The sequence below is a fragment of the Schistocerca nitens genome, chromosome 10 (genome assembly GCF_023898315.1).
Source record: "Schistocerca nitens isolate TAMUIC-IGC-003100 chromosome 10, iqSchNite1.1, whole genome shotgun sequence".
Classification (NCBI taxonomy): domain Eukaryota; kingdom Metazoa; phylum Arthropoda; class Insecta; order Orthoptera; family Acrididae; genus Schistocerca; species Schistocerca nitens.
In genome coordinates this window covers 20,339,432-20,411,520 of record NC_064623.1, presented here as the reverse complement: position 1 = coordinate 20,411,520, position 72,089 = coordinate 20,339,432, and positions in this window count along the sequence as shown.

Below are 72,089 nucleotides of genomic sequence, written 5' to 3'. Positions count from 1 at the left end.
ACATGTGTTTCAGGATGGATATCTCAACTTATCACCAATACCGTGGACTTACAGATCTGTGTCATGTGTGCGCCCTATTTGCCTACACAATTAGCGCCAGTTTTGTGTAGTGCCACGTTGTGTGGCTCCACATTCTGCAATTACCCTTAATTTATGAGCGTAGGTCAAATATGGAAAGAGACCTAAGACAGGAAATATTTCGACATATTAAATTAGGCTGGCAAAGTTATGGAAGGTACTCTTCAGTTTTGAAGCTCAAAATGTCGGCTAAGCTGAAGGAAACAGTTTTTGACTAATGTATTATGCCAACAACAGTGTAAGAAACAGTTTATGAACTAAGAAGAGAGTAAGAAATTTAAAAAAATGTGTTAATATCGAATTGGATATGAAAAAAGCCAGGAAGAAATTGCATGACAACATAAAATGAATGGAACCGACCAGTTTAACCAGCTAACATGCGAAATTCTATGAAATTCACATTGAAGTTACGAGTGGACATCTGACTATTTCATTAAAATAATTCAGCATCTAGCAGAACTGGTGGTGGTTGAGCATACGTAAACTTAACTAACAGATAAATTTGACAAACACCTGTAAATATGCTTTTTTATTCCAGTCTCTCATCACAAATGAATTCTTTAAACGATGACCAGTTTCAGTCTGTAATGACCATCCTCAGATCTTTTTTACACCTTGTCCTAAAGTGATACGGCCATAAAGGCATCGTCAAAACATATAAATATAATCAGCAGAGCATAGTCAGATAGATTGCTGATTATATTTATATGTTTTGACGATGCCATTGTGGCCGTATCACTTTAGGACATGGTGTAAAAAAGATCTGGAGATGGTCATTACAGACTGAAACCGGTCATCGTCTAAAGAATTCTTTTGTTATCAGAGACTGGAATAAAAAAGCATTTTACAGTATTGGATCACTGTTTGTACACGCGATTATGTCAATTATGTCGCAGTTGGTGAAACCTGTAAATATGATGTAATGCAGGGGCCAGCAGAGAGAGAGAGAGAGAGAGAGAGAGAGAGAGAGGGAGAGAGAAAGGTAGATGATGAGAGGGGCAATGTGAAGTAAGACGAGCACTCCAGCTGGGACTCGATGTCATCGCTTGTTGACAGAAGAGCGGTCGAATGGGGCAAGTGCGACGACGGCGGTCCAGTCGAATGGGGCAGGCGCGGCAGGCGGACGATCGAATGGGGCAGTCAAACGCGGCAGTCAAATGCGGCAGACCTTTCGCGGCGGCTGTGGGTTCAGCACGTGGTTCGGGTAGGAGGGAGTGAGCCGGTCGGCACAGGAGTGGAGACGAGAGGAGAGGAGAGGAGAGGAGAGGAGAGAGAGGGTCAGGGAGAGGCAGGCCGACAGCAGCTGGCCGGAGGCCAAGTTCAATAAAGCAGGCAGGCGCCTGGAATGGTGGACACGGCGCGGCTCCAGTAGCGGCGGCCTGGAGCGAGCGAGCGACCACTGCGCGCGGCCCGCGCTGCCGACATACCGCCAGATTATTCCCCACCGTGTGTGTGTGTGTGTGTGTGTGTGTGTGTGTGTGTGTGTGAGGCGACCCGCGTAACGACCGCGACTAGCGGCGTTTCTCCTCCCCTGTTCCCCTCCTCCCCCCCTCTCACCCACCCACTCTCTCTCTCTCTCTCTCTCTCTCTCTCTCTCTCTCTTTCTCTCTCACTCACTCTCCGCTTCCTGCGACGTCCTAGCTGGCATGGCACGCTGCTAAACACTGTGTGCCATGCCTGTGTGTAGTACGGCCGGTGGCGGTGTAACAGCATATTGTGGCGGTGGTTTCAAGCACTGAGCGCTAATGGAGTGCCTGTGTGTATGCGTGCACGCTCGCAGCTTGTACAAGAGGCGCCTGGTAAATCTGTTACTTTGACACCACGTCTTGTTTTGTATGCAGCTTGTAACAATTTCTCTGTGCGTTTATGGGCAGCAGTAAAGGATACCAAAGAGGCAAATACGAGGAAGGAAATAAAGTTCAGGGAGCAGGAATAAATACTTGAAGGTTTACTGATGGCGATGTAACTCTGTCAGAGATGGAAAAATAACTGGTAGGTCAACTCAACGGAATGCATAATTATAAATGAGAAGGATAATATTGTGTATTTTCTAGTAGAATTAGCTTATTTTCTCGACTGTGTTTCGCCTGTCAAGGACGTCGTCAGAATTCAACTCATATCGTTTTGGAAGAAGCTAAAATATTCATGAACAACTTAGGAAAAGATCTGTCTCACAAAGAGTGTGTCATGAACACAAAAGGCACATCATCTCTGACAGTACTTTCTTGATGCAATTAAAAAATTAGAAGTTAGACACTAAATAGATGTGAAGGACGCAAACTCGAAGTACATTAACACTAAACTAGAAAAAGAGTGCCCATATAACGGTTTATATTAAATTAACGACTAATAAATGGCTCTGAGCACTATGGGACTTAACATCTGTGGTCATCAGTCCCCTAGAACTTAGAACTACTTAAACATAACTAACCAAGGACATCACACACATCCATGCCCGAGGCAGGATTCGAAACTCCGACCGTAGCGGTCACGCGGTTCCAAACTGAAGCGCCTAGAACTGCAAGGCCACACTGGCCGGCTAACGACTAATAAAATTAGTACTTGACAAGAGTACTAAAGAATAGCGTGAAAAGGCGTTACTGCGAACAGGAAAAAATAGTTTTATTTTATGGCCAAATTCGTTATTACTTTTCGCCGAATTCTATTTTATGTTTTGCCAAAAAAGGCGTTTATTATTTCCCAGATTCGTTGCTACTTTTGCAAATCAGTCAATACTTTTGCCCTAATTCGTTAGTGTTTTTTGTCATATTCGTTGTATTTTTTTTTGCCAAATTCGGTATCATTTTCCACTAAAGTAGGTGTTGTTTTTTTCCGAATACAGACAAATTTTTTTTCGCTTAATTGAGTGAGTCATTTTGTCATTCTTTTCAAATATTCGCAGAGTTTTTGCCTAGTTTCGTGTTACAGTTTTGCCATATTCGGTGTTATTTACTGGTACTCGGTGTCACTATTCTTTTCTTTTCTTTTTTTTTTTTTTTTTTTGCAAAATTCGATATTTATTTTCCCAAATTTGGTGTAATCATATTCAGTTTTTTTTACCAAATTCCGCCTTATTTTTGTAATTTCGTTGATATTTCGTGCTGTATCTGACTGCCAGGAAAAATTAGTTTGATCTGGTTTAAATGACTATTAATTTTATCGTCTTTCTGAACATTGATCGAATGGACCTTTGTTATACATCAAATGATTCGTAAATCTGCGTGTAATTTGAATCTACCGTCCGGTAGGCTACAGAAAAGACCCTGGTCTCCATTGTTATCATCAGCCTTCGCTTCGACTGGAATTACTGCATTCTTCTTGAACTAACAGGGCATATCGCTAGTCTCCATCACCCAGATAACAGGTAGAATGGTACGCCATGCATGAGCCCTACACTTGTCAAACTTCGTTGAGATGTTCATCATGTGACTGGTATTAAATGAAAGGACTTGCGTCCGATTCGATCATCATTAGTATGAAACGTTACCCTCAAGGACACGAAAAGATTCAGGTATTCGTTGGGTCATGGAATCAAACGGAATGCCTTCTTCATGGCTGTATTGCTATCCCTGAAACAGACGCTTCTTCAGTTCATGAAGACTGATGCCTGGAGACCTGGCATGAAGATATCCATCTTCCCGTGGCATGCTAGATATGTGACGAATGAGGGAATCGCTCAAGCAAGTTAAGCGTTGGTACATTCCCTTCGGAATCTGTGGTACGAGGTCCAGTGTTATCGTGCTGGAATGTACCATTTGTTACACTGGCCCTAAAAGAGTATAATAGCAGGGTTAACCATTCTTACCACGTACTGGCGAGTATTGCCTCTCTCGAACAATTACGAAATGAGCTCTCTTGTCACTTGCAGTAGCTCCCCGATCCCCTGACTCCCAGTGTTGCTAAGTTGTTGGTCTCAAGAACAGCTGCTTCTAATGACCAGTCACCAGATCGTCTATGGGTTCATTGGCGTTTATCTCACTGCGGAGCCTCCATTATAAATAGTAAGACGTGCACTGGTTTCTCCAGTAGTGATTCTCCAGCAGCAGGTGGTCCTTATTGGTAATTCATCATTTTATGGCTTTATAACTTATGTATTTTCTTTAATGTATGTAGCCCTCTAATTAAAGCTTTGTATACGACTTGTAGGTCTGAAGATGACCACAGTAGTGGTCGGAACTGGTCACCGTAATAAATAAATTGTGATCAAGACTGTTTTTGACAGTAAATATTCAGGCAATGTGTTTACGATTAAATGACATTTAGGGAAGGAGTTCACTAACAAGGGAACCTCCCCATCGCACCCCCCTCAGATTAAGTTATAATTTGGCACAGTGGATAGGCCTTGAAAAACTGAACACAGATCAATCGAGAAAACAGGAAGAAGTTGTGGGGAACTATGAAAAAATAAGCAAAGTATACTAACTGAGTAGTCCATGGGTAATATATGCAACATCAAGGGTGATATGACCACAGGCGCGCCGTGGTCCCGTGGTTAGCGTGAACGGCTGCGAAACGAGAGGTCCTTGGTTCAAGTCTTCCCTCGACTGAAAATTTTACTTTCTTTACTTTCGCAAAGTTATGATCTGTCCGTTCGTTCATTGACGTCTCTGTTCACTGTAATAAGTTTAGTGTCTGTGTTTTGCGACCGCACCGCATAACCGTGCGATTAGCAGACGAAAGGACGTGCATCTCCAATGGGAACCGAAAACATTTGATCGCAAGGTCATATGTCAACCGATTCCTCCACAGGAAAACGTGTCTGATATATTCTACACGACACTGGTGACGGCATGTGCGTCACATGACAGGAATATGTTGTCGACACACCTAACTTCCACACTTGGCGAATGGGTAAAAAGATTCTTCTACCTTGCCCGATTTAGGTTTTCTTGTGGATGTGATAATCACTTCCAAAAAATTGATGAAAACATAAGAATGTGTCACATAAACTTCAACAAATGAATGCAACAGTTTCACAGTCGCACAGTTTTCTCTGTGCTCTGTCAAAACATATGTTTTTAAGGTTTTCAAATTTTTCCGTGTGTAGACCGTCAAATCCTGCATATGTCCAAGCAAATCTGAACATGTCCTGGAATTTTGCACAGCGAAGTTGATTATGTGTGAGTGCCTGAACTCTGATAATTGTCTGAAAATAAAAAATTTTCACCCGAGGGAAGACTTGAACCGAGGACCTCTCGTTCCGCAGATGCTGACGCTAACCACGGGACCACGGCGCTCTTGTGCTCACATCGTCCTTGATGTTACCTATGTTTCCTATGGACTGCTTAGTTTGTATATTTTGCTTATTTTTTCATAGTTCCACACAATTTCTTCCTGTTTTCTCGATTGATCTGTGTTCAGATTTTCGAGGCCTATCGACTGTGCCAACTTATAACTAAATCTGAGGGGGGTGCGATGGGGAGGTTCCCTTGTAAGTAACACTCTGGTAGCATTCAGGCAAGACGTTCATGGTGTAACGTTTTGGTAGCGTTCAGGCAAATTGTTCGCGATGTAGTGTTTTGGCAAGGTGTTCGTGGTGTAGCACTTTGGTACCGTCGGGCGAGGCATACACGGTGTAATTCTCTGGTAGCGTCCGGGCAAAGTGTTGGTAGAGTGCCGCCTTCACTTCCGAGCTCTCTGGACCACAACAGACCAGCTGGCAGCAGGAGCAGGTAGCAGAGTGCAGGCGGCCCCTGAGCCAGCAGGTCTGCGAAAGCTGGCGGTCGCCCGCGTGCCTGCGGTCACGTACCGCTTTAGTCGCGAGCGGCGACTCCGTGCGATGGGCAAAAACCCTCATTACTCGGACCGGCGCACTTTCTCCGCTCTTAGCCAACAAACACGGCCGGCAAAAGCTGCTGCCGAAGTCTCGTGCAGCCAAAGGGAACAGGCGAGCTGAGCCTCAGGTGCTAACGCCGCAGAGCGACGCAGTGGTTAACTCGAACTGTACCCAGGATGGGGAAGTTTTGTCAAGCTGCAGCTACCGCGAAGCTATAGCGAAAATGCGACGAACTTTAAGACCCAAGCAAGTAGTTTTTAACGTTTCTACTTGGCAAATTAACACATGGACATCTGAAACTTTCTGACAGATTAAAACTGTGTGCCGGACCGAGACTCGAATTCGAGACCTTTGCAAAGGTTCCGAGTTCGAGTCTCGGTCCGGCACACAGTTTTAATCTGCCAGGAAGTTTCATATCAGCGCACACTCCGGTGCAGAGTGAAAATCTCATTCTGGAAACATCCCCCAGGCTGTGGCTAAGCCGTGTCTCCGCAATATTCTTTCTTTCAAGAGTGCTAGTTCTGAAAGGTTTGCAGGAGAGCTTCTGTAAAGTTTGGAAGGTAGGAGAGCAGATACTGGCAGATGTAAATATGTGAGGACGGGGTGTGAGTCGTGCTTGGGTACCTCAGTTCGTAGAGCACTTGCCCGCGAAAGGCAAAGGTCCCGAATTCGAGTCTCGGTCCGGCACACAGTTTTAATCTGCCAGGAAGTTTCATTTCAGCGCACACACTGGTGCAGAGTGAAAATCTCATTCTGGAAACATGGAGAGCTTATTCCACCCATGAGCCGCAGACCTCGTCGAGGTGCAATAGCTTGCGTGTCTCAGTGATACAGATAGCCGTACCGTAGGTGCTTCCACAGCGGAGGATTATCTGTGGACCAGCCTCACAAACATACGTACGGGGCGACAATTATTGAACTATATGAAATGAAATCGTCACAACTTCTGAACGGTTTGCATTAGAACGTTCAAACTGCATGGTTGTCCGCGGGGCATGATGCGAATTGGTATGCGCTTGCATGGTTTGGTTTAGCGACGAAGCCCACTTTCATTTGGACGGGTTCGTCAACAAGCAAAATGGGTGCATTTGGGGGACTGAATCCTCATTTCGCGATCGTGAAGTCACTTCAACCTCAACGGGTGACTGTGTGGTGTGCAATGTCCAGTTAGGGAATAATCGGTGCCATATTCCTGGATGGCACGATGAGTAACGAATGGTACGTGTAGGTTCCGGAAGATGATGTCGTCCCCGTGATCCAAAGTGACGCTGATTTCGACACGTTGCGGTTCACGCAAGTCGGAGCTCGACCCCATCGAAGCAGGAGAGTGTTTGATGTCTTGGAGGAGCATTTTGGGGACCACATTCTGGCTCTGGGGTACCCAGAGACCACTGGCATGGTCCCCGATAGGTCGCCATATTCTCCGGATCTAAACACATGTGACTCCTTTTTGTGGGGCTATATTCAAGACAAGGTGTACAGCAATAACTCCAAAGCCATTGCTGAGCTGAAAACAGTCATTCAGGAGGTCATCGACTGCATCGACGTTCCCACACTTCAGCGGGTCATGCAGAATTTCGACATTTGAGTGCTCCGCACGATCGCCAGTGATGCGGGCTTATCGAACATGTCATAACCTAAATCCGAATAACTGCAGTGACGTTTACATGTTGAATAAAGTGCGTGCAAGGCGCAGTTTGTAACTAGTTTATGCTTTTCACGTATAGTTTAGTAGCCGTCACCCTGCAGCCTTTTCAGTAGTTGCAAGAGCAACAGTCTGGATAACTGAGTGACCTGACAGGAAATCCTAAATATCTGAGAAGGGGGTCTCCTGTTCCAGCATTCTTCTAACAACGAACAGAAACCTCTCGAACACCTCGGTCTGAATTGGGGGATGGGAACTATTTCAAAGAGATTTGAGGGGCAGTGTTGTTAAAGCTGTGTGTGTGTGTGTGTGTGTGTGTGTGTGTGTGTGTGTGTGTGTGTAGTTTTTTTCCGGTTTCATACTTAGAGAGGAATGTCATTTATCGTTATGAATTGGGATTTCTGTGTATTACATGATCTGTCAGTGATTGGTTAATTATTTTTATTTTATTTTCACTTGGTCACTTAGCAATACTTTCTTTTCTGCCTTTGCTTTATATGTTTCATAATTTTCTTGGGAAGTTAGAACGTGTCTTCCATTATTTATTCTAATCATTTTCGTTTCGTCTCTCTTGTAGAAGGCTTGTGAATCATTTCTGCAAAAATTGAGTAACTTGACTAGTATTTCCATGCTCTGATATGTTCTCTGTATTGGATGTCGGGTGTTCTGCTGATTTGCCCTACATACCTTCCATAACATGTGTTCGTATGTTTCTGCTCTCTGCCGTGTGGGGTAGCCGCGCGGTCTGAGGCACCTTGTCACAGTTCGCGGGGCTCCCTCACGTCGGAGGTTGGAGTCCTCCATCGGGCATGGGCGTGTGTGCTGTCCTTAGCTTAAGTTCGTTTAAGTTAGATTAAGTAGTGTGTAAGCCTAGGGACTGATGACCTCAGCAGTTTGGTCACACAGGGACCTACCATCACCTGCTTTCTGCTAGCTGTCTGTATCTTTGGTTATTTTTAGACTGTACTTTTAAATCGAACTGTTAGTTTTCAACGCTGTGTTTATGCGTTGTCTTTTAAAATTGTTTGTTGCTTTTACGTCTGAGTCTGTGTTTGTGTGTCATTGGTGTTATATTGCTTCTTTATTGTTTACGTGTTTTCTTTGTGTCATTGCTGTTCTGTGATTGTGTGCTTGTTTGTGTGGGTTTTTATTGTGTTGTTACTGTCTGTGGCTGTGTGTGTACTGTGTTTATTGGCTGTACTTGCTGCTTAATTTTTGTGTTCATTTTTGTGACTAGATTACTACGGTACCCATTGTTTGTTGCTATTCGTGTGACGATATCTAGTTCTTTGTCGTAGTTTTCTGTGCTGAGTGGTTCTGTGTTAATTCTTTATAACTGTGCATATCAATGTCGGTATTGTCAATTGGAAGATATTTGAGCTATGTACAACTGTATATCAAGTAAGATATACTTTAGAAGGGCAGATTATGCATCACAAAGTAACTTACATAATAACAAAAATATAGGTTTTAAGGTAATAGGGCATAGTAACACGGTTTATGATATTAGAACAGAACACGCATCAGGGAAGAGAGGAAAGGATTTAAACGCTAAAACTGAAACTTCTCAATGTGAGCCGTTCCGTGTGCTCTGTTGAGTTGCCTTCGGCATTTATATACCTCGCAACACCTCTCTCTGTCGGTGCACCTGTCCTTTTGATCTGGGGGAGAAAAATAAACAGTACAGTTAAGTGCATCCATTCTTGCTTTGCTAAATGTTAGGGCAACAGCCGAAGAGGGTTCTCAACTGTAAGATCATCTCGAATTTATTTTGTAGGCCACCGGTTCCGCCGATATATTATAATACGCCATCATCAAGCCATGAACAACAAAATTACCAGCAATGTTATCAACAAGAATTGCATAAAATAAAGTTCAAACTATACACACATGAGGGTATACTTGTCATCAGATAACAGTATCTGAGTAAGCCTGAAAAAGAAGCCGCCACGTACACATATTTCACAAGCTATGTTTCTTATGTAATATGATAGATAACAATATGAAAAGTTAAAACGAGCAGTCACCGACCGTGGATAAGCCGATAACGAAGTAATTGTTTCTAATGCACAATACGAATATTAAAAGTCAGTGAACATATAAATTAACAGATATAATAGGAGGTTAGGCCTGCTACTAACGAACCTACCCTTAAAAATTACGTGTAAATACCAAAACAAAATAAAAGTCATCTGTCTACAAGACAAGTAAGCAATCTGAGCTGTTTACTTGTAACTTAAAATAAAACAGAGGCAACGCCAAAAGCTAAATGAAGTGAAATGAAAATAGACTGCAAAAGCAATATCACATAGTAGGTACAGGGTAAACTGGAAACAGAAATCAATATAATACAGCGTTATTAAATACAATACAGTGATCTACATTAATACCATCCCTAAATACGCTGTATTTACACAACTCAGCTATATATCTTTGATAGGTGACATAAAAGAGAATGCACTATCCAACCACAGCAATTAGCATAGTCTACTGTACGCCGTGTTGCGGAGAGAAAGAACACAGAAATACCCGTATTGCCAGCCATTCTACAGCAGAAGAAAATTTTAACACATAGGAATTGTGTGATAGAAGAAACCGTTTGGCTAATACGTATAGCGTAACAGTATAACAAGCCAGCTCACTAAGAGAATAAAGTCTATAACGGATGCAAAAATGGTTCAGTCAAAGCACACTACACTATGCAACCCACCCTCTTAGCTGGATTAAGCAACAGACTTAATCGATACGAATAATCTTACACAACATTATCGTGGTACATGTGAGGTTTATTAGCAATAAGAGACACTTTTAAATACGTGCCTGAACCAAATGCGCAAGCTACCAAATACGCAATCGAGAGTAAGTGCCTTGTGTATTTCCTATAATAAACTACGATGAGAAATACAAGTCAGTGAAACAGCGTTACAATGGTCCATATGTAAGTTACCTAGGAACAATGTGCACGGCGTACAGAACACCAGTCAAATCACATATTACGAACATCGTAGAAGGCAAAGTATGCTCCCCTAGTTGCTCTGACCTAAAATAACGAAATTGACCCCTGGTCAGGGACGAAGCCAAAGCACAGCATTGGGAAAACAATTCTATAACGTAAAAGAGTTAATAGTAACACGGACTACAGAGAAGGATTGGTTGAAATGGTTCAGATGGCTCTGAGCAGTATGGGACTTAACTTCTGAGGTCATCAGTCCCCTAGAACTTAGAACTACTTAAACCTAACTAACCTAAGGACATCACACACATCCATGCCCGAGGCAGGATTCGAACCTGCGACCGTAGTGGTCGCGCGAATCCAGACTGTAACGCCTAGAACCGCTCGGCCACTCCGGGTGGCTACAGAGAAAGAGAAGGAATGACCTGCTAGACAGTATCATATATGTCCAAGTTGATAGTTATGGAACTATATGAAGAAAAACGTAAAGCAGTCACAAAGTACGGCGTGCACACACTTTATTCAACGTGTAAAAGTCACAACAGATGTTCGGATGTAGGTTATGGCATGTCTGATATGCCTCCCATCATTGGTGATGATGTGGCGCAGACGAATAGCGAAATGCTGCGTGACCCGCTGAAATACTGGAACATCGATGCTGTCGATGACCTCTTGAATATCTATTTTCAGCTCAGCAATGGTTTTGGGGTTATTGTTGTACACCTTGTCTTTAATGTAGTCCCACAAAAAGGAGTCGCATGTGTCCAGATCCGGAGAATATGGCAGCCAATCGAGGCCCCTGCCAGTGACCTCTGGGTACCCCAGAGCCAGAATGCGGTCCCCAAAGCAATGCTCCAGGACATCAAACACTCTCCTGCTTCGATGGGGTAGAGCTACGTCTTGCATGAACCACATCCTGTCGAAATCAGGGTCACTTTGGATAATGGGGATGAAATCGCCTTCCAAAACCTTCACGTACCATTTGGTAGTCATCGTTCCATCAAGGAATACGGCACCGATTATTCCGTGACTGGAGGCTGCACACCATACAATCACCCTTTGAGCGTGAAGAGGCTTCTCGATCGCGAAATGCGGATTCTCAGTCCCCCAAATGCACCAGTTTTGCTTATTGATACGTCCTTAACAGGTGCAAATGGCCGGCAACAACAAGGTGCGTGCGCATGCGCGTACTAATTCCCATCATGCCCCGCGGCCAACCGTGCAATTTGATTGTCCTAACGCAAACCATTCAGACGTTACGTCCTTTTATTTCATATAGTTCAATGATTGTCACCCTGTACATGCTCCCAGTGACGGTCACATATTGACGTATTGATATTCCATACTCTGAAACGGGTCTTGCCAACACCAGCACAGCATCTGGTTCAGCCGAGCAGATCATCGTTCCACTGAGCAGGAGGACGCCTTTGGGAGTGCAGGTCGACCGTTATTTAGTGGACAGGTAGTTTCCACTTTCCAGGAATGCTGGGCGCGATTTTCACCGATTTTCGTACGAGTGTAAATTTCGATGGGTGGTTTTCATAATACATCGTGAGTGGGTGAGCCCCACGTCCTAGCGCGATATCCGACCAGGTCGGCACAGACCTCCCTCGTGACAATATATGTTTTGCGCCTTTCCTGATAACGCAGATCGGATACGAGGGAGAAGGGAGGGGCAAAGTGAAAGAGGGAGAGAGAGAGAGAGAGAGAGAGAGAGAGAGAGGTGGGGAGGCAGACAGGGAGGTAGAGATAGAGAGCTAGCTGTCAACCATGAAACAGGTCCCCACGCTCAGCTGCTGGCCAGTCACTATCGCGGCCGGTGGAAACTTTTCGGGCGCCTGATGACGCCCGCTCGTTCCCCGGCGGAAACCACTGACAGCCGAGGGGTGCGCTGCAGCGAACAGGGTGCCGGTCACCGCTCGCCTCTCAGGAAGCCTTTAATTCCAGCCGCTGCCGTCCTAGCAAGGGAATAAAACTGTCTCACGCCTCATTAAGTAGGCTGTTCAGCTGTGGAAGCAAACTGTGCCATACAGCAGGTTCCCTCTCTGGTCCGCAAGACAGATCAAACAGGCAACATACGGAGAATAAGAACGTGGGCTTCCGCGGCCGGTGTCATAGTGATTAAAATTCTTCTGGGTATTATGCCGCGTCATTGCTAAAAACTAACAACAATAATAAACTCGTGCCCTGAGAAAGGCCGTTGCAATTCGGCCGAAACGTCTGTTTTAGTTGATTAATATTAGTTTTTAGCAATGACACGGCATAATACCCAGTAGAATTCCAACATATGGAGTGTTTCAGTAACAGCATGCAAAAATGTAACAGGGCATAGAGAATGCTCCACTGAACAATTTGAGGTACGCAACCTGGGGTCGGAGAAGCCAGCTTAAGGAGGTGTGGAAGTAAAGTTCCGTACCGCTTTGTCTGGCATTACTGTTTTCCATCATTTTTACAACTAAGACGCATACACGTTTACTCGCACTGTACTGCTTATTTACATGTACATTCTTTATTTCCTGATAGTAAACAAGGATGACGATCCATATACTCTACCTGTTGAAGTTCGTGCATACAATTCTTCCTGAGCTTTTCCTACATTTACATCTACATCGATACTCTACAAATAACATTTAAGTGCCTGGCAGAGGTTTCATGGAACCACCTACACAATTCTCTATTATTCCAATCACGTATAGCGCGCGGCAAGAATGAACACTTATATCTTTCCGTACGAGCTCTGGTTTCCCTTATTTTATCGTGGCTATCGTTTCCTCCTATGTAGGTCGGTGTCAAAAAAAACTTTCGCATTCGGAGGAGAAAGTTGGTGATTGGAATTTCGTGAGAAGATTCCGTTGCAACGAAAAACGCCTTTCTTTTAATGATGTCGAGCCCAAATCCTGTATCAGTTCTGTGACACTCTCTCACATATTTCACGATAATACAAAACGAGCTGCCCTTCTTTGAACTTTTTCGATGTACTCCGTCAATCCTACCTGGTAAGGATCCCACACCGCGCAGCAGTATTCTAAAAGAGACGGACAAGCGTAGTGTAGGCAGTCTCTGTTACATTTTCTAAGTGTCCTGCCAATAAAACGCAGTCTTTGTTACCCTTCCCCACAACATATTCTACGTGTTCCTTCCAATTTAAGTTGTTCGTAATTGTAATACCTAGGTATTTAGTTGAATTTACGGCTTTTAGATTAGACTGATTTATCGTGTAACCGAAGTTTAACGAGTTTCTTTTAGCAGTCATGTGGATGACCTCACACTTTTCGTTATTTAGGGTCAACTGCCACTTTTCCCACCATTCAGATATCTTTTCTAAATCATTTTGGAGTTTCTTTTGATCTTCTAATGACTTTATTAGTCGATAAACGACAGCGTCATCTGCAAACATCCTAAGACGGCTGCTCAGATTGATAAGGAACAGCAAAAGGCCTGTAACACTACCTTGAGGAACGCCAGAAATCACTTCTGTTTTACTCGATGACTTTCCGTCAATTAGTACGAACTGTGACGTATCTGACAGGAAATTACAGATCCAGTCAGATAACTGAGACGATATTCCATAAGCACGGAATTTCACTACGAGCGGCTTGTGTGGTACAGAGTCAAAAGCCTTCCGGAAATCCAGAATTAGGGAATCGATCTGAAATCCGTTGTCAATATCACTCAACACTTCATGTGAATAAAGAACTAGTTGTGTTTTACAAGAACGATGTTTTCTAAACCCGTGCTGACTGTGTGTCAAATAGACAGTTTTCTTCGAGGTAATTCATAATGTTCGAACACAATATATTTTCTAAAATCCTGCTACACATCGACGTTAACGATATGGGCCTGCAATTTAGTGGATTACTCCTACTACCTTTCTTGAATATTGGTGTGACCTATGCAGCTTTCCAATTTTTGGGTACGGATCTTTCGTCGAGCGAACGGTTGTATATGATTCTTAAGTATGGAGCTAATGTATGAGCTTACTCCGAAAGGAAACTAACTGGTATACAGTCTGGAGCAGAAGAATTGCTTTTATTAAGTGATTTAAGTTGCTTCACTACTCCGAGGATATTTACTTGTACGTTAGACATGTTGGCAGCTGTTCTCGATTCGAGTTCTGGAATATTTACTTCGTCTTCTTTGTTGAAGGCATTTCGGAAGACTGTGTTTGGTAACTCTGCTTTGGCAGCACTGTCTTCGATAGTATCTCCATTGCTATCGCGCAGAGAAGGCACTGATTGTTTCTTGCCGCTAACATACTTCACATATGACCAGAATATCTTTGGATTTTCTGTCAGGTTTCGAGACAAAGTTTCGTTGTGGAAACTGTTGCATTGAAGTCCGCGCTAAATTTCGACCTTCTGTAAAAGACCTCCAATCTTGGGGATTTTGCGTTTGTTTAAATTTGGCATGTTTGTTCTGTTGTTTCCGCAACAGTGTTCTAACCCGTTTTGTGCACCAAGGAGGATCAGCTCCGTCGTTTGTTAATTTATTTGGTAATATTTGGTATAATTTTGGAGGACGCAGCCTTGGCTGTTCGTGAGAGGACGTGGATACAACAGAGCACCGCCTCACTTCAAAGTGGATACACGCAACCATCTCAGTGCTGTGTTTCCTGGTCGCTGGATAGGAGGGGGAGGGCCTACTCCACGGCCTGCGAGGTGATCTGACCTGTATCTCCTACTTATTTCTGATGGGGATGTCTAAAGACACTTGTGTAAGAGACCCCAAAGACACTTGTGTAAGAGACCCCAGTGGACACGGAGATGGAATTAGTTGGTAGAATTGCAGCTGCCTGTGATGTGATTCGAAACACACCAGGGATATTCGTCAGGGTGCGACATAATCTTGTTAGCCGCTGTCATGCTTGCATTGAGGTCGATGGCCGTCAGTTTCAGCACATTTTGTAAGATAAGGTACAGTGTGGGTGATGGTATTTGCAGTTAACTGTAACTAATGTAAATAAAGAAGTACACGAAGAACAAAAAAATTATAAGGCATGTGGAGAAGATCAGGTTTTTGTTGAAATGTGGAAATATGCAAGTGACACAGTCAAGACCTCCTTACACATGGCTCTAACAAAAATTTGGGTAACAGAACAATTTCCCGAACATTGGACCACAGCTATCATCCACCCACTACACAAAAAGGGAGATAAGAGCAACCCAGACAACTACAGAGGAATCTCTCTCCTAGATTGCACATATAAAATTCTATCCAAGATCCTATATGAAAGAATCAAGGAGCAATTAGAACAGGAGTTATGGGAATATCAGGGAGGTTTCAGACCATGGAGAACCTGTGCAGAGCAGATAATTAGTTTAAAATTGATTATGGCATACTACAAGAAACGGAACAAACCTCTGGCAATAACATTTGTAGATTTTAAGAAGGCATATGACTGTCTCCACAGACCTTCAATATTAAAAATTTTAAGAAATCTAGGACTCCATCCAAAACTAATTAAAATAATACAACTCACTCTAACCAACACCAATTCAAAAGTGTAGAGGAGAAATTTCGGAACAATTCCTCATAAAAACAGGCTTAAGACAAGGTGACTGCCTATCACCATTACTTTTCAACTGTGCACTGGAATACATAATGAGAGAATGGTACAAGGACAATCCAAAGAGGGTAAGAATTGGAAGTGCAAAAGATGATATTAGCTTAAACTGCTTGGGATTCGCCGATGATCTTGCTCTCCTAGCCAACACCGTTCAAGAAGCCAGGTAACAAGTGAAATCACTAGAAGAAATAGCAGAGAAAGTAGGCCTTAGAATATCATTTGAGAAAACGGAGATTATGCTAACTGATCCACCACTTGCAAACAAAATTACAATAGGAGAACAGGAAATCAAAATTGTTGATAAATTTGAATATTTAGGCGAAATAATAACATACAATCTAAATGAGAAGCCATCATGGCAAAATAGAATAAAAAAAATGAACTATGCAAATTGCATTACCAAAACTACATACAACAAAAAAAGCCTATGTATAGATGCAAAATTAAAACACTATAAAACAGTTACACAACCAGAAATAACGTATGCAGCTGAAACTATCTTCAAAACAACTAATACAGCAGAAATTGACAGAATACTAAAAATAGAAAGAAGAATAATTAGGACATGTATAAATAAACAGTATAAAATAAATGGACATTGGAGAATAGCATCAAATGAAACAGTATATAAGAAAATAGAACCAGTCACGAGCACAATCAGGAAGAAACGCATCTCATTCTTTGGACATCTGATGAGAACTCCAGAAAACAGAATTAGTAAAAAAATAATTCAAAAATTGTGGAGAGCAAGAGCGACATTAAATGGATCACAGAAATTAAGGAAGATATAAAAGAACTTCAAATTACAGTAGATGACCTAAAAAACAAGACAGAGAAAACCAGAATACTGCAAGACCCGCAAACCAGACTACAAATGAAAATCAATAAAAGGAGTACAGGAAGAGTTGTCTCAGATGAAGAAAGAAAGAAAATATCTGAAAGAATGAAGAAATATTGGGCAGACAGAAGAGAAAATCACCTTTCATATAGCCTCTACCTAAACATCATATTAAGTTATTGTCGAACCAAATTGTATCCATGTGTAACAACTTGTTTAGAACTTTGTATTTTTGACTACAGTGGTCCAATGAAGGCCATAAAATAAATAATAATAATTATAATAATAAATACACGGTAATGCGATTTTCTTCCTATTATGTGCTTAAGCTGGCTCCTCCGAACCCAGGTTCCCGACCTCAAATTGTTTACAGCAGCATCCTCTATGCCCTGTTAGATTTTCGCGCGCCCTTACGGAAATACCCTGCATGCTCGGTGTCCGTAACTGAAGTTCCAGTTTCGAAGCGCTGTAGAAACAGAGCCACTGCTCAGAATGACGCCATCTTTGAAGAGCCTATTATTGACGCAAGGGAAAAGACGTGGAAAAAAATTTACGAAAATTTGACCAATAGATGGCTTTGCAAGCGGCAGAATACGCACACCAACAGTTTCGGTCCGAGACGCCCAGCATGCCGAACCCCACGAAGGATCACGTGCTGCTATTAAAGATCTTTTACAAGAACAGTGACTGTGCAGCAATAGCCCTGTTGAACTTCCGGACACTCAGAGGCACGAAAAAAATGCGCTGCTCCGATGTCTGCTAAGGGTCAGAAGAAAATGATTACGGAATTCGAGAAGAGAGGTTCTTTAGAAGTGCAGCGTGGGAGGAAAGCAGTGAGTTCGACGTCTGTCCGAGTTATGGCCACAGCACTGTAGAGGCCGTGCAGCGGTGGTGTGCAGACATACAGCGCATGGGGAACTGCCCGAACGTTGGACGTGCCTGCCAGCCCAGTTGTAGGTAGGCTGTTTAGGTTTTTATGTTGGTAACGCCACGTAGCGCTCTGCACGAAAATCACTGACTGTGCTGTGTGCAGTCTGTGGCTGGTTTGCATTGTTGAAATTTTTGCTATTGTAGTGTTGGGCAGTTGGATGTGAACAGCGCGTAGCGTTGCGCAGTTGGAGGTGAGCCGCCAGCAGTGGTGGATGTGGGGAGAGAGATGGCGGAGTTTTGAGAGCGGATGATCTGGACGTGTGTCCATCAAGTTAATTTGTAAGATTGGATGTCATGACCTGATATATATATTATGACTTTTGAACACTATTAAGGTAAATACATTGTTTGTTCTTTACCAAAATCTTTCATTTGCTAACTATGCCTATCAGTAGTTAGTGCCTTCAGTAGTTTGAATCTTTTATTTAGCTGGCAGTAGTGGCGCTCGCTGTATTGCAGTAGTTGGAGTAACGAAGATTTTTGTGAGGTAAGTGATTCATGAAAGGTATAGGTTATTGTTAGTCAGGCCATTCTTTTGCAGGGATTATTGAAAGTCAGATTGCGTTGCGCTAAAAATATTGTGTGTCAGTTTAGTGATGATCAGAATAAATAAAGAGAGAAATGTCTGAGCACGTTCAGGTTTGCACAGCTGTTTGAAAATCAAATGACGTAAGAGCTTTATCAGCACTGCAACTCATAAATTTTTCCAAGGGGACGTTTCACAGTGCATAAAATCCTACGAAACAAAATCCTACAAAACATCCTGCATCGCTATCCGTAGAGTATCACCCGTGTTCAGAAGTTGCTTCCTGCCATCAGGATAAACGTTCACTCTGGGATTTATTGCTCGCATGGAAGTGGGCAATGGATCGCCATGAAACATTTTGTGGGCAGACGGAGCACATTTACATTTCCAAAGACACATCATTACGCAGAATTGCCGAATAATGGCAAACGGCCAATAGAGGGAGCTGCAAATCAAAATTATGAATATTTAGAAGACTGTAGAAACCAGTTATTTACATAAAATTTTGTAAACCGCGTTGAATTACAAAACTATGGACTGGAATGTCGTTCCAATTGACACACACTGACACACACAGCAGCATTGAACAAGTAAATAACCAGAGATATGTCCAGTACATTACTGTTACTTTTGATTACTATACATGATGGCAGACTCATACCTACAGCACAAGAGATTATGACTCATGCAACTGACAGCCAGTAAGTGAAGTGGACGTACAGGGCACATCCTTAAGTATAACATAGGCACATAACGTAGTACTGCAGTTATAAAGTACGAACTAACAAAAAAACTGGACTAAAGACCAACAATCCACGCGAGGGCGGGGGACGGGGTGGAAGGCGATGGAAGGGGGGAAGCGGAAGGTAAAAAACAATTTTAAAAGAACAGGTGTCGTAATAAAACTAGAGACAGGAACAAAGTTCCAGCTCAGAATGTAAGTTGTCCATAAGCAGACATAGGGTCATATACACTACTGGCCATTAAAATTGCTACACCAAGAAGAAATGCAAATGATAAACAGGTATTCATTGGAAAAATATGTTATACTAGAACTGACATGTGGTTACATTTTCACGCAATTTGGGTGCATAGATCCTGAGAAATCAGTACCCAGAACAATCACCTCTGGCCGTAATAACGGCCTTGATACACCTCGGCATTCAGTCAAACAGAGCTTGGATGTCGTGTACAGGTACAGCTGCCCATGCAGCTTCAACATGATACCACAGTTCATCAAGAGTAGTGACTGGCGTATTGTGACGAGCCAGTTGCTCGGCCGCCATTGACCAGACGTTTTCAATTGGTGACAGATCTGGCCAGGGCAGCAGTCGAACATTTTCTGTATCCAGAAAGGCCCGTACAGAACCTGCAACATGCGGTCGTGCATTATCCTGCTGAAATGTAGGGTTTCGCAGAGATCGAATGAAGGGTAGAGTCACGGGTCGTAACACATCTGAAATGTCCACTGTTCAAAGTGACGTCACTGCAAACAAGAGGTGACCGAGACGTGTAACCAATGGCAGCCCATACCATCACGCCGGGTGATACACCAGTATGCCCATGACGAATACACGCTAGCAATGTAAGTTCACCGCGATGTCGCCAAACACGGTTGCGACCATCATGATGCTGTAAACAGGACCTGGATTCATCCGAAAAAATGACGTTTTGCCATTCGTGCACCCAGGTTCGTCGTTGAGTACACCATGGGAGGCACTCCTGTCTGTGATGCAGCGTCAAGGGTAACCGCAGCCACGGTCTCCGACCTGATAGTCGATGCTGCTACAAACGCCGCCGAACAGTTCGTGCAGATGGCTGTTGTCTTGCAAACATCCCAGGGATCGAGACGTGGCTGCACGATCCGTTACAGCCATGCGGATAAGATGCCTGTCATCTCGACTGCTAGTGATACGAGGCCGTTGGCATCCAGGACGGCGTTCCGTATTACCCTCCTGAACCCACCGATTCCATTGGATCTCGACCAACGCGAGCAGCAATGTCGCGATACGGTAAACCGCAATCGCGATAGGCTACAATCCGACCTTTATGAAAGTCGGAAACGTGATGGTACGCATTTCTCCTCCTTACACGACGCATGACAACAACGTTTCACCAGGCAACGCCGGCCAACTGCTGTTTGTGTATGAGAAATGGGTTGGAAACTTCCCTCATGTCAGCACGTTGTATGTGTCGCCACCGGCGCCAACCTTGTGTGAATGGTCTGAAAAGCTAATCATTTGCATATCACAGTATCTTCTTCCTGTCGGTTAAATTTCGCGTCTGTAGCACGTCATCTTCGTGGTGTAGCAATTTTAATGGCCAATAGTGTAGATACAGATATAGAAAGCGGTAGGCACATCACTGCTAGAGCGAAAGAAATTATTGCTTTATGGAATTCACAGCTAGTAGATCGAAACATATGGACATTGTTTAGCACTGAAGCTATATTAAGATACATTGTAGTATAACAACCAAAAAGCGATATATCTAAACAACTGGTTAACGTTGGATTCATGACAACATCATAAGCAGTGGCTGGTACTTTCGTAAGGTAAGTGACCTAAGAAACCAACTGTAACGGGGGAGGCGGGGGCGGGGATTGGAAGAGTGGGGGAGGGGCAGGCGGAGAGTGAAGAAGACGGAGAGAGAGACAATATGGTCCACAATGTATAACTGTTGTACAATCATGCAGGTCACTACATTAACGCTATTCTGCCCATACATTGTAGCTGCGAGAACGGCAGCTAGTTATTGTCGAAACGGGTCATGGAATAAACTGTTTTACATCAGATGACTCTTCTTGTATTACAGATTACTTACGTGACTGATCAGAAGTTGAGGTCTTAATACCACGTCATCTTCAAAAGCCTGCGAGCGATGTTTGTTTGAGGAGGCCACTGTGCGTGGTCTCGTGTGGCTGGTCGTGCGGCAGCGGTGGCTCGTGCCACGAACGCAGCAGGAGAGTGGAGACCTCATTTTGCAACAAGACGGTGCTCCGCCACGCTTTCCTTCGGACGTTCCTGATTACCTCAGTGCCGAACTGCCTCAACGTTAAACTGGCTGTTTTTCCCACCGCCTGTCTCCTTCTCTGCAGCAACCCCCACACTCAGCTGCCTTTTTCTTCTGGACGGGGTGTGTCGAATATCTCATGTTCCTGCCTCCTCTGCCGCTCGATTTGGAAGAGTGGCAAGAAAGCGTAGGTAATGCGGTCGCCGCCATCGACCGTATCGTGTCGGGATGTGCACAGTAAGTTGTTGGCTAATGTACTGATCATCGTCGCACCACAAATGCTAACCATGCTGAGTATTCGTAATGTAAGTTAAGATCTTGGTCGTATGTCAAAGCGGTAGGTGGATCAAACCAAAATGTCCAGACACTCTGCGACCAAAATGGCACTGAAATAGAGGATGACGGACTAAAGGCCGAAATACTAAATGTCTTTTTCCAAAGCTGTTTGACTGAGGAAGACTGCACTGTAGTTTCTTCTCTAGATTGTCGCACAGATGACAAAATTTTAGATATCGAAATAGACGACATAAGGATAGAGAAACAATTAAAATCGCTCAAAAGAGGAAAGCGATACCAGTTCGATTTTACACAGAGTACGCGAAGGAACTTGCCCCCCTTCTTGCAGCGGTGTACCGTAGGTCTCTAGAAGAGCGTCGCGTTCCAAAGGATTGGAAAAGGGCACAGGTCATCCCCGTTTTCAAGAAGGGGCGTCGAACAGATGTGCAGAACTATAGACCTATATCTCTAACGTCGATCAGTTGTAGAATTTTGGAACACGTATTATGTCCGAGTATAATGACTTTTCTGGAGACTAGAAATCTACTCTGTAGGAACCAGCATGGGTTTCGAAAAAGACGATCGTGTGAAACCCAGCTCGCGCTACTCGTCCACGAGACTCAGAGGGCCATAGACACGGGTTCCCAGGTAGATGCCGTGTTTCTTGACTTCCGCAAGGCGTTCGATACAGTTCCCCACAGACGTTTAATGAGCAAAGTAAGAGCATTGGACTATCAGACCAATTGTGTGATTGGATTGAAGACTTCCTAGATAACAGAACGCAGCATGTCATTCTGAATGGAGAGAAGTGTTCCGTAGTAAGAGTGATTTCAGGTGTGCCGCAGGGGAATGTCGTAGGACCGTTGCTATTCATAATTTACATAAATGACCTTGTACATGACATCGGAAGTTCTCTGATGCTTTTTGCGGATGATGCTGTGGTGTATCGAGAGGTTGTAACAATGGAAAATTGTACTGAAATGCAGGAGGATCAGCAGCGAATTGACGCATGGTGCAGGGAATGGCAATTTAATCTCAATGTAGACAAGTGTAATGTGCAGCGAATACATAGCAAGAAAGATCCCTTATCATTTAGCTACAATATAGCAGGTCAGCAACTGGAAGCAGTTAATTCCATAAATTATCTGGGAGTACGCATTAGGAGTGATTTAAAATGGAATGATCATATAAAGTTGATCGTCGGTAAAGCAGATGCCAGACTGAGATTCATTGGAAGAGTCCTAAGGAAATGCAATCCGAAAACAAAGGAAGTAGGTTACAGTACGCTTGTTCGCCCACTGCTTGAATACTGCTCAGCAGTGTGGGATCCGTACCAGATAGGGTTGATAGAAGGGTTGATAGAAGAGATAGAGAAGATCCAACGGAGAGCAGCGCCCTTCGTTACAGGACCATTTAGTAATCGCGAAAGCGTTACGGAGATGATAGATAGACTCCAGTGGAAGAATTACTTTTGAATGCATGGAAGACTCTGCAGGAGAGACGCTCAGTATCTCGGTACGGGCTTTTGTTGAAGAATCGAGAACATACCTTCACCGAGGAGCCAAGCAGTATGTTCCTCCCTCCTACGTATATCTCGCGAAGAGACTATGGGGATAAAATCAGAGAGATTAGAGCCCACACAGAGGCATACCGACAACCATTTCCACAAACAATACGAGACTGGAATAGAAGAGAGAACCGATAGAGGTACTGAAGGTACCCTCCGCCACACACCGTCAGGTGGCTTGCGGAGTATGGATGTAGATGTAGATGTAGATGAGCTGCTCTATCCACTGTGTAACTTCCCCGAATGAAAATGTTTATTTGCTGTGAACTAAACCTGGACTGGCTTCTTATCTTTAACTTCGTGTGTGTCTTGTTGTCCTGTACAATACAAGTCGTGTAATTACGGAAGCGCTATCTGATTAAATGGGTCACCAAAACTATCTGAAATTGTGTAACTGTATTTGAATAGACCTTTACAAAAATAATCAGAAAACCTGAAACTATATGCTAAAGAGACTGTACTGTGAAATTCTGTGTTGTACAGTGGAGCAAGCAGCGCTACAGCATGTGACGGCACAGTACGTGGCTTGTAATGTCAGCACATAAGACTGACAAAATAAAAATGCTACATAAAGTTACGAACTGAATTTTGAAAGAATAAAGAACCAAAAATGTCGAAGTTGTGATGCAGTATACATAGTCATGACATGCAGGAATATTGAAACAAGATACACAGAACATATCAGATGTTGGAAGTATGAAACAAACCATTGCACATTTGCAGAACATTTAAAACACCATAACCATCATCCTACAAACATGGAACAAGAAATGAAAATAATGAAAATAAGCAATCATGACAAACATCTTATACAAACGCAAGAAAACTTCTACATCCAGAAAGCCATAGCAGAAAACAAACATGTGATAAATGAACAAACACACATCAGCACAGGCTCCCTACTACACTTAATAAAGGAAATGATAACAGAAAACAAAAAACTCTTCCCCGCACATACACACACACACACACACACACACACACACACACACACACACACACACACACACACACACATATATACACGAACAGATCACAGATACTTCAATAATTACACTCGAAAGTTTGGCAATAACATTCGATCTTTGGCAAAAACATTTGACAGTCGGCAACAGAAACCAAAACATTGCATTGAAACAAGCGTGCAGTTCATAGTGCTGTGGAATGTGGGAAAAAACCGCAAATTGGCGTTCATAAGAAGAAGAACACCACCAAAAATGCAACAGGAGCGTAATATGTAAGAAACTGTCCACGCAACCTGTAAGTACAGTTCAAAACATTACTACTAATAGGAAATACCAACCACCAGAACTGTTTATAACCTATAGGCACAGTGACAAAAATGTAAATTAAATAGCTAACATATGTACATATTCCAGGCCAATGATGATGCCTTGCAGAAAATAAAGGCGAAACGCGTATGGCACTAAAATTGTGTTTTATTCAGTTGCTGTCAGACGGTCCATAAGTAAAAATTATCAATAAACCAAAAATGTTTCTATAAAAATGCCCTATGAATTTATATATGCAAACTGACTAAATATAATTCCAAACACTGAGTAACACACATGCGAATTTAACACTGCACTGTGAATATACAACCGATTGCATATGATAATTGTAACCTGAACTGACTTTACCTAATTTGACTCTTATAATAAGTTTGAAATTTAAAGCTAACTGTAAACGATCTTGCCATGTTCTTACTGTAATGTACCTGGCCCGTAACTAATTTCTTTGTACGGCTCAGTTGTGCCTACAGAAATTGGGTATTGTTCGAAGTGCTGAACGCAGTGCAGCAGCAAACCGGCTTCATAACAAAGAAAGCCTTCCGCAGTGCAGGTAATGCTTCACTTTCCGCCACTGCGTTCTGCCCAGTGCAATGCGGCGACACATTTAATCAGAAAACAAACTCTCACGAGGAGGCGTGTTAAATGACTGAAAATAAACTAACCTTTTTTTTTTAAAAAAAAACTACATTGTGAATATTTCAACTCATTCTTTGACTATTACAGTGAGATTTACTAAAATTACTTTTTATAACAAATATTAATCTGCCATGAAGTTAATTACTGAATTGGTAAAGGAGTGGTAAACCTATAACCTCTGAGTGCAAACCATGAGAACTAATAACCGTATTTAATCACCTCTGAACAATAAAATTAAGTAACCCAAATTAATAAAGAAAGTCTATTAAAACCTTATGATATTCAGAAACATCGTAACTACGCGCACGCAAGCAGTACCGCAGCAACATTACCCCAAACTTCACTCGCCAAATTACTCTTCACCAAATCTCGTTTCCAAAATTCACCACCATCTGTACCTTTATCTCTGGGTTCTGCGAGGTATTTCCACATCGCCCACTAGCGACTCACTGACTGGCCTCTCCTACAATGCTACAGCAACCGTAATGCCACTAGGAGCTAAATAACACATTCTTCGTACTCAGAAACTCTCTGGCGTAACATATCGACTATTGAAAACTACTGTTTAAAAATATGCAGATACGAAGTATGACACATGGAAAGAAAATGCAGCTTATAACACTTTTCTTGAGTACCACAAATAAGCTAGAAAACCCTACAAATGGCATGTGTCTTTTTTCTGTATGTCTTATACTTTTCATGCAGTTGTCTCTTGATACGCCAGACACACTTATGTATAACCCGTATATTCCGTCAGGCCTGACGATGAGAAAAAACGAAGGTGCACACAGGTGGGTGCTGTAGCCATCAACTCGAATCATTTTCATACTCGGTAGTGGCGTGTACCAGTTCCTGTACAGAATTGTGTCTACATCGAACCTGTCTCTCTATGTGCTCAGCATTGTTTGTCACTGGATGTATATGTTAAGATGATGTCTGTAATGCCACTGCCTAATCCTTTGCTGTACTTTGCAATGGTACAAGGCGGCAGCTTCAGAAGTTTAAAATACTGCTGTTGTATTGAGCTTGTTCGCGCAGATTCCGAAAACTGTGAAAACACATCTGTGGCGGAACCTATCCCTTCACATATGTCCCCTGTTTTACTCGTAGATGCGCACCCAACATTCTGCTTACATGTGCAGTAACATCAGGAGGAACCAATAAAAACGCCAAGGGCAGCACTGGGTTCCCAACCCAGAATAAGCAAAGCTTAATCAGCATGAGAGTTATACGAGTAATTAGACTTACCTTTTCCCACCAATAAAAACTTTCGATAAGTTTTTCGGAAGCATTATTTTACATCTAATACTAACATCGCTTAGGCCACGGTTTGTTCCTTGGGAAACGAACGTCAATGGAGGAAGGTATCTGATGAAACATACGCGCCATCTTAGGAGTGTCAAGCAACATGTCTCGCGTGTCTGTTGCTCACTCACGTGTGACCACCGCGAAGGCTCTCACGCTATCAGTATCGTTCCAGACCTGCTCACACAACGAACATTCATGGCAGTCAGTCACAAATCGGTTCCTCACTACACGCCATTCTTGCTTTAACTGACATTTTATAGTAACTGCAGATCTGAAAAAGGAGTTAATCTTCCCAGATGAATTCTCCTTTACTGTACAGTATCTGATCAAAAGCATGTAATGCAGATGCGAACTTGCTAGTATATATGGTAGAAGTGCAGATATTTCTGTTGTTGACTGAGGATGGTATACTGAACAACACAACATCGGTATTTCCTTCATTTATAGACTAACTATTATAGCTATAACAAGTGGTATGTTTTTAGGTTGGTTAGTACCTCCAAGTGCATGTAGCAAGAGCTAGCCATTAATGTTTATTTTCTCCTGGGCAGCAGGCCAGGTGTTGAAGTGTCGATGCGTGGTCGCTAAACGGTGTAGTCTATACTGACAGGCGTAATCCATATAGTGGTGCAGCTACGACCGTGCAGAAAACATGAGGTCATTAAGTTTATGACATTTTTGTGGGAAGACTGTTCAATGCATAGAAAAACAACTGATGCGTGAACATATTAAGATATCACATATAAATATATCTGCACTTACACCCACTACGTCCTGTACAAGACGATGGAGAGTACTGTGACGTCACTGGAGAAGAGTAACAGCAGACCCATAAACATTTACGAAGTGTGGCCCAGTATCACAAGAGTAACATAAACAATGCTAGATCTTATAGTTGTAGAGATGTTACGTTACGGATGCTGTGAAAGTGTATTGACTTAGTAAAATATGTCTGTGCTAGCGCAATGGAATTGACTTACAAATTGAAAAAAACAAGTAACATTATTTACAATAGTTTCTAATGTGATAAATGGTTAGCATTACACATGCAAAGGTTATATATAGACAATACCAAACAATGTGTACAGTACATAAGCACAAAAGGTACGTTTTCTATTACAGTGATAAAGCTATTGAGTGACAATTATTGAACTATATGAAAAAAAAGTACATTAGTTACCAACTACGGAGTGCACACACTTCATTCAACACGTAAACGCCACTACAGATATTGGGATTTTGGTTATGACATGTTCTATATGCCTGCCATCATTGGCGATGATGTGGAGCAGACGAATAGCGAAATCCTGCATGACCCACTGAAGTGTGGGAACATTGATGCTGTCGACGACCTCCTGAATGGCTGTTTTCAGCTCAGCAATGGTTTGGGGGTTATTTCTGTACCTTGTCTTTAATGTAGCCCCACAAAAAGGAGTCGCAGGTACTGAGATCCGAGGAATATGGCCGGCCAACCGAGGTCTATGCCAGTGGCCTCTGTGTACCCCAGAGCCAGAATGCGGTCCCCAAAGTGCTCCTTTAGGACTTCAAACACTCTCCTGCTTCGATGGGACCGAGCTCCGTCTCGCATGAAACATATCCTGTCGAAATTAGAGTCGCTTAGGATGATCGGAATGAAATCATCTTCCAAAACCTTCACGTACTGCTCGGTAGTCACTGTGCCATCAAGGAATATCGCACCGATTATTCCGTGACTGGACACTGCACACCACACAGTCACCTGTTGAGGGTGAAGAGGCTTCTCGATCACAAAATGCGTATTCTCAGTCCCCCAAATGCGCCAGTTTTGCTTTCCGGCCAAATGTTCTTTTAACCTAGGGAACAGGTGATAGTCACTGGGTGCCAAGTCAGGACTGTAGGGTGGGTGGGTGATTATGTTCCACTGAAACTGTTGTAGGAGAGCAACGGTTTGCCCAGCGATGTGTGGGCGAGTGTTGTCATGGAGAATGTGTACGCCCTTGCTCAACATTCCTCTTCCCCATTTCTGAATTGCCCGTTTGAGTTTTTTCAGAGTCTCACAGTACCTGTCAGCGTTAATTGTGGTGAGCTGGTAAGACATGGGCATACAAAAACTGCCACAGAGTCTACAAAAATGCATCGACAGAAATGGTGATTTATGTCGAAAAATAGCTAAATCTTCAAGCTGTAAACTGATGTAAACCACTGTAGAAATAAACAGGTCTATGTACTTATAAAAAAATAGGAGACCTTGCTTTTGGGATTACCCTCGTAAATTACACAAAAATATTTCTTCTTTTACTTGCTATCCGACTCCAAACTTAAAACAGTCTCCAAGGCCTTGAAAGTCCCGAGACCGATATTTTACCAGTATCGGTGTCGATGACTCGCAAAAATCGTTGAGATTCTCTGTTTTCGGAATGGATGAACTGTGAACATACATAATTACGTTTGTACGGTTCCCACACATTGCTATTCCTTCTCGCAGTTGGCCAACTGTTTCAGGATAACCACAGTACCTAAAAGCACACTCGTTGCCTCCCCAGATGTGTGTCCCGTTCCATTACGCCCTATGCTACTGACCAAGGCGTCGTGTCCTGTCGACGTGAGCTTGATAGGAGATAGTTCCGCACCCTCCCTGTCGAGGCAGAGACGAACACGGCGGAAGGAAATCGGTAAACGGGGGAACTGTCCCGCGGAGCAGACGTGCGCGGCGGGAGAAAGGCGCTACATCTACAACAATAGGCGGGCGTAAGCTGGGGAAAAGGGAGGGGGGGGGGTATTACGGCGAACGCGTAGAAAAGACTTTCAGCGGAGATCGACCACCAAACGACACAGATAGCTGGTGGCCGCGGCGCCTTAAGAACTTGTCCACTGTGCCGCCGGTATCTTGGTTCTTGCGACCGGAGCTTTCACTGTTATTTCATACGGGAAGTGTCGCGACCACTTTAGTTTCTCGAGGAAAGGAGTGGTCATGTGCAAGAACTTTTGCACCACCGGAGCCCATATAACGACATAATCGATGTATTCGAGAGGCAACAGAGTACAGGAAGAAAAGTCGAAAATAATGCTTCCAGCTAGAGGGACACGTGGTCGGCAAATAAGTCCGGAAGTCTCACCAAAGGACTGGTGTAAGAAAAGCTGTGTTACAAGCAGGATATGCAGGGTCATTCAGAAGGTAGCGCGTAAACTGAAAGAGCTGACAGAGGATCCGAAATACGGTAACTTCGGAAGAGGAACTTACGGTCTTGGAAGTAATCCTGAGCCGATGAAAAATGCAGACAGTCAATGCACTCCAGTCGCAAGTTTAAGAAAAATGCTGTACTGTTTACTGTTTACCCAGCAGTGTTGTACGGTAACAGGAAAATTTCTCATATGTGATCTTGGCGGACTCCACCAAGTACAAATGGCATCGCACATTCCAGACACTGCAACAATCCAGGGGGAAGTGTTTCTTTGCTGGGAACTCATGTCACGCACACGAGGCTTTCGCTATGTCATACCCACCGCGACACACACACACACACACACACACACACACACACACACATACACACACACACACACACACACACACACACACACACACAAACACACACACACACACACACACACACAAACACACACACACACACACAAAACCTCACGAGGCTTCACTTCATGGGAACGAAAAATGGCCACGCTGTTGGACCTCCCTTTCCGATGCAGCGCCTGGGATATGTGACACTGATACGCCCACGCACTTGCACAGGAAGGTGTGTAGAAGCTCCTCATAGTTGTATCCAGCAGTACGTACGCTTAAGGTAGGTCTGCACTGATTGTTCTTCCTGGCATTCCAAAGCTTTCATTGGCTCAGGATTATTTCCAAGACCATAAGCAGAGATAACTGTGACTGATATTTAGTTTCACTAAATTCAATTGTTCCTGCACAGCATTCTATGACTTGTTCAGTGCAGTATTTTGATACATCAGTACATTCAAATGGACTCTGTTTACCGCGTATGTGGCCCATCCCCTACTCCACAAACAGCTCTTTATCTCCATCCCAGCATAGAATGGCTCTGAATCGTCACGTTCTTTACATGATGTTCTGATACACCAATAATCTAAGAGTCGACATCTGTAAGCAGTCTGCGTAGTATCATTCTCGTATGATATACGGCATTGTATTCTGGGTAACTATTCCCATTTACAAAGCGTATTTGTGGCTCTGATAATTCTAGCCATATGTGGTGTAACTTCAGGAACCTCTTGTAACGTCTCGTAGCAAAAGACATATTATGTGATAAAAAGAAAGAACATTGTGTATCATGTTTTGGTCTTGTATGGAATTATGTTTTTTTTATTATTTACTTTAGATAATATCTGTGTCGGCGAGTACTGAAACCGCCACAGACGATAAGTATCAAACAAAGATGAGAATGTGTGACTAGTATAAATAATACAGAACGAACATTAATTTCTCTGTCTTCTTCTTGGAGTTACGTGGGTAGGATAGCCTGTGACGTTGTGTTGTACGCTAGCGTAACCTTCTTTTGTCAAGACTGAGAGATGTACGCCATTACGTACTCATTTTAAAAGGTGTGTAATAGTCAACATATTTAAATGTTTTAAATAGAGTTATTTAATGAAACCTTGCATTATTATTTGTAGTAGCTTGCTAGGCATATTATCCCATCCTTTTGAGACATTTTCAGTTATTTAAATATTATCCGTGGTGCAGAGCTGCGCTACGAACGAACGAGCCGCTGCCGCGGCGTATTCAAACTGCATTAAATGAAATCTATCATACCGCAAAGAAGCGGGAAGGTAATAGTGAAATAAAATTATTTCTTTCAGCTTCCGGACTTGCAGAGCAGAGCAGCAGATTTTATGATGTGTTTTGCAGGTTGACGCGGGCTGCTGATAATATATTACTAACAGTACAAAAAAGATAATTTACCTTCGTAATACACTCCTGGAAATGGAAAAAAGAACACATTGACACCGGTGTGTCAGACCCACCATACTTGCTCCGGACACTGCGAGAGGGCTGTACAAGCAATGATCACACGCACGGCACAGCGGACACACCAGGAACCGCGGTGTTGGCCGTCGAATGGCGCTAGCTGCGCAGCATTTGTGCACCGCCGCCGTCAGTGTCAGCCAGTTTGCCGTGGCATACGGAGCTCCATCGCAGTCTTTAACACTGGTAGCATGCCGCGACAGCGTGGAAGTGAACCGTATGTGCAGTTGACGGACTTTGAGCGAAGGCGTATAGTGGGCATGCGGGAGGCCGGGTGGACGTACCGCCGAAGTGCTCAACACGTGGGGCGTGAGGTCTTCACAGTACATCGATGTTGTCGCCAGTGGTCGGCGGAAGGTGCACGTGCCCGTCGACCTGGGACCGGACCGCAGCGACGCACGGATGCACGCCAAGACCGTAGGATCCTACGCAGTGCCGTAGGGGACCGCACCGCCACTTCCCAGCAAATTAGGGACACTGTTGCTCCTGGGGTATCGGCGAGGACCATTCGCAACCGTCTCCATGAAGCTGGGCTACGGTCCCGCACACCGTTAGGCCGTCTTCCGCTCACGCCCCAACATCGTGCAGCCCGCCTCCAGTGGTGTCGCGACAGGCGTGAATGGAGGGACGAATGGAGACGTGTCGTCTTCAGCGATGAGAGTCGCTTCTGCCTTGGTGCCAATGATGGTCGTATGCGTGTTTGGCGCCGTGCAGGTGAGCGCCACAATCAGGACTGCATACGACCGAGGCACACAGGGCCAACACCCGGCAACATGGTGTGGGGAGCGATCTCCTACACTGGCCGTACAGCACTGGTGATCGTCGAGGGGACGCTGAATAGTGCACGGTACATCCAAACCGTCATCGAACCCATCGTTCTACCATTCCTAGACCGGCAAGGGAACTTGCTGTTCCAACAGGACAATGCACGTCCGCATGTATCCCGTGCCACCCAACGTGCTCTAGAAGGTGTAAGTCAACTACCCTGGCCAGCAAGATCTCCGGATCTGTCCCCCATTGAGCATGTTTGGGACTGGATGAAGCGTCGTCTCACGCGGTCTGCACGTCCAGCACGAACGCTGGTCCAACTGAGGCGCCAGGTGGAAATGGCATGGCAAGCCGTTCCACAGGACTACATCCAGCATCTCTACGATCGTCTCCATGGGAGAATAGCAGCCTGCATTGCTGCGAAAGGTGGATATACACTGTACTAGTGCCGACATTGTGCATGCTCTGTTGCCTGTGTCTATGTGCCTGTGGTTCTGTCAGTGTGATCATGTGATGCATCTGACCCCAGGAATGTGTCAATAAAGTTTCCCCTTCCTGGGACAATGAATTCACGGTGTTCTTATTTCAATTTCCAGGAGTGTATAATAGGAATCTTGCTGTGCTTAGTTCTGGTCTGGCTAACCGTATAGTAAAAAACGTATTTTTCTCCGATAATAGTCTCACGTTCTTGTGCTAGTCGTGGTACTTATTGATGTTTTACTGATAACAAAAATCCACTGCAAAATTTTGAGGTGAACAATCATTGCGAACTGTAACATCAGTGTTCATAACAAAGTAATTTTCATTTTCAATAACTATAACGTAGGGAAGATATGTGGAATTTTATAGTGAGTTACAGTAAACGAAAAATGTTCCTTTAATAGAAAGCCAGATACAGAACAATAACAATACAATATATTCTGTTTTGTTGAAAATTAATGATTATAAAGAAATTCATGGCACAGCATTACTAAAAAGTATTTCGCGGCTCTTTTCGTATATGCGTTGTTACGCAAATAGTAATAATAATAATAATAAAACAAAACAAAGCAAATAATAGAAAAGAGCTTACGAAGAGAAACTCTCTTGTCGACCCCAGTTCATCTTAGAAAATATTCTAAGATCAAATACAACGCGGAATATCTCGAACGGTATCACCTCCTCCATGGCAACAAGCATGGATTCCGAAAGCAACGACTGTGTGAAATCCAACTCGCCCTTTCCTCAAATGAGATACTGAAAGCTTAGGATCACGGCGATCAGATAGATGCAGTATTTTTTGATTTCTAAAACTCATTAGATTGAGTACCACGTGTGCACTTGTTACCAAAAGCACGATCGGATTGGGTATCAAGCGAAAATTGTGACTGCATTGAAGATTTGTTTGAAAGGAGGATGCGCAAGTCATCTTGGATGGAGGGTCATCAACACATGTACAAATAACTGTGTCCGCTGTGCACATTCCAAGATGATGACAGCCGCATTACTTGGCTGCACACATACGTTCCCGGTTTGACAAAGATGCTGGTACCCCTACGGCTCTTGACCTGGCCCACTAATCTTGGACTGTTTGGAGCAGTGGGTGAGATATAGCATCCAACATTACTGCAATGTAGCAGCTGTACGAGGTCTGATCATCAACGAGTGGCTTCATCTTGATATGGCATAAGTTTGGGGACTCTCTTCGTCGCCGAACTCCATTATCAAGACTAGAGGCGCTGTTACACTCTAGTAGAGCAATGTATTGCGTTATGACCATTTTTCTTCCCAGGGTGGTCACAAGCAGTCTGTAAAACCTGTAAGGGTATTGCAGGGGAGTTTCTGCTGAGAAACAATTGTTAAGAAATAAATTCGATACATTGCGCCGTTTCGGAGTTATTTAACATTGATATTAGCCAATCATGTCGTAGCGTCCTCAAATTCAAGGAACCTCCCAGAGACGGTCTCGCCAAACACGTTATTCCTTTGGTTTTTTGAAACCGAACCAAAGTAGCTTTTGTTCACCTAGTTTATATTTAAATTTTAACTGGTAATCATAATTTGAGCCAGTGGCAACTCACAGACCCAAATATGTCTGTGCATTACCGCATTTTAGCCCGATTGGATAACTACAATACTATCGGCTCAACGTATGCAATTTTTTTGTTAACAGTTGTTTCTCAGCACAAATTTCCCTGCAACACCCTTACAATCTTTTCAGACTGTTTCTGACTACTCTGTATACATCAACTTCACGTATTACGGAATGGTACGGTATTATTGAATACATAATCACTCTCACCTTAAAGATACCAATGTTGTAGTTATAAATATCGGACATGTTTTTTTTTCTGTTTTTTGTTTTGCTTTTTAAGCGGAGCATGGGATGGTACCCAAAGAAAAGAAAAAAGATACTACGCGCTACAAAGGAACTATCCGAATGGTGGATGTGTTTTACATGTACATTTTCAGCAAATACACCAAGACCTTTCATCCATACACGGATTTTTTCATCATTACTAACTTTTCTACAGGAGCGTGTATACTATTTAAATGGCATGTTACTATAAACATAGCTAGTCTTGTAGGCGATGACATCTCGATCGGCGAAGGATTCTAGTTCAGGAACGGAGGCGTTTTCACAACGAACGATGGCTAGGGTAAGCCAACCACTACCAGAATTTCCAGTAGCGACATCCAGAGTAAAATTAACCCTGCAGCCACGGAAGAATGTAGGTCCATTTAACATAACTACTTGGGCTCTTCTATTGCCTCCAAGTTTATTCTCGAGGCTAATAATGTGTTTTTAGACAGGCATGCGGTGGCGACGTTAACGATACACACGTCGACGAGGCACAGTGCTTCAATGCTGTTGCAGATAGAGCACACAGCGGAATGGTGCCGCTGGCGTGCACTGCCCGCTTATACAGGGTGTTACAAAAAGGTACGGCCAAACTTTCAGGAAACATTCCTCGCACACAAATAAAGAAAAGATGTTATGTAGACACGTGTCCGGAAACGCTTAATTTCCATGTTAGAGCTCATTTTAGTTTCGTCAGTATGTACTGTACTTCCTCGATTCATCGCCAGTTGGCCCAATTGAAGGAACGTAATGTTGACTTCGGTGCTTGTGTTGACATGCGACTCATTGCTCTACAGTACTAGCATCAAGCACATCAGTACGTAGCATCAACAGGTTAGTGTTCATCACGAACGTGGTTTTGCAGTCAGTGCAATGTTAATAAATGCGGAGTTGGCAGATGCCCATTTGATGTATGGATTAGCACGGGGCAATAGCCGTGGCGCGGTACGTTTGTATCGAGACAGATTTCTAGAACGAAGGTGTCCCGACAGGAAGACGTTCGAAGCAATTGATAGCCGTCTTAGGGAGCACGGAACATTCCAGCCTATGACTCGCGACTGGGGAAGACCTAGAACGACGAGGACACCTGCAATGGACGAGGCAATTCTTCGTGCAGTTGACGATAACCCTAATGTCAGCGTCAGAGAAGTTGCTGCTGTTCAAGGTAACGTTGACCACGTCACTGTATGGAGAGTGCTACGGGAGAACCAGTTGCTTCCGTACCGTGTACAGCGTGTGCAGGCACTATCAGCAACTGATTGGCCTCCACGGGTACACTTCTCCGAATGGTTCATCCGACAATGTGTCAATCCTCATTTCAGTGCAAATGTTCTCTTTACGGATGAGGCTTCATTCCAAAGTGATCAAATTGTAAATTTTCACAATCAACATGTGCGGGCTGACGAGAATCCGCACGCAATTGTGCAATCACGTTGTCGACACAGATTTTCTGTGAACGTTTGGGCAGGCATTGTTGGTGATGTCTTGATTGGGCCCCTTGTTCTTCCACCTACGCTCAATGGAGCACGTTATCATGATTTCATACGGGATACTCTACCTGTGCTGCTAGAACATGTGCCTTTACAAGTACGACACAACATGTGGTTCATGCACGATGGAGCTCCTGCACATTTCAGTCGAAGTGTTCGTACGCTTCTCAACAACAGATTAACAGATTCGGTGACCGATGGATTGGTAGAGGCGGACCAATTCCATGGCCTCCACGCTCTCCTGACCTCAACCCTCTTGACTTTCATTTATGGGGGCATTTGAAAGCTCCTGTCTACGCAACCCAGGTACCAAATGTAGAGACTCTTCGTGCTCGTATTGTGGACGGCTGTGATACAATACGCCATTCTCCAGAGCTGCATCAGCGCATCAGGGATTCCATGCGACGGAGGGTGGATGCATGTATCCTCACTAACGGAGGGCATTTTGAACATTTCCTGTAACAAAGTGTTTGAAGTCACGCTGGTACGTTCTGTTGCTGTGTGTTTCCATTCCATGATTAATGTGATTTGAAGAGAAGTAATAAAATGAGCTCTAACATGGAAAGTAAGCGTTTCCGGACACATGTCCACATAACATATTTTCTTTCTTTGAGTGTGAGGAATGTTTCCTGAAAGTTTGGCCGTACCTTTTTGTAACTTCCTGTATAGGAGACGAGTGCCCTTGGTTACGCGCTACAAAGAAACTATCCGAATGGTGGATGTGTTTTACGTGTACAGAAAAACAAACGAATACATTTTCTAAAAAACTGGGTGATTTACTCAAGAGAAAGAGCTTCACAAACCGAGCAAGTTAGTAACGCGCTGTCCCACCTCTGGCCCCTATGCAATCAGTTATTCCGCGTTGCACTGATTGGTAAGAGTTATCGGATGTCCTCCTGCGATATATCGTGCCAAATTCTGTCCAATTCCTGCATTATGTCATCAGAATCCCTGGACGGTTGGGGGCCCTGCCCATAATGCTCCAAACGTTCTCAACCGAGGAGAGGTACGGCGACCCTGTTGGCCAAGGTAGGTTTGCCAAGGGCGAAGTCGAACAGTAGAAAATCTCGGCGTGTGCGGGCGGCCGTTATCTTGTTGAAGCGTAAACCCAGGGTGGTTTTCGATGAAGGACAACAAACCGGGGAGTAGAAGACCCCTGGCATACCGCTGTGCTGTAATCGTGCAGCGGATGACAACAAAAGAGGTCCTGCTGTGAAATGAGATGACGCCCTAGGCGATAACCTCTGGTGGTTGTGCCGTGTGGCGGGCGACAGCAAGGTCTTCACATACGTCTTCGCTGGCCGTCGGGGTTCGGTTCGAAGCGGGACTCACCACTGAAGAAAGTTCTATTCGAGTCACTGAGACTCCAGGATGAATGTGCCAGACTCCACTGCAAACGGGCTCGTTAGTGGACAGAGGTCTATGGTGGTCGCCGCATGGGGCTGCGTGGGCTTGTGTACTCCTTGTGGTCACTGACGCCTTCCTGAGAGACAATCTCCACTCATTCCAAATTAATAACATAAGTGTAGACCAGATGTGGCCTGAATTCAGAGAAATAGTATAGGCAGCAATTGAAAGATTTACACCAAATAAAGTAACAAACGACTGAGCATTTCCTTCTTGGTACACAAAACGGGTGAGAACACTGTTGCAGAAACAACGAAACAAACATGCCAAATTTAAACACACGCAAAATCCCCACAATTGGCGGTGTTTTACAGAAGCTCGAAATTTAGCGCGGACTTCAATGCAACAGTTTCCACAACGAAACTTTGTCTCGAAATCTGTCATAAAATACATAGAGATTCTGGTCGTATGTGAAGTATGTTAGCGGCAAGAAACAATCAATACCTCCTCTACACGATAGCAATGGAGATACTATCGAAGACAGTCCTGCCATAGCACAGTTACTACACACAGCCTTCCGAAATGCCTTCACAAAAGAAGACGAAGTAAATATTCCAGAATTCGAATCGAGAACAGCTGCCAACATGTCTAACGTACAAGTAAATATCCTCGCAGTAGTGAAGCAACTTAAATCACTTAATAAAAGCAATTCTTCTGGTCCAGACTGTATACCAGTTAGTTTCCTTTCGGAGTAAGCTCATGCATTAGCTCCATACTTAACAATAATACACAACCGTTCGCTCGACGAAAGATCCGTACCCAAAAACTGGAAAGCTGCACAGGTCACACCAATATTCAAGAAAGGTAGTAGGAGTAATCCACTAAATTACAGGCCCATATCGTTAACGTCGATATACAGCAGGATTTTGAAATATATATTGTGTTCGAACATTATGAATTACCTCGAAGGAAACGGTCTATTTGACACACAGTCAACATGCGTTTACTAACACTAGCCCCTTATTCACATGGTCCGGAACCGTGCGACTGCTACGGTCGCAGGTTCGAATCCTGCCTCGGGCATGGATGTGTGTGATGTCCTTAGGTTAGTTAGGTTTAAGTAGTTCTAAGTTCTAGGGGACTGATGACCACAGCAGTTGAGTCCCATAGTGCTCAGAGCCATTAGCCTTATTCACATGAAGTGTTGAGTGCTATTGACAAGGGATTTCAGATCGATTCCGTATTTCCGGATTTCCGGAAAGCTTTTGACACTGCACCACACAAGCGACATGTAGTGAAATTCCGTGATTATGGAATTTCGTCTCCTTTATGTGCCTGGATCTGTGATGTCTTGTCAGAGAGGTCACAGTTCGTAGTAATTGACGAAAAGTCATCGAGTAAAACAGAAGTGATTTCTGGCGTTCCCGAAGGTAGTGTTATAGGCCCTTTGCTGTTCCTTATCTATATAAACGATTTTGGAGACTCTGAGCAGCCGTCTTCGGTTGTTTGCAGATGACGCTGTCGTTTATCGACTAATAAAGTCAGCAGAAGGTCAAAAGAAACTGCAAAACAATTTAGAAAAGATATCTGAATGGTGTGAAAAGTGCCGGTTGACCCTAAACAACGAAAAGTGTGAGTTCATCCAAAAAAAATGGTTCAAATGGCTCTGAGCACTATGGGACTCAACTTCTGAGGTCATTAGTCCCCTAGAACTTAGAACTAGTTAAACCTAACTAACCTAAGGACATCACAAACATCCATGCCCGAGGCAGGATTCGAACCTGCGACCGTAGCGGTCTTGCGGTTCCAGACTGCAGCGCCTTTAACCGCACGGCCACTTCGGCCGGCTGAGTTCATCCACATGAGTGCTAAAAGGAACTCGTTAAACTTCGGTTACACGATAAATCAGTCTAATCTAAAAGCCGTAAATTCAACTAAATACCTAGGTATTACAATTATGAACAACTTAAATTGGAAGGAACACATGGGAAATGTTGTGGGGAAGGCTAACCAAAGACTGCGTTTTTTTGGTAGGACACTTAGAAAATGTAGCAGACCTACTAAGGAGACTGCCTACACTACGCTTGTCCGTCCTCTTTTAGAATACTGCTGCGCGGTGTGGGATCCTTACCAGATAGAACTGACTGAGTACATCGAAAAAGTTCAAAGAAAGGAAGCACGTTTTGTATTGTCGCGAAATATGGGAGAGAGTGTCACAGAAATGATACAGAATTTGGGTTGAATATCATTAAAAGATAGGTGTTTTTCGTTGTGACGGAATCCCGTCACGAAATTCTAATCACCAACTTTCTCCTCCGAATGCGAAAATATTTTGTTGACACCGACCTACATACGGAGGAACGATCACCACGATAAAATAAGGGAAATCAGAGCTCGTACGGAAAGATATAGGTGTTGATTCTTCCCGCGCGCTATACGAGATTGGAATAATAGAGAATTGTGAAGGTGGTTCGATGAATCCTCTGCCAAGCACTTAAATGTGACTTGCAGAGTATCCACGTAGATGTAGAAGTACCACTTGCACCTCGGATGGACGATGATGACGGTGAAACGTGGGCTCAGAGTGTTTTCTTTTCTGACGGTTGTTCGATTCTGCCGGCCGCGGTGGATGAGCGGTTCTAGGCCCTACAGTCTGGAACCGCGCGACTGCTACGGTCGCTGGTTCGAATCCTGCCTCGGGCAAGAATGTGTGTGATGTCCTTGGGTTAGTTAGGTTTAAGTAGGTCTAAGTTCCAGGGGACTGATGACCTCAGATGTTAAGTCCCATAGTGCTCAGAGCCAAAACTTTTGCAGTTTTAGCGCGAGAAAATCAAAATAACCTTCTTTACTGTATTTTGCTAAATAGCTTGACAAGTGAGCGTCTCGATGTTTCCGCAGCGTAGTAATTCATCTATTACATTTCGATAGTCCAGCCGCGTAAAATCTGTTTCTTCCTTTTGTAATACTTCGGCCGTATATGTTCCACGCTATCTTCAGAATGAGCCAACTGAAGGTACGCTACGCTACAGTACTTGTTCCGGCGTTTTAAGTTACAGAAAACAAAACCGCTACAGTCGCTGATTGGGAGGCAAAGACTGTGCATAAACTGACTCTGAGTGCTCAGATCCAATTTTTTTTGCTCGGTTCTCAACTTCTGTCGTGTGTCTTTGTTGACACTTTCCTTCTTGACGCTATATTCGGCCATGGTTCACTCATTCCTGCCAAAATGGCCAGATATTGGCACCGCTCCTATTCAAATGGCGAGCGACTCGCCGAATTCTTCATCTGGCTTCTTTGAGTGCAACTACGCATCCTGACTCAAATGCTGACACTTGCGTATGTTGTTTACGCGGCTGTCTGTGAAGCGTAGTTACTGTCCAGCTGGGCACATCAAATGAAATTCGCAGAGACTTTATACACTGGTATCGACGCGTCCGCCGTACACTCTTCTTACGAGGTGCGCGGTGAAACTGCGCCGCAACGTCATCACATTCATCTACGGGCTGCCGAAGTTTACAATTTTGGTTTTTTCCGTCGATACCTTGTCAGTTTGTGACCAGTTGGCATAACTCCTTCGTGCTACGTCTTTTTTTTTAATGTCACAGAGGGTAGTTTAAATTTATGATAAAGTGAGTCTGACAGCTAAGAATGCGTTCAGTTTGGAGATAAAATTACAAAAGTAAATGATATTCCGTAAGATCTGAATTTCCTCTATAAATCATTTTAAGATGTTATAGTATTTGGTTGAAAACAGGTAGATCTGCTCGTATAGCTTAAAGCACAGTGTGATAGCGATACAGCGACAAATGCTACATCGGACAGCCTGGTGTGGGATTTAAGTGGTTTTCCATGCTCGATTAAACAAACGCTGAGCTGGTCCCCAATTCCCACCTCAGAAAATGCGTCATACATACAGTTAAAATTGTACACGACACAAAATATAAGTTTACTCGATTCACACGAATTTGCGTTCACGACTTCCCTTCCTTAGGTTAGCAGATGCTTGTGGCGGCAGGAAGGGTATCGAACCACGAAGTTAAAATAAAACAAATTTCCCGAGTCACGTAAATAGTGAACCCAGTACGACCGGATAATCGCTTGGAAATAGAGAGTTAAATTCGTTAACCATTCCGCTACTAAAACAGTGGTGACCGCAAAGGGGTTCTTGATACTCAAACCTTACGAATGCTTCAGCGGGAATTCTGTCTTTGATGCCTTGAGTGGCACCCAAGGAACAGTACGAGCCTGCACAGCTGTTAAACTTCAGTGAAGATATTGAAAGGGTACAGTACCGCCCGACATTGAAAATAGGTACAACATTCTTCGTTATTCTTATCAAAACAACATATTTTTTGTAATAATAACTCAATTTCACTTAATACACTGAAGCCGGATACCAGTGTAGGAAAGAAGGACAATTTATTTATTTAATTGAACACATGTGCACTCTCACAAAATAAATCCCTACATCCAGTTTGGTGAGATCTGTGAAATGAATGAATGTATGGTCGTCTGCTAACCGCAGTTGGTGAATGTGCAATATAGGATCATCTTTGAGACAGTCATTTGGTCACCTTTGGTGGAACCAAAGAGACGAAATTTACCTGAGCTTTGAGCGCCTGAAATGTGGCTGGCCAATACGGTAGCAAGCTGCTCCCCCACTTCGGCAGAGGTGCGAGAGGACCTGAAGAACGGCCATGTTTCAGCACTCTGGCGCTGGATCTTGTGTTGGTAAGACCTGTCTTAGGTGTGCTCCGGTAAGAAAAAAGGGTGGAGACATGTTATGCATGTGAAATACTTAAGAGTGGTTTGGAATAATAATTTCTCTATTTCAGGAACTTTTGGGGGGAGAATTAAATGACAGGCAGGTAATATTAAGGGGATCGTAGTAATCTTCGGAAGTGACCAACGGTCACAATGAAACCACGTGTAGCAATAAGTTGAAATACTTCCGAGTGCTAAAGTTAAGCTGAATTACTGGCGTGTGTACTATAAGTTGGAAATATCTAAGAAATGGCGTGTGCAGGACTTGAAATTGGAGACGAGCATTCTACATGGTGAGTACTGTGTGAGTCTCAATCTGGGTATGAGACAAAGGATAGAGAGAAGTGCTCATCCAAAGTATCAGTTGAGGACTCGCATGTTTGACGAATATGATCTTAGTATTACTTTGGGTGTTATGTTTGCGTGTGACGCTAGATTCAAACTCTAATACTCATGAGAGAGAAGCAAGGTGAGTCAGCCGTCTATCCAGCAACACCACTTGGCTTGCATTGCACAGGAAGACGTGCACATATCCTCCAGAGTTCGTAGTAGGAAAGAAAAGTTACGAAGTGGGGCAGTGTCGTGTGAAACTGGGATGAATACTAATTGAAGTGGGAAAATTCTTTGTGATGTATGTTGGCAGTGTGATGTATTTCATGTAATTTAAGTATGTTTGGTTTGCATGGGAGAGTAGCAAGGAAGGTTCAGAGGCAGTGGGTCATGCATGTTCCACTTTGTACCGCTCGGTCTGGAGGAAGTTCTCGTGATGATGGGTGTGAGAGTCGAAGCGATTTAGAAAAGATTGCTGTATGGTGTGACAGGTGGCAGTTGACGCTAAATAACGAAAAGTGTGAGGTGATCCACATGAGTTGCAAAAGAAATCCGTTGGAATTCGATTACTCGATAAATAGTACAATTCTCAAGGCTGTCAATTCAACTAAGTACCTGGGTGTTAAAATCACGAACAACTTCAGTTGGAAAGACCACATAGAAAAAATTGTTGGGAAGGCGAGCCAAAGGTTGCGTTTGATTGGCAGGACACTTAGAAGATGCAACACGTCCACTAAAGGGACAGCTTGCACTACACTCGTTCGTCCTTTGTTAGAATATTGCTGCGCGGTGTGGGATCCTAACCAGGTGGGATTGACGGAGGACATAGAAAGGGTGCGAAAAAGGGCAGCTCGTTTTGTATTATCACGTAATAGGGGAGAGAGTGTGGCAGATATGATACGCGAGTTGGGGTGGAAGTCATTAAAGCAAAGACGTTTTTAGTCGCGGCGAGATCTATTTACGAAATTTCAGTCTCCAACTTTCTCTTCCGAATGCGACAATAATTCGTTGAGCCCAACCTACATAGGTAGGAATGATCATCAAAATAAAATAAGAGAAATCAGAGCTCGAACAGAAAGGTTTAGGTGTTCGTTTTTTCCGCGCGTTGTTCGGGAGTGGAATGGTAGAGAGATAGTATGATTGTGGTTCGATGAACCCTCTGCCAAGCACTTAAATGTGAATTGCAGAATAATCATGTAGATGTAGATGTGTAAAAGTGTGGCCAATGCTGGATGGGCTTTCTCATAAAATTATTACATTTCTTATTTGTGAACATAATTTTCTGTTATCAGGATTACTCATTGGACAGATTTGAAATTGTCAGTTCTGCACTGTGGTTAACCGGGTTATAAATATTGGAATTTGACAAATATGCTGACTATGAGTTTTGGATATGTTTTTATGTCTGCGGGTTAAATGAAAGTGAATTTTGAAGTTTGAAAGCTACCTTTCTACCTTTACGATTCTGTAAGTTTTTATTTGGAAATGATGTTGTTTGCTACTGTTATTGGTTAAGAATTTATTTCCCGATTAATAAATAAAAGGAACAGTTATTTAACGAGCCTTTCTATCAAGTGTTTTAAGACTTGTTTTTTAGTGAATATTATTAAAAAATTACGTAAATCAGTAATGTTGTGTAAGCAGTTATTGAAGGCACCCATCTCCATTGCCAATCAACCATGGCCAGTTGGAAACGGGCATTGGTGTAACATTAGGGGACTAGCAGCTATTTTTTAAGTTGTGGCAACTCTAATCCTGTTTGTTGTTGTTGAAGTGTCTAGTCGCCCCTAAATTAAATACTAATTCCGCACAGTCGGAAACCTTTTCACATGAATCATCAGCTCCGCCAGTGTACTGTTCTTTTATACATTCTGTACGCCATACTACTGCCATTTGTATATATGCAAATCTCTATCCCATGACTTTTGTCGCCTCTTGTAAATTGGAACGACCACATAGCTAACGTTGTGGGGAGACTAACCAAGGACTGCGATTTACTGACAGAAGATTTAGGAGATGCAACACGTCTCCTGAAGAGAGTGCCTACACTACATTTGCCCGCCCTTTTACTCTAGTACTGCTGTGCAGTACGGAATCCCCACCCAGCACTGGTCTATATCAACGATTTAGGGGACAATGTGAGCGGCCCTCTTGGATTGTCTGCATACAATGGTGACGATTACTGTGCGATGAAGTCATCATAAGATCAAAACCAACTACGAAATGATTCATGGAATACACCTGAGTAGTACGGAAAGTGGCATTTGACACTAAGCTATATACCTTCTGCAATCCTCGTAATAATTACTAAAAAAATCCGTTAAATTTGGGTTAGAGGCTCCGTAATGGTGTGGGCTGTGTTTACATGGAATGGACTGGGTCCTGTGGTCCAACTCAACCGATCGTTGGCTGGAAATGGTTACACGTTCGTCTAGTTGCAGACAATTTTCAGCCATTCATGAACTTCATGCTCCCAAACAACAATGGAAATTTTATGAATGGCAATGCGCGTATCGCCTGGCCAGAACTGGTCGCGATTGATTTGTAAAAGATTGTGGATAGTTCGAGAGAATGATTTGGCCAAACACGTCGCCCGACATGAATCCCATCGGACGTTTATTGGACATAATCGGGAGGTCAGTTCGTCCACAAAATTCTCCAGAGGGAACGCCTTCGTCGTCGTGGACATTTGGGTAAGTTACACAAACTTAGAGGCTGTCGATTCAAAGAAATACGCAGGTATTACAGTTCGATGGAACTTATATTGGAGCCATCACGAAGAAAATGTTGCGGGAAAGGCTACAGTTTACTGACAGAACACTTAAAAGACACAACAGGTCTGCTAAAGAGACTGCCTATCCTATGCTCGTTCGACCTCTGCTGTGGGGTATGGGATCCTTAACACACACGATTGACGGAGAAATGGAAAATGTCCAAAGAAGGGCAGGTCGTTTTGTATTATCAGGAAATAGGTGTGAGAGTGTGACGTATACGATACGCGAGTTGGGATGGTAATCATTAAAACAAAGTCGCTTTTCGTTGCGGCAGGAACTTGCCACGAAATCTGGATCACCATCTTTCTTCCGAATGCGAAAATATTTTGTTGGCTCCCATCTACATAGGGAGCAATGATCACTGTAATAAAATAAGAGACATTACAGCTGGTATAGAAAGGTGTATGTGTTCATTTTTCCCATGTGCTGTTAGAGAGCGGAATGATACACTAATAGTCGAAGGTAGTTCGACGAGATCTCTGTCAGGCACTTAAGTGTGAACAGAGTAATCATGCAGATGTAGAGGGGAAGCTATGGGGGTAGTAGGAGTCGAGTTTGTGGATGGTGTAGGATCCACACAAGGATGGAATTTTGATTGTTCGTTGGTCGGCTGGTTGGCTGCTTTAGGTGAGGGGACCAAACAGCGACGTCATCGGTCTATCGGATTATGGAAGCATTGGGAAGGAAGTCGGCCATGCTCTTTCAAAGGACCCATTTGCCTGAAGCGAATTAGGGAAATGACGGTAAACCTGTATTAGGATGGCCGGACGCGGGTTCGAACCGTCGCCCTGCCGAATGCGAGTCCAGTGTGTGCCGACCACTGCGCCACATCGCTCGGTGTATTTTGACGAGATTGTAAAGGATCGACGTGGAGAAAGGTAAGCGAACCCGGAAGGAAACGCAGTGAATGGCGTTCAAGAAACTTCGATGGAGTTGTACAACTGTAAACATCGGTGTTCAAATGGTTCAAATGGCTCTGAGCACTATGGGACTCAACTGCTGTGGTCATCAGTCCCCTAGAACTTAGAACTACTTAAACCTAACTAACCTAAGGACACCACACACATCCATGCCCGAGGCAGGATTCGAACCTGCGACCGTAGCAGTCGCACGGTTCCGGACTGCGCGCCTAGAACCGCGAGACCAAAACATCGGTGTAGGAGAGGGTATTTTGGATCAAGGTTTCACAGATGTAGAAGACGATAGAGTGCACGATTCGCAGTATTTCTTTCGTTTCCTAATATGTGTAATCTTTATATTAAGCAGAGACGGAGGGTTCCCGAGAGCACTGCGCGCTACACGGCTCGTGGCGAGCTGTGAAGTAACAGCTGAAGTTTACTTGATGATGTCGCAAGGTTTCGTGCAGAAACGGTGTGTGTCAGGCGTTTGTTTTGCGTGCCTTGCCTCCAGCGCGCGATAAACGAGTAGCGGACTCGTCAGCGAAGCCCTCCCACGGCCGCTGAGAGCCCAGACATATCCACGCCACGGTCTCTCGGCTCACGCTGACCTCTGCTTAACAGGCGCTTTCTCACCACCCAGTTCGCGGAACGAAAATTACTTCTCCTGCTGCTGATCGCTTTGTGTAACATCCATACGATCCTTCAAAGCGGAACGCTTTATCTTCTTCTTTCCTGGAGGTTACACCATCATTCCGTTTGCTCTGTTTTTCCATGATTTACTGAATTTATAGTAACTCGACCTTCTCTCGGCGTACTGATTGTTCAAGTAACTTACGAGACTGCAGGCGGGTAAAATACTCGTCATTTCGACAGGTGAACACTTCACCATCTTCAGGGCACAAATGAAACGAGAGACTAACGTAGCGTTGTTTGCAGAAGATAGATAAACTCCGCAATAGAAAACTCGAACTTACAGATAGGAGGAGGTCCTATCTGTCTCCTCCCTCCTTTCGCTCTACCCATCATCTTCTTCCCCCTCTCCCTGTCCATTTCCTGTTTCCCCTCTCCCTGATTTTGTGCCATCTTACAGCCAACGAAGCCCTGACTGGGAACTGCAGTCGCTTAAAATATATGGACAAATCTGGCTAAATGCAGTGCTAACATGTGCAGCACAGTACTTCAATATTCTGCTAGGAACTCCATCATAACCATGAGACTTCTTAGTCTTCAGTGATTTAATTATTGACTCAATCTCCACCATGTCTGTATGACAGAGGACTATTTCAGACATCAATCTCGGAAAGACAATTGCTAAGAAAGTTATATGATTCCCTGTACTAATTAAATCTTTATTTAATTCACCAGCAATGTTGAGAAAATGATTGTTAAATACTGTACATATATCTGATTTATCAGTAACAGAAATATTTTTACTGCGAACTAACTTCATTCACAACTGACTATATGGTTTTAATTTTATCCTGTGAAGTAACTACTGTATTTGCATACCACATACTCTTTGCCTTCCTAATAATATTTTCAAACACTTTACAGTACTCTTTGTAATGGGCTACTATAGCTTGATTGTGACTACTTCTAACATACTGATATAATTCCAGCTTTGTTCTACGAGATATCCTTATCCCACAAGTCAGCCAACTGGGCTGCCTATTACCGCTAGTACCCCGTTCAAAATGTTCTAACGGAAAGCAACTCTCAAAGAGCATGAGAAATGTGTTAAGGAAGGCATTACATTTATCATCTATGTTATCGGCACTATAAACATCCTTTCACTCTTGTTCCTTGACAAGGGTTAAAAAACTCTCTATTGCTGTTGGATTAACTTTCCTACATAGTTTGTAATTAAATGTGACATTTGTTTGAGTACTATACCCTCTTAGTGTTAAAATTTGTGCATCACGGTCTGAAAAGCCATTCACCCTTTTACTAACAGAATGTCCATCTAGTAACGAAGAATGAATAAAAATATTGTCTATGGCTGTGCTACTGTTCCCCTGCACCCTAGTTGGAAAAAAAACACAGTTTGCATCAGATCATATTAATTTAGGAGATCTACCAACAGCCTTTTTCTTGCTCCATCATATACAAAATTAATATTGAAGTCACCACATATAACTAATTTCTTGTACTTTCTACAAAGTGATTCAAGAACCCTCTCTAGTCAGAGATAAGAGAACTATAAACAACAAGATTTGGATGTTTAGTTTCACTAAATTCAACTGCCCCTGCACAACATTCAAATATCAGTTCAGTGCAGTGTCGTGATGCGTCTATGGACTCAAATGGAATACTGTATTTGACGTACATGGCCACTCCCCCACCCAGCAAGGAACTCCTCGAAAACCAGCCAGCTAATCTGTATACTGGTAAAGGAAGCCTCTGAACTGTCAAGCCCGCATCTCGTGCTCGTGCGGTAGCGTTCTCGCTTCCCACGCCCGGGTTCCCGGGTTCGATTCCCGGCGGGGTCAGGGATTTTCTCTGCCTCGTGATGGCTGGGTGTTGTGTGCTGTCCTTAGGTTAGTTAGGTTTAAGTAGTTCTAAGTTCTAGGGGACTTATGACCACAGCAGTTGAGTCCCATAGTGCTCAGAGCCATTTGAACCATTTTTTTGAATTGTCAAGTTATTTGTGCTGTGCTCTGATATACCAATAATTTCAGAGTCAACATCTATAAGCAGTTCACTAACTTTATCTCTAATACCTCTTATATTTTGATGAAATATGCTAATTCATTCTCTACTTGGAAACATAATGTTGTGTCGGCAGACTTGCCAACACTACGCACACTAATTGAAAGAGGCGGCCAAGATGCACGCGCTAACTCACGAAGGATGGAGTGAGGTCTGAAACAGGAGACTTAATGAATGCTATAAAGAAAAGTACGTATCTTCTGGACTACTTAACTTTTAATCCTTCGTTTGTATACATCGTTCTTGATGAGACATCTGGAGATTGTGGCGATACAAGTGAGACTCTTTACATACAAGCTATCTAAGGCTAATGGCGCCTTGCTAGGTCGTAGACATGAACTTAGCTGAAGGCTATTCTGTCTCTCGGCAAATGAGAGCAAAGGCTTCGTCCGTATAGTCGCTAGCAACGTCGTCGTACAACTGGGGCGAATTCTCGTACGTCTCTCGAGACCTGCCGTGTGGTGGCGCTAGGTCTACGATCACACAGTGGCGACACGCGGGTCCGACATGTACTAATGGACCGCGGCCGATTTAAGCTACCACCTAGCAAGTGTGGTGTCTGGCAGTGACACCACACATAACATCTTCAGAAGGTGAGCCCTTAGTTAGAGGGACTTCCTTTAAACACATGTACCTATCACCTTAGTTAGAGGGACTTCCTTTAAACAGGTATACCTATCAGCTGACTTCAATCTAAAAAAGGTGCAGCTCTAACACCAACTACTACAGGAATTTTTCCATAAGTGTCCCACCACCAACGCCCACTACACTTTTACCTATAAGCTTTGCCAGCCTCTCCTTCCCATACCTACTGAGTTGCAGGCCATACCTCGTGAAACCCGATCTACTGACAGACCCAGCTGGCACCACTGAGATGTGACCCATGCACTCTGACATCAGTGCCCTCCCCAGCCGCACGTTAACGCGCCTAACATCCGCATTAAGATGACGACAATCATGACGCTGAGACAGTTGTTCGAAATGTACATTAGTGCCTCCAGTTTGAGTAGCTATCTTTACCGGGTCACCACCTACATCATATTCGCCGTTCCTATCAAGACTGTTCCCTGCTCCACCCGCTATCACTACCTGATCCTCCTCCGTAAAATTCCTACATTTGCAACCCATGTCTTCGCTAAGGGCCGGTGTGGCCGAGCGGTTCTAGGCGCTTCAGTCCGGAACCGCGCTGCTGGTAGGGTCGCAGGTTCGAATCCTGCTTCGGGCATGGATGTGTGTGATGTACTTAGGTTAGTTAGGTTTAGGTGGTTATAAGTCTAGGGGACTGATGACCTCAGATGTTAAGTGCCATAGTGCTTAGAGCCATTTGAACCATCTTCGCTAGGGTGATCCCCCATGCATGTGTGCTCCGCTTACATACACTATGTGATCAAAAATATCTGGACACCCTCAAAAACATACGTTTTTCATATTAAGTGCATTGTGCTGCCACCTATTGTCAGCCGCTCAATATCAGCGAACTCAGTAGTCATTAGACATCGTGAGAGATCAGAATGGGGCACTCCGCGGAACTCACGGACTTCGAACGTGGTCAGGTGATTGGGTGTCACCTGTGCCATACGTCTGTACGCGAGATTTCCACACTTCTAAACGTCCCTAGGTCCAGTGTTTACGATGTGATAGTGATGTGGAAACGTGAAGGGACACATATAGCACAAAAGGCCGACCTCGTCTGTTGCCTGACAGAGACCGCCGACAGTTGAAGAGGGTCATAATGTCTAACAGCCTGCCAGACATCTATCTAGACCATCACACAGGAATTCCAAACTGCATTAGGATCCATTGCAAATACTATGAAAGTTAGGTGGGAGGTGAGCAAACTTGGATTTTCGGGTCGAGCTACTGCTCATAAGCCACACACACGCCGGTAAATGCCCAACGACGCCTCGCTTACTGTAAGGAGCGTAAACATTGGACGATTGAACAGTGGAAAAACCTCGTGTGAAGTCAGGAATCACGGTACACAGTGTGGCGATCCGATGGCAGGGTGTGGGTATGGCGAATACCCAATGAACGTCATCTGCCAGCGTGTGTAGTGCCAACAGTAAAATTCGGAGGCGGTCGTGTTATGGTGTGGTCGTGTTTTTCATGGAGTGCGCTTGCACCTGCTGTTGTTTTGCGTTGCACTATCACAGCACAGGCCTACATTGATGCTTTAAGCACCTTCTTGCTTCCCGCTGTTGAAGAGCAACTTGATCTTCCAACACGATCGAGCACCTGTTCATGATGTGGCGGATTGGCTACAACACAATAACTTCCCTGTAATGGACTGGCCTGCACAGAGTCCTGACGTGAATCCTCTAGAATACCTTTGGGATGTTTTGGAACGCCGACCTCGTGCCAGGCCTCAACGACCGACATCGATACCTCTCCTCAGTGGAGCATTCCGTGAAGAATGGGCTCCCATTCCCCAAGAAACCTTCCAGCACCTGATTGAACGTGTGCCTGCGAGAGTGAAAGCTGTCGGTTAAGTGTGAGCCAACACCATACTGAATTCTATCATTACCGATGGAGGCGCCACGAACTAGTAAGTCATTTTCAGCCAGGTGTCCGTGTACTTTTGATCACATGGTGTACCTTTTTTTACCGCGTCACGTATACGCTGTGCCATCAGGCTGCATCCAACGTCGCCGTGGGCAGATTCACTTCCGCAGAGAGTCTGAAGACAAGATAAGGCTAATTACAGCTCGCACAGAAACCATCCATCCAGCGCTCTATACGCTATTAAAACGGGAAGAAACGGTAATACGAGTACAAAGCTAAGTATAGTCTGCCACGCAATTGACAATGATTGGCAGAGTATAGATTTCGGGGTATGTCTTCATAATACGGTGTTGACTGCGTGTTTATACCGAGTGTCAAAGAAAAAAATTGGAAAAACCTGAATAAGTGTGAACTGGCCTTGCGCTCCGGAGGTTCCGTACAAACTTAGTAACGCACTGTACAGTCAGTTCATCCGAACCGGGAATCGAGAATTTTGATGAGTTCTGCTTGTTATCCATATCGATACTCGCAAGATTTATAGAACTATGCTACATAAATGACCATATCCTTTGGCTGCATTAACGTATGTGGTGTCACCGCCAGACACCACACTTGCTAGGTGGTAGCCTTTAAATCGGCCGCGGTCCGTTAGTATACGTCGGACCCGCGTGTCGCCACTATCAGAGATTGCAGACCTAGCGCCGCCACACGGCAGGTCTAGAGAGACTTCCTAGCACTCGCCCCAGTTGTACAACCGACTTTGCTAGCGATGGTTCACTGACAAAATACGTTCTCATTTGCCGAGACGATAGTTAGCATAGCCTTCAGCTACGTCATTTGCTACGACCTAGCAAGGCGCCATTATCAGTTGCTATTGATATTGTGAAGAATGTACAGTCAAGAGCTACGTTCAACATTGATGGATTAAAGTTAAGTATTCCACCAAGTACGACCTTTTTTCTGAAGTCTGAATTCCTTGTCCTGTTCCAGACCTCTCGCCAGCCTGCGTGAGCTTAAACGCGTGCCTTTCGGCTTCCTCCAAACTCCGTGGGTTGGCTCCTGCCATTCCACAACAACGGAGAAGTTTAAGGTTTTTAAACTGAAAAGAGACCATGGACCTTAGTAGGCGAGACAAGTTCCAACTTGATGCGTCTATCTGTTAAGAAAAAAAGAGATCTCTACGGCCTGATGGACAAACAGGTGATAACAAATGAGGAAGGAGACTATTTCTTCGTGTGATATTCCATGATATACATACATGCTCCGCAAGCCACCGTACGGTGCGTCTCGGAGGGTTCTCTGTACATCTCGTCAGTGTGTGGGTGTTACGTTGACGAGTTGCGCAACGGATTGATCTGACAAGTGCCCTTTGGCTCCTGCAAGAAGCAATTTCCACCCCACACTACTACAGAAGTCAGACAGACGCTCCTAACGTACCAAAAAGAAATGCCTGAAAAACTTTTAGCAATAAATATCTTCTGGAGTCGTCCACTGTAAGGAAAAAACACAAAAATATTCTATTTTCTTACGTAACTAGAGGGATACTTGGGTACTGGAGTATTGCTAGATAGTGTAAGAAAAACATTAAACGAACGAAAAATATTATTTATTGCAAAATTTAAGAAAATTAAGTGAAACTTTTATTTATAAACGATACACAAATTTCCGGGTTCTTTTCGGAATAGGTGGTTACTTCTTGCGTCCTGTTAATGACGTTTATATAAAAAGTGTGGGAAAGCTCTTTTATCCCTATTCTTTAAGAATGTTATTTACTGGGCAGAATGGTTGAGGGCCGCACCTACTCAACTTGCACGATTATCCAATTGAGTTGTTCTAAGTATGGTAGAGGCTGTCACGTGAGAAATGTAATGGAGTGATGTGAATGAAGTATGTTATTTCTAAGGGAGCAAAGATGGGGCTCACCTATGCTGTAGCGCACAATACCGTGAGCTGCAATGACTGCTACCTGCATCGTTCGCTGCTGAAAATATCAAAACTATCTCTTTCTATCTGGATTGACCTTCGCCAATCGAACTCTCACTGTGCCTTGATGAAGTCAATGACTCCTATCTGCCCCTGGTCTAACTACTGGCGTGGTAGACCAGCCAGATAACCAGTCCACCACGATGCCACTCGAGGTTCACCTGCACGTGCTAACTAATACTCTGCCTGCGTTCACACCGCATATTAAATGTCACGGCCAACACAGTGAACAAACGCTTAATCGCGAGCGACTCAGAGTATGACTCCGATTCACTAGTGACAGAGGTGCTCTCTCAGTGCAGTACTGAGTAGAGACTTTGTTCCTCGTAGCCTGCATACACGCACGAGTGCTCCCGTTCCCGCTGTGTGTTCCCGCTAAAAGAGCTTCACCGGAACGACTTCCCTCCACACAAAAAGCGAAAGGGCATATCACCCGCTGTCTTTCCCTCACTCCTCCGGCTCATTGCATCAGAAATAGTCCACCAGGAGAATGGCGCTCCGTTTAAGCTGACCAACCCAGAAATATATAGCATCTGCATTAGGCATTTACTGTCCACCTGTGAGAACTCTGATGCTGTGCACTAGATCTGTCAAAAAAATGCGTATGCTGGGGCTCTCCCAAACAATACAGCCGGTTTTGCTTTTAAGGTGAACACGCAGGCCATTATCCATTTTCTGTGGCAAAAACTGTTTTGGTCTGTGGGTGTTCAGTCAGCCGGTGCTACTGCGTGCTAACTCATCCTCCTACGGACTTTCCAGCGGGCTGGTTGCTTCTGCTGAACAAAAACTCCTGTGGCCGCCACGTCTTGAATGTTTGTGTACGCCAGCCTCGACTTTTTAACCTCAGTGTGCATTTGCGATTTATTTACTAGGTTTGCATATCGATTAAATGGAAATATGTAAAATTGAAGCTACCCTCTCGAGTGTGGGCTTGAATGAAACGTCTTGATACGCAGAATACGATGGTGAGGTCGGAATATGTAAGAAATGAAGGTTAGGAGACCACGCCACCTTACAATCTACTTGTCGTTTTCTTTCCCATTACACTCGCAAATAGAGCGAGGAAAAACGACTGTCTATATGTGTCCGCATGAGTCCTAATTTCTCGTATCTTATCTTCGTGGTCCTTACGTGTAGTGTATCTTGGCAGCCGTAGAATCGTTTGGCAGTCACCTTCAAATGCCGGTTCTCTAAATTTTCCCAACAGTGTTTCTCGAAAACAACGATGCGTTCCGTCCACGGATTTTTATTTGAGTTCCCGAAGCATCTCCATAAAACTTACGTGTTGTTCGAACCTACCGCTAAAAAATCGAGCAGCCCGCCTATGGATTTCTTTGATGTCTTCATTCTATCTGAGCTGGCAGAGATCCCAAACACTCCATCAGTACTCAAGAAAAGGTCGGACCACTGTCCTATAGCCATCTTCTTTACAGATGAACCACACTTTCCTAAAAATTTTCCAACAAAGGGAAGTCGACCACCATTCGCCTTTCCTGCCACAGATCTCAAATGCTCGTTCCACCTCGTATCGCTTTGCAGCGCCATGCCCAGATATTTAAACGACTTGGCTTTGTCAAGCAGGGCACAAGTAATGCCGCATCCGAACATTACAGGTTTCATCTTCCTACTCATCCTCAGTAACTTACATGTTTACACATTTAGGGCTAGCTGCCATTCATCACACCAACTGGAAATTTTGTCTAAGTCGGCTTGTATCTTCCTACAGTCACTCAGCTTCGACATCTTACCGTACACCATGGGATCATAAGCAAACAACCGCACATTGGTGGCCATCCTGTCCGCCAAATCATTTATGTATACAGAGAACAACAGCGGGTCCTATCACAGCTCCCTGTGGCACTACTAAAGATCCCCTTGTGTCTGATGAACACTCGCCGTCAATGACAACATACTGGGTTCTATTACTTAAGAAGTCTTGGAGACACTCACATATCTGTGAACTTATTCCATATGTTCGTACCTTCCTTAACAGCCTAAAATGGGGCACCGTGTCAAATGCTTTCCGGAAATCTAGAAATATGGAATCCAACTGATTTGATGAGTGAGTTTGTATCAGAATGTGTGACAAAGATGGCCGCATATTTTGATTTCATTGAAGATGAAATGGGAGATACGATACTGCGTGAAGAGTTTGACAGAGCACTGAAAGACCTGAGTCGAAACAAGGCCCCGGGAGTAGACAACATTCCATTAGAACTACTGATGGCCTTGGGAGAGCCAGTCATGACAAAACTCTACCATCTGGTGAGCAAGATGTATGAGACAGGCGAAATACCCTCAGACTTCAACAAGAATATAATAATTCCAATCCCAAAGAATCCAGATGTTGACAGATGTGAAAATTACCGAACTATCAGTTTAATAAGTTACAGCTGCAAAATACTAACGCGAATTCTTTACAGACGAATGGAAAAACTGGTAGAAGCGGACCTCGGGGAAGATCAGTTTGGATTCCGTAGAAATGTTGGAACACGTGAGGCAATACTAACCTCATGACTTATCTTAGAAGAAAGATTAAGGAAAGGCAAACCTACGTTTCTAGCATTTGTAGACTTAGAGAAAGCTTTTGACAACGTTAACTGGAATACTCTCTTTCAAATTCTGAAGGTGGCAGGGGTAAAATACAGGGAGCGAAAGGCTATTTACAATTTGTACAGAAACCAGATGGCAGTTATAAGAGTCGAGGGACATGAAAGGGAAGCAGTGGTTGGGAAGGGAGTGAGACAGGGTTGTAGTCTCTCCCCAATGTTATTCAATCTGTATATTGAGCAAGCAGTAAAGGAAACAAAAAAAAATGGAAATGTCGTGTGGCTAGGGCCTCCCGTCGGGTAGACCGTTCGCCTGGTGCAGGTCTTTCGATTTGACGCCACTTCGGCGACCTGCGTGTCGATGGGGATGAAATGATGATGATTAGGACAACACAACACCCAGTCCCTGAGCGGAGAAAATTTCCGACCCAGCCGGGAATCGAACCCGGGCCCTTTGGGTTGACAGTCTGTCACGCTGACCACTCAGCTACTGGGGCGGACAGGAAACAAAAGAAAAATTCGGAGTAGGTATTAAAATTCATGGAGAAGAAGTAAAACTTTGAGGTTCGCCGATGACATTGTAATTCTGTCAGAAACAGCGAAGGACTTGGAAGAGCAGTTGAACGGAATGGACAATGTCTTGAATGGAGGATATAAGATCATCAACAAAAGCAAAACGAGGATAATGGAATGTAGTCAAATGAAATCGGGTGATGCTGAGGGGATTAGATTAGGAAATGAGACACTTAAAGTAGTAAAGGAGTATTGCTATTTAGGGAGTAAAATAACTGATGATGGTCGAAGTAGAGAGGATATAAAATGTAGACTGGCAATGGCAAGGAAATCGTTTCTGAAGAAGAGAAATTTGTTAACATCGAGTATAGATGTAAGTGTCAGGAAGTCGTATCTGAAAGTATTTGTATGGAGTGTAGCCATGTATGGAAGTGAAACATGGACGATAACTAGTGTGGGCAAGAAGAGAATAGAAGCTTTCGAAATGTGGTGCTACAGAAGAATGCTGAAGATAAGGTGGGTAGATCACGTAACTAATGAGGAGGTATTGAATAGGATTGGGGAGAAGAGAAGTTTGTGGCACAACTCGACTAGAAGAAAGGATCGGTTGGTAGGACATGTTTTGAGGCATCAAGGGATCACAAATTTAGCATTGGAGGGCAGCGTGGTGGGTAAAAATCGTAGAGGGAGACCAAGAGATGAATACACTAAGCAGATTCAGAAGGATGTAGGTTGCAGTAGGTACTGGGAGATGAAGAAGCTTGCACAGGATAGAGTAGCATGGAGAGCTGCATCAAACCAGTCTCAGGACTGAAGACCACAACAACAACGACGTAGAAGCTTAAATTATTTGCATCGCGAAGGGATCATAGATGTTAGTGTGTAGCATAAATTCCAAGTTGATACGTCTAACCGTTTCTGAGAAAAATGTTTCTTAACGCACGGACAGAGAGACGCCAAAGTGATCCTGTAAAGGCTCCGCAACCCTGAAGAAGAAGGAAGCTATGCACACGTCTTGCTAACAGTAACAATAATCAGTTTATCATTGCAGCAACTGGATATTATTGTCGCTTCGTCCTGTTGCATCAGCGCGACTCATTGCTGGGTAGTTGGAAACGGCTAGTAGAGTACTGAAGGAAATATGGCCGCTGGTGCGCCGTGCTTCCTCATTGTGTCGCTTCGGCCGTGAACTCGCGTCGACGATACACCAGTGGTCAGTGGGGTCGTGTCGATAAGTCGCCCATTAGCTGGGGATCTCGCCACAGCTGGCGTGGGAGACCGCTAAGCTGTGTCGTGTCTCTAGCGTAGTACACAGCAACAGCGGTACGGACGACGCAATACTGCCTTGCCGGGAACTGCTTCCATCAGCCAAATAAATTTATTGCCGTCACTGTGTGTGGAACTGACACCTCAAGGCAGACGTCCGTGGTGCAGCGTTCTGTAGAAGTGAAACACAGGACAGCAGGAAAAAAACACCACAAAGACAAACAGTAAGCAGCTGAAATGTACCGCACTAAGTGGTTCTGCAGGAATAGCGTGCATGGATAAAATATCCCATGAAGGTGTACTTAAAAAAACTGCAACTGAAGTAGTATACTGCGTAATATCTCTCTCTCTCTCTCTCTCTATTTGAAGCAATTCAGCTAGTAAATACCTCTGAGACAGGATCAGGCACTCGATAGGATATAGATGCAATGACTTTATAATTTTTAATGTAATGGGAGATATGACACTGCGTGAAAAGTTTGACAGAGCACTGACCCGAGTCGAAAGAAGGCCCCAGGAGTAGACAACATTCCATTAGAACTACTGGCCGTAATAACAGCCTTGATACGCCTGGGCGTTGAGTCAAAACAGAGCTTCGATGGCGTGTACAGGTACAGCTGCCCATGCAGCTTCAACACGATACCGCAGCTCATCAAGAGTAGTGACTGCGCTAGGGTGACGAGCGAGTTGCTCGGCCACCATTGACCACACGTTTTCAGTTGGTGAGAGATTTGGAGAGTTGTAAGTAGGCTGTTTAGGTTTTTTTATTGGTAACGCCACCTCTGTATGAAAATCACTGGCTGTGCTGTGTGCAGTCTGTGGCTGCTTTGCATTGTTGTAATACTCGCCATTGTAGTGTTAGGCAGCTGGCTGTGAACAGCGCGTAGCGTTGCGCAGTTGGAGGTGAGCCGCCAGCAGTGGTGGATGTGGGGAGAGAGATGGCGGAGTTTTGAAATTTGTCATGAACTGCTATATATATGATATCAAGGTAAATACATTGTTTGTTCTCTATTAATATCTTTCATTTGCTAACTATCCCTATCAGTAGTTAGTGCCTTCCATAGTTTGAATCTTTTATTTAGCTGGCAGTAGTGGCGCTCGCTGTATTGCAGTAGTGGGAGTAACCAAGATTATTGTGAGGTAAGTGATTTAGTGATTTGTGAAAGGTATAGTTTAATGTTAGTCAGGGCTATTCTTTTCTAGAGATTTTTCAAACTCAGATTGCGTTGCGCTAAAAATATTGTGCGTCAGTTTAAGCACAGTCGAGTAAAATTGTTCAAAAAGGGGATGTTTCATATGTCGGCCCTTAGCCGAGGATACCTCACTGGAATCTTCTGATTTTTTCTTGTAGTTTGTGTAATTAGTGTAGATTTTGTTTATTGCTAGCGCGTAATTGTAGAGAGAATCTCCTTTGTAGTTGCAGTCTTTCACTGTTGTACAGTAAAACAGGTGTGGCACGCATGTAGATTTGCACCAAGTATTTCGCAGCTGCAATCAACTAGATATTATTTTCAGTGTTATGTTAATGTGTTCTCTTATTTTTGCTCTTCAAATTGTGTTTTTCTGTGTTGTCGTGTGAAATACTGTGACAATAATGGCGTGTGAAAAACGTAATACTAGGCTCCAAAGTAAACTGCGAAATGACAGTGAAAACGAAAGCAGTGTGTTAGCGCCACCGAGTAATGAATTAACAGATGTTCAAAGTAATAATTTGGTAATTGTGCATAGGGAAATGGAGCGGGCGGCAAACAATGGCGTAGACAGTGAAACAATTAGTGAGCAGGGAAGCATTATCGATCGGTCGGTCGGCAACAGCTCGCCTCAGGAATTCGAAATGACAGGACACAATTTCGCAAATACTATAGATTCAGGTTCTGGGTCATCACCGTTTTCTCAAATGAGTCAAGACACATTTTCTGCTTGTCAAAATGTGAATGTTGCCGGTGAAAATGCACTGCCAAAAAGCATAGAGAAACAGATTCCAGACACTAATACATTATTATTGCAATTAATGCAACAAATGGAACAAAACCAGAGACAAACACAGCAACAGTTAGACAAAATGGAACAAAATCAGAGACAAACACAGCAAAAGCTTCAAAAGTTAGACACAATGGAACTAAATCAGAGACAAACACAGCAACGGCTTCAAAAGTTAGACTCATTGGAGCAAACTCTTGAACAAACACGTGAGGATTTAACTACTGAGTTACATCACATTGAATCGAAATGTCAAAAAGTCTGTAATGACGTAAAAACACAAATTTGTGAGCATTTCCAACCTATTTTTTCGCGGCATGAAAATGCACTACAGAATCACGAAGCAGCCATAAAAGAACTGCAAACTACTGTTCACGAAAATCATGAGACCTTGCAAGCTAAATTTGACTCAGTTGCATCTACCGATTCGGTTACGCAACTTGCAAAAACTCAGGAAAACTTAAAGGACACAGTAGATACTCTGAAACTTGGTTCAGAAAAACACACTGAGGAAATGTGTTCACTATCGGAGAAAGTAGCCGAACTTTCGGATCAGTTCACTAACTTATCTACGAAGGTAGATGATAATCTGAACGACACAAAACCGGTAGTCTTTAATGACACAGAAGAGAGCGAACAAATTAGGAAACTGAAACAAAATCAGAATCAAATAAATACGCAACACCAAAGAGAAATCCGGGAAGTACAAGATCAGCTGACACAGGTAATACAAGATTACGTATTTCAGAGGACACTCGCGCCCCAACACGGGAAGAGGGACTTAGAAATATGGAAAAGACGCAAAATAATAACACAGGGCATTTCGGAAGTTATGAAAGCAACTGGCAATGTGCACCGAATTTTGAGATGGAACGGCCGACACGACCTAACAATGACCGATATGCGACTCGCCGACATGATGATTTTGACTATAAGCTGTTCATTACTACACGTAAATTCAAAACGTTTAAGAATTCTGCCAACGACATTCATCCAAAAGCGTGGCTCCATCAATTCTCTCATTGTTTTCCTCCCAACTGGTCATTAGAACACAGATTAGAATTTATGTGTGGCTACTTAGAGAATGAACCAGCTGTAAGAATGCGATCGGTCATTCACGACTGCCACAGTGAAGGAGAATTTTACCATGCCTTCCTCTCAGCATATTGGTCTCAAGCCACACAAGACCGAGTAAAACATAGCATCATAATGATGAAACGTTTCGAACAATCTGAATTTTCCAGTATTATGAAATATTTTGAAGACATGTTGCATAAGAATCAGTATCTTTCAAACCCATACAGCCCCTCAGAACTCATCCGAATTTGCTTAATCAAACTGCCTGAACATTTACGACATATTATTTTGGCAGGACGTTGCAAAGACGACATTGAAGCTTTTCAGGGACTGTTACAAGAACTGGAAATTGACACTGACAATCGCGGAACGCGGAAACAGGAACACAACAATTACAGGTCATATCCGTCGCAATTCCACGATGAAAGAAATAATAACTGGACGCGACAAGGCTATTCTCACAACACAAATCGTGACCAAAACAGACACCACCCGTATGACAACCGTTGGCAGAGTAGTAATAATTACAGGGAAAGATCACCTCTCTGCGGTAATGACTATCACAGTGACAATCAGAGAAACAGACAATATGGGAACTAAAACAATTATTATCAGGGGAGACAGAATAACTTCAGACGCAACAGTTTAGCGTGCAGTTACTATTCAGGGAGAAATTCTCCACCACATGACCGACAAACAAGAAACTATGTAAATTACCGACAAAACGACAGACCTGAATTCCATCAGAACTGGCAAGCTTCAAACAGGGCAGGGCCTTCTTGTCAAGGTGAATTTGTAGAAGTTCGGTCTCCTAATCCCAATAACGGAGCGCGCCAACAAAGAGACAGACAATGACTCGCACCATAGGCTGCCGCGTGCGCCGGCTGGCTCAGAGAAAAATAACATAGACGCTAACCTTGAGAAAAATTCCAGTATTCTTTACCGACGTACACCGCATGACAATTGCATTCAAGTTCAAACTCTGAGTACTATGAATAGTAAAGGATTTCACCACACTTCACATATAAAACCGTTTATTGAAAGATAATCTGCTTTTTAACTTAGTCTTTGCCATAAAACTTTTCACTTCACGCTACTAGTACAATTTGTCACACTGAGAAACTGTTAACATGCAACAATGTTTTGAAGTCAACAACCAGTCTAGAACCTAGGGAACATTTTTAAACAGAAATTACGAATGCATTGTTATTGTGAACAGACGACACAGTGTTATTGTGTGTGTACATTCTTGCTTGTTAGTTGCACGATTACATAACGTCTATAAGGCTCACATACTTAGAACATTTACCAGTACTGCTAATGAGATTTTAATTCGACATTTTGGTTTACTTGAAAATACATTCTGGATTTAAAGTACTTTCTGTGAGATACCAGATGACACAGTGGTTAGTTTATGTGACAGCTACACGATTTTATCACGACGCTACTAACGAGTGACAATTTACAATGTTGTTTTTGCGGTGTTTCTGTTTTATATCTGCACAGTTTTTCTGAATTCTTCTGGAAATTAAAACATGTTTTAGTAGTAACTTTTGTGGTATAGCTACAATGAGACTGCCTTTTCCGTAGCACAACAATACGTTACAGCACAGTACTTTCTTCATTACGGCAATAAGCGTAATAACTAAGATATCTATACGCAAAGTATTTCACCACTTTTGTTTATCATGAGGTAAGTACATTGTCTTTTGCAGAACTTAGCTTTCGGAGGACGATAAATACGACACTTCCACAGAGATTATCTTACAACAAGACGCACAGTTTAGCGCTACAGTACACTTATTTGAGTGATTAATTTTGTACTTACAGCATTTATTTTTAAAGATATTTGAAGTACAATGATACAAGGGTTTTCCGTGATATATTTCATTCCATTGCTGTAATCTGTAACACCTGAGGGTATAATTACATTAATCCTCAGGGGGGTACACGCTTACTTTGTGTACCATGTGTTTGGCAAGCACAAGGAACCCTAGCTAATGTGGTATTTGCTTATACAACTTTACACATCGGTACCATATTTCTCTAACACACAAATTACATAACTATCTGATTATTTACCTGAGAGAAACAAACATTTTTTTTACTATATTAGTGACAGATGTTTACGTAATTACACAGTTGAATAATTTGTCAGTACTTTGTGAACTGTTCATATTTTTCCGGAGCCATTGTGGTACTATGAGAGCTTTGAATGATGTATTTGGTATGGGATCATGATTTTTAAAGTACGTTTGAGGTTGATGACACTATTGAAATGAGCAGAGAATTTTTTTAGGTTTTGAAACTATTGGAGGAAGCTACGACGATTTTGAGAGTTGACTGAGGTGTTATGATGTTATTTTTACGACGACGATGTGTATTATGCTGCTGAGGTATGTTTGTGGTCAAGAAGCTGATGCTATATGAGGAATTTGATTATGCTACATATTTCATATAATGAAATATTAAAGAAGCGTCGACGAATATATATATATATGTGTAATAAGGTAAGGAGTAATGAGTAGTGGTTAGGGACACTGACTTGTGAAAAAGGATGTTGGAAACCAGAATCGTACTTTAAGAGGTAGGAAATGTGTGTAAATGCGTGAATGTATCACAATGCCGGCGAAAATTTTTTGGACACTGTTATATTCATACGATTTTGTTTCTACAGATTTGTAACGCAAATTCTTGACCTATGAAATTTTTATATGAGACTGTCGCTGTAGCGAAAACTGCTGTCGTAAATATTTCGTTAAGAAAGGTAAGTGACCGTGAAGTAATTCGTTGTGAGCGGCCAGGTGTGTCAGACGCCTGGAAAAAAAGCCATTATTGCGAGCCCTTTTCAGCGGCACAGGTAGAAAAAAAAAAGAGGGAGGCCATTATCCTCGCTATTGACGTTCCTTTGTAGAGAGCATCGCAAAAACGACACGGTCGAACTTGAAAACATATGATTACACTGTGGAGCTCTTAATTTATGATATTTACAGAAATGCCTAATGAAATGACGAGAAATATTTTTACATCTGCACACCTGATTATGACAAGCGTCTTTCTACGAGAGTTGAGAGATTTTCTGTACTACCTTATGAAATGCCCTATGGCTAATGAATGATGTTTCATGCCTTCCTTTGTACATATTTACTCATTTTGTTTAATATCTAGTTTCTAGCTGCATTGCAGCATTGGTTAAAATAAAATTTTATAGATGTACTAATATAAATATTTTCTGTCTACAAATCCAGTAAATAATAGTTTTGTGATATATTTCCAAAAAAATGAGGGAGCACAAAAAGACATTTCCCTTCACAGGAACTGCATTCATAATTTTCGTTTCAAGTACATGGTCATATTTTTTTTACAATAAGTTGTTGTGGTGCACCACTTTAATTACTTAGACATTAAGATGTGATTATACATTTCCCTTATCTGCATTGTTATCTTTAGTGTACTATTTTTTTTGCTTGAGCTATGTCATGTTTAGGTATTTCATTTTCTGCTGCTGTTTGCCAGGCATAGTGTTGCTGAATTTGAATTTGTGTTACTCCGCTAAGCCAGATCTATTTTTCTTGTTTGCTGCGCATTGTCTCATATTAGTTGTAATGTGAATTGCTTTGTAATTTAGATTTACTGTAGCTTGCTTTGCAAATTACCATTTTTCTTTGTCATTGCTGTTTGCGTTAATTGTTTTATGTGCTGCTGCATTGCCTCGTCCCTTAGTTTAGCATCTGAGCTCAGTAGATTTAAGTTAGCTTAAGAGGGGGTAGACTATATAAGAAACTAGTTGTGATGAATGGAAAGAAATGCATTGAAGGTATATGAAAACGTTTTGGGCCAAAATGAGTATTGTACAATGATCCGTAATTATTTTGAAAGAAATATGGTTAGAATACAGAAAGGAGGTATAGATAGGACTTTTTGGGAATAATGATGAACGAAGGGAGATCTCCAAGAACAAAAAAAGTTTTGTTCGCAAGATACTGCAGTAAAACAAACCCTGTCCTTTCCCTTCCTGTTATTCCGCTATGTGTTTGTGTACTCTTGTACATTTGTGTTCTTCCTGTCTTAATGTGTTTGGCTAATAAGAGTTATGTTGTAGAATTTTTCTGATAATATGTTATTTTCTTTGTAAAGATGTTTAGACATTATTTATTCTGTTTTGTTTTAATTCTCATGTGTAAAGTTGATGTTTCAAAAGTTATTCTGATCTTTTATGTATTTACTTATGTCATAATTCCTGTAACACTGTTGTATATGTTATTTTGATTCTTTTGTAAAGACTGTACTACAAATGTTATCTGTATTGTTATGTTCTTTAATGACGTATTTTGTATCTTTGTTATTGTATTCTTATGTTATAAAATTGTAATTGACACCAGGTCATCAAATTAAGTAACTTGTAAGTTCCATTTCACTGCACACGTTTCTGTTGGTCATAGTATATGGACAATATGTGAGAAGTAGGGACTGTTAGTGTTTGCACGTGTGTTAATAATTCAGCAAGGGACTGGTTAACAGCATTGCTGGTTCTAAGGACAATTCCAAAAACTCTGTGAGAGCACAAGTGGTGGTTATGGACTTGCTATATTATCCGCAAGACTCTTCAATGGTGATTGTGCACCTGCACAGTCACAACAGTTGGCTGCTGGCCATCTCTACAAGGACTGCAGTGGGTCTGCACCTCTGGTGGCCCACCAGTACCGTAATCTCTACAAGGACTACAGTGGGTCTGCGTCTTTGCTGACTCACCAGTACCATTATTTCTACAAGGACTGCAGTGGGTCTGCGCCTCTGGTGGCCCACCAATACCGTAATCTCTACCAGGACTACAGTGGGTCTGCTCTGTGATGACCTACCAAACGATATTCTTCAAAACTTCGATTGACTCCGCTGTGGGTTTGCTCTGTTGTGGCCCATGACCTGTCTTCATGTCGAGTCAGCACTGTCTTTCCGTTGGAAGGACAACACTACTTCTTCAAGACTGCATGGAAATCCACTACTTCCGTGTGCATTTTCTTTTACTGCTCAGACTTTGAGAAAAATACTGCAATGTGATGAATGATCAGGACTGTCTTTATGGACTGTGAGAAAATTTTAGCTTTTGACCAACATTGTATCAATAAGTGTGTGCATTTGATTTCTTTGTTATTGTAATTATGAAAAAATTTTTTCAAATCTGTATTGGCCACTGCCCAACCCAATTTGTAAAATTTTTTGTGGGTAGCATGGGGGCTATGTAAGTAGGCTGTTTAGGTTTTTTTATTGGTAACGCCACCTCTGTATGAAAATCACTGGCTGTGCTGTGTGCAGCCTGTGGCTGCTTTGCATTGTTGTAATACTCGCCATTGTAGTGTTAGTCAGCTGGCTGTGAACAGTGCGTAGCGTTGGGCAGTTGGAGGTGAGCCGCCAGCAGTGGTGGATGTGGGGAGAGAGATGGCGGAGTTTTGAAATTTGTCATGAACTGATATATATATATATATATATATATATATATATATATATATACATATATATATATGATATCAAGGTAAATACATTGTTTGTTCTCTATTAATATCTTTCATTTGCTAACTATCCCTATCAGTAGTTAGTGCCTTCCATAGTTTGAATCTTTTATTTAGCTGGCAGTAGTGGCGCTTGCTGTATTGCAGTAGTGGGAGTAACCAAGATTATTGTGAGGTAAGTGATTTAGTGATTTGTGAAAGGTATAGTTTAATGTTAGTCAGGGCTATTCTTTTGTAGAGATTTTTGAAAGTCAGATTGCGTTGCGCTAAAAATATTGTGCGTCAGTTTAAGCACAGTCGAGTACAATTGTTCAAAAAGGGGATGTTTCAGAGTGTGCCGGCCAGGGCAGCAGTCGAACATTTTCTGAATCCAGAAAGGCCCGTACCGGACCTGCAACATGCGGTCGTGCATTATCTTGCTGAAATGTAGGGTTTCGCAGGGATCGAATGAAGGGTAGAGCCACGGGTCGTAACACATGTGACATGTAACGTCCACTGTTCAAAGGGCAGCCAGTGCGAACAAGAGGGGACCGACACGTGTAACCAAAGGCACCTCATACCATCACGCCGGGTGATACGCCAGTATGGCGATGACGAATACAAGCTAACAATGTGCGTTCATGATGCGACCATCATGATGCTGTAAACAGAACCTGGAATCATCCGAAAAAATAACGTTGTGCCATTGGTGCACCTAGGTTCGTCGTTGAGTACACCATCGCAGGCGCTCCTGTCTGTGATGCAGAGCCAAGGGTAATAACAGCCACGGTCTCCGAGCTGATAGTCCATGCTGCTGCAAACGTCGTCGAACTGTTCGTGCAGATGGTTGCTGTCTTGCAGACGTCCCCATCTGTTGACTCAGGGATCGAGACGTGGCTGCACGATCCGTTACAGCCATGCGGATAAGATGCCTGTCATCTCGATTGCTAGTGAAACGAGGCCGTTGGGATCCAGCACGGCGTTCCGTATTACCCTCCTGAACCCACCGATTCCATATTCTGCTAACAGTCATTGGATCTCGACCAACGCGAGCAGCAATGTCGCGATACGATAAACCGCAATCGCGATAGGCTACAATCCGACCTTTATCAAAGTCGGAAACATGATGGTACGCATTTCTCCTCCTTACATGAGGCATCACAACAACGTTTCACCGGGCAACGCCGGTCAACTGTGTATGAGAAATGGGTTGGAAATTTTCCTCATGTCAGCACGTTGTAGGTGTCGCCACCGGCGCGAACCTTGTGTGAATGCTCTGAAAAGCTAATCATTTGCATATCACAGCATCTTCTACCTGTCGGTTAAATTTCGCGTCTGTAGCACGTCATCTTCGTGGTGTAGCAATTTTAATGACCAGTAGTGTACCTAGTATATGCATTGATGAATAAAATGATACAAATGTTCTTCTACCTGTCGGTTAAATTTCGCGTCTGTAGCACGTCATCTTCGTGGTGTAGCAATTTTAATGGCCAGTAGTGTACCTAGTAAATGCATTGATGAATAAAATGATACAAATGTTGAAATATGTGTGAATTCCTAACGGACCAAACTGCTGAGGTCATCGGTCGCTAGACTTACACACTACTTAAAGTAACTTTAACTAACTTACTCTAAGAAGGACACATAACTCATTCCCCAGGGAGGACTCGCGTAAACCGTGATATGGCGCCTCTAGCCGCACGGCAGAAGGATAACCTGGCGGTCGGCGGCGTGTCATTGATCGCGGCGTCTGGAACGGACCGGCTCTCGTACGGAGCTTACAGGTATCGCTTCAGCCAGCAGGCAATTCCGCCTCATTTTGCACGCATGCCTCAAGCCGCTGAGCGTGACGCCCCTCATAGTCTGCAAACGCGAGCAAAAACTGCGCGCAGCAGCAGCAGCGACGACAAAGGAGTCCAGTCAGCGATCCAGGGAGAATGGACAGCTTCACGCTTTGTGAGGGCATCGCACGGTGCCGTTTCTACGGTGCCCCTGCGCACGGACGCTCCTCTTACAGTTTAAAGCGTCGTACGTTATACCCTTAACAGGTTGTATGCGATACAGCCAGAGATTATGCAGAATATGTCAGGCCCATAACAGCAGACGCTCCGATTTGAAGCAGTCAGACACGCTGTAGCATGGAGTTATACTCGGAAGCAACAGAGGATCCAGAGTGAAGCCCTGTGGCACACCGTGTCTGACTGCTTCAGAGTCGGAGTTTATTTCATTAACATTACAGAGTAACCCACCGTCTTGAGATGTAAGGTGGGTCGGATGCTTCTGAATCTAATAGCAAAGACTTCTCATTGTTACAGTCTGAAGCCGGCCAGTGTGACCGAGCGGTTCTAGGCGCTTCAGTCTGGAGCCGCGCGACCGCTACGGTCGCAGGTTCGAATCCTGCCTCGGGCATGGATGTGTGTGATGTCCTTAGGTTAGTTAGGTTTAAGTAGTTCTGAGTCTAGGGGACTGATGACCTCCGATGTTAAGTCCCATAGTGCTCAGAGACTTATTGGTATACAGTTGTGAATGCTTTTTTTTAAATAATAGAAAGAACATTATATATAGATTTTTCTGAGGTTACAGCGAATTGAATGCTTAACAATTGTTAAAATGGTTCCATATAATTTGTTACTACATAATTGATGAGAATATAATATATACAATCCATATGTCAAAGAAAAATAAAAATAAAAAAAAAAACGTAACACAATGAGCGTGGTTAAGAATAATTTGTAATATATGGAGGGAAGTGATATCCTGTATTTGGACGAGTAATACAGTCTAAGTAGCATGTTTTTTAATAATGGCCTATTTCTATCTATTTAAGATGAGAAGGCATCGGTACAACCTCGAACTATTCTCATCTGAAATGGTTTGCGCTAGTGTTTGTTTACACAGATTATACAGATTAAATGCTGATTGAGCACTTCATACACGGAATACATGAATTTTAACTTCGCATGAGAAATACACTTACATTTGTAACTTGGTTAGTTGAAATAGAATATAGTTCATTGCTACTTGAATGCATTTTCCTTAAATAACTTAATGCATTTCTGATATATGAAATTGATTGATTATAGCTTTGAACAGAGAAGAGAATATACTTCTGTCTGCACACAGCAAGACGAGCAATACATTTCTGCTTGTGTGCAGTGTACTTTAAAACACTATGCAGGATGTCATTGTGGAGGAGGAGCCTCGGAATAAAAGTTCTTCTAGCCTTCTCCTCACAAGCGACATTACCTCATTACTACATTCTTAGTATGTGGTGCCGGTGTTTATTTGTTCTATGATTGTTGTGTTGTTTGTGACTGTGTTGTGGCATGCAGTGTCATGCATTGTTGGTTTTGGTCCCTTACATGTTGATCCCTTCTGAGTCATGTTAACTTAGTGTTCCTCCCTCGGTTTCGGAATCTATGGTGGTGTTTGTGTCCTCCCATGTGGTTTGTTGTGTTGTTTCTGCTTGTCTATGGCTCCTTCCGTATGGATTTTGGCGCTTGTATTCTTCGTGCAGAGTATTCGATACAACATCGGCTACGCTATTTACTGAGTTCCAGTCATCGGGATTACGTATTGTTATGGCGATGTCATTGTCCTTCTATGTAGGTCTCACTTGTGCTAGGGTGTTGCATAGCAGTGTGGCACGTTCTGGTGTCCCAGTTTCTCCGCAGACGCATACTTCATCGTCAGTTAGTCTCATATGGTTTAAATGTACCGGATACGGTATGGTTTAAAGCCAACTCACTGACATTAAACTTCGAAAAGACTCACTATATGCATTTCAGAACCTGTAAGAGGTTTCCACCCAGCATATGCATAAAGTATGAAGAAGAGCAGATAGAAGAGGTTGACAATCTTAAATTCCTGGGATTACAACTTGATAACAAATTCAGTTGGGAGGAGCACACCACAGAATTGCAGAAACGCCTTAACAAATCTGTATTTGCAATTCGAGTGTCAGCAGACATAGGCGACATAAAAATGAAAAAGCTTGCATACTTTCATTCCATAATGTCATATGGTATAATATTTTGGGGTAACTCTTCAAGTCAAACAAAAGTTTTCAGAGTCCAAAAGCGTGTAATACGTATTATTTGTGGAGTAAATTCACGGACGTCCTGTAGAAACCTCTTCAACGAACTGGGTATACTAACTACTGCCTCTCAGTATATTTACTCCTTAATCAAATTTGTCCTAAATAATATATCTCTTTTTCCAACAGACAGCTCAGTTCATACATACAATACCAGGAACAAAAATGATCTGCACAAGGCCTTCAAAGCACTTACTTTAGTTCAAAAAGGGGTCCACTACTCAGGAAAACTCATCTTCAATAATTTGCCAGCAAACATAAAAAATGTAGTTACAAATAAAGATCAGTTTAAAAGGAGTCTGAAAGATTTACTAATGGCCAACTCCTTCTACTCCATTGACGAATTTTTTAATAGAAACAAATGATGTATATATTCATAGTATTAGTATTGTTATTTGAGCTTAAAATTTTTTTTTTAAAGATTGACTTGTTCTACATCCACGCGAATCTCCTCAGCACGGATCTATGGAACGAAAAGCTAATCAGTCTAATCTAATCTAATCACGGCCGATGACCTGTCAGGAAATGGACCATCCCCCGGCTTGGGTCGACATGTTTCAGTTGTAGTCTTTCGTGTTCATCAGGAAAGAAAGAGTGTACTCGGCGACCCTTCTCGGATGCATCCCATTCTCTCTGCCATGTTTGAATCTGCCATTGTTTCATCTGTGTTTTGTTCATAATTATGGTTCCCGTAGTTTCGTTGACTTTATCGACCCTGTCCCTCTTAAGCCAGTAAAGTGCAGCTCTATAACGAAGTGCCTGTTGGCTCATTCCGTATATTGTTCGTATCCCGTGCTCTCGCGCTTAGCACTGCTGTCTCTAGATACTAGGGTCCCGGGTTCGTCTGCCAGACTGGCTGGAGATTTTCTGGTTGTTACGTTGCCGCCACCACCATCATTTCATCGTCATCGATGTGCAAGTCACTGAAGTGGCATTATATAAAAATACTTTCTCTAGGTGACCGAAAAACCCCAGAGCATCATTTCACGTCATTCCGTATGTTCTGTGGTTTTACCGTACAATTTTACAGTACAGAGTCTCTCCTCAGAAGTAAAACACAGAGGGTAGCAATTACTGACCTACGTCGAAAAAAATCATAAATTATTTACGAACTACAGCGTGCACACAGTTTTTTCAACGTGTAAGCGTCACTACAGATTTTCGGATACAGGTATGACATTTTCGATATGCCTCCCACCATTGGAGATGATGTAGCGCAGACGAATAGCGAAATTCTGTATGACCCGCTGAAGTGTCGGAACATTGATGCTGTCGATGCCCTGCTGAATGGCTGTTTTCAGCTCAGTAATGGTTTTGGGGTTACTGCTGTACACTTTGTCTTTCATACAGCTAGACAAAAAGGCGTGGCATGTGTTCAGACCCGGAGAATATGGCGGCCAATCGAGGCCCATGCCAGGGGCCTCTGGGCACCCCAGAACCACAATGAGGTCCCCTAAGTACTCCTCCAAGACATCAAACACTCTGCTGTTCCGATGGGGTCGAGCGTGAAACACATCGTGTCGAAATCAGGGTCACTTTGGATATGGGGATGAAACCGTCCTCCAAAACCTCCGCGTCAGTCACCGTGCCATCAAGGAAAATCGCACGGATTATTCCGTGACTGGACACCGCTTTAAATAAAACAAAGTTTATTAACTTTCAACTTATTTACTATCCATATCTAGGTATTTATTTCTCAACATAGTCACGCTTGCGTCGAACACACGTCCCCCACCTCGAGACAAGTTTGTTGATACTGTCACTGTAGGAGGTTTCCCTTCATTGACGGAGCCACAACCTCGCCTGTGATTGAACCGCTGCATAAATATTA